Source organism: Manis javanica, chromosome 4, assembly GCF_040802235.1.
Source record: "Manis javanica isolate MJ-LG chromosome 4, MJ_LKY, whole genome shotgun sequence".
Taxonomy (NCBI): Eukaryota; Metazoa; Chordata; class Mammalia; order Pholidota; family Manidae; genus Manis; species Manis javanica.
Window position 1 is genome coordinate 65,644,430 of NC_133159.1, and position 72,089 is coordinate 65,716,518.

The window sequence follows — 72,089 nt, forward strand, 5'->3', positions numbered from 1 at the left end:
ACTGTTGGTCTTGGATATTGTGAAAGAATGTGGATGGATTATTGCAAAACTTTTTGCACTGAGAGAAAACAACAAAGGCGTCTGTCCTTCTGGTGGTAGGATTAGCAGCAAACAAACCCTGTGGGTAAAGGACAACATCTTGTTTAATTAAACCGGAGGCAATATGAAGAGTCGGTAAGAGTGTGGGTTTTGTGGTCAGACAGACTTGGTTTTGTCACATGTCCCTGCCTTCTAATCAGGCAAGTCACTTAATTTCTTAGTGCTTGGGTTTTCACATCTGTCATATACCTATTCATGCCTTCTTTTTGTTCATTCATTCATTCATTCCTGAGCACCTGCACAGCATGTGCAAGGTGCTAGAAACACAATTGCATGGGCAGGTGTGTAATTAGCAGGATGTACAGAAAGTACATTAATTTGTGGGGAGCTGAGGCCTGAAGCCTGAGTAGGAGTCAGGCAATGTGTGAGGGGTTGAAGGAAGATTGTTGAAGATCAAGTGTGAATGAAGGCCAAGAGACAGGCTTCAGGAGCTGAAAATGTCAGTGCTGCTGAGGCATAGGGCTCTAGGGGTGAGGAATGAGAAACAAGCCTCTTGGGAGAAGTAGCTGGATAGATCAGGAAGGGACTTGAAAATAATGTTAAAGAATTCAGAGTTTATCCTAAGAATGAGAGTAGCCCTTCCAAACAGGACTTTTCACTGGCACCAGAGTCCAGTGGGACGCAGTCAGCATTTTCTCCCCTCCAGAAGATTCACACTGCACATTAGTATCTACTAATGTCTTTTGTTAAAAAATTCTGTTTAACAGCTTTCCCAAACTTAATTAATATTAAAAAAAAATAACCTTGTATGAACTGAGGTCCCCGAATGTCTGCTTGGGGAAATGATGAGAAATGGGAAGCTATTTCACAGTTGTAAGTTGTGGCCTAAGACACCGCATTTGAATTTTATAAGGATATAGTAATAGCTACTACATATGAAGCACCAGGTCCTCTTCAAAGCACTTAATTAATTTAATTCTTAGAGCAGGTCCATGAAGCAGGTTTTATTGTTTCCTTGCATTGTTAAAATGAGGAAACTAAGACATAAAATAATTAGATAATTTTCTAAGGTTATGGAACAGTTATAAGTGGAGGACCTTGTATATGACCTTGGCCAGTCTGGTTATACTCCTCAGATAAGTCTGGCTGCATGGGGCGATAGATTGGGGTCAAACAGGACTGGAGGTAATTAGGAGTAGGTTGTTGCCAGAATTCAAGTGAAGAGGTGATGGCCCCTTGGACTTCTATATTTGTTTAGCAGATTAAATATAACATGATTAAAATGCACACATAGTTTTTAGTATATGGTAGGCAGTCAACAAATAGTAGTTTTCCTATGCAATCTGAAAACTTGATATATGAGAGGTGTATATTCCAGGTCAGTGGTAAAGGGGTATGTGTGTAAAAATTTGCTATGGCTGCGATACAAAATGCCGCAAACTGGGTTAATTAAAAAACAAAAGTTTATTTTCTCACAATTCTGGAGGCTAGAAGGTATCGGCAGGGTTGGTTCATTTTGAGGGCTATGAAGGGAGACTCTGTTCCAGGCCTTTCTTTGGCTTGTAGCAGGCATCTCCAGGTTCACACTGTGTTCTCCCTACATGTGTGTCTGTCTCCAAACTTACCTTTGTTTACAGGGACAGTGGCCATAGTGGATTAGGGCCCACTCTGATGACCTCATTTTAACTTGATTATCTCTGTAAAGATCTTCTCTCCAAATAAGGTCACATTCTGAGGTATGAGGGTTAGGACTTCAACATATGAATTTTGCAGGGGGACAATTCAACCCGTAATAGAGGGATTATAAAATAATGGTACTACAGAAATTGGTCACCCCAAAATAGGAGAAAAACCCTTTATTCCTACCACACATAATAGTTGAAAATTGTTAACTGAAGGAGTAAAGACTTAAATGTGGAAGGCAAAAATATGTTTAAAAATATATAGTTGAATATCTTTATAATCCAGGTTCTGGGAGAACTTTTAAGATGACACCCAAGAAATGCTAAAATATAACACAAAAGTTGAGATGTAAAATATTTAAATTGGATCACATTAAAATTAAGAATTGTTTGTAAAAAATGATAGCATAAAGAAAATGAAAAGACCAGCTGTGACATGCATAAAAATATTTGCAAAACATAGAACTGAGAGAGGATTAGTATCTAGAACATACAAAGAATTAACAATAAGAAGATAATCCAATAAAAATTTGGACAAAGGATATGAACACAACCACATTTGCATTGTTAAAATTCATAGAAGAAGACACATGAAGACAAAGGGAAATATAATTTAGGTTCACAAAGTAATATCATTTTACAACCACCCAGTTGATACTAATGAAAAAGCTAGACAATTTTAAGCATTATCACAAATGTGACTGAAGGGGAACTGTATGCACAATTAGAAGGAGTGTGATTTGCTACAAGATCTTGGCATTATCTTGTAAAGTTGAACATTCTCATATCCTGCGAATATTAGACCATTCATAGTAGAGTATTTCCTAAGAACAAAAATTGGAAATAACACCAATGATTGTTGACAGAATAGTATTTTAAACATTTGGATATTCAAACACTGAGGTATTATAGAAATTTGTAAATGAATAAACTACTGCATACAACAATATGCATGAATCTTATAAACCTGGTATGCAAAAGGCAAGTTACAGAAGGTTATGTTTACAAAACAAGGAAAATGAAATAACATATTGGTTCATTTGCTTGTTACAAAATGCAAGAGAATGATAACAAATATCCATTTCAGGATAGTGGTTATCTGTATTATCTCTGGGGGAGGATTCAGAGGAGCAGAATGGAGGCAAAACATACAGATGTAGCAATATTATTGTTCTAGCATAGTCCTTGCTATGGTTTGAATTGCTTCTTCCTCAAAAAAAGATATGTTGAAGTCCTCATCCCCAGTATCTCAGAATCTGGCCTTATTTGGAAATAGGGTCATTGTAGATATAATTAATTAAGATCAGGTCATACTGGAATAGGATGAACTGTTAATCCAGTGAGACTGGGGCCCCTACAACAAGATGGCCATATGAAGACAGAGACACAATGAAATTGGCATGTGAAGATGAAGGCAGAGATTAGAGTGATGCATCTGAAGGCCAAGGAATGCTAAAGATTGCCAGCAACTCACTGGAAGCCAGGTGAGGACATGGAACAGATTCTCCCTCACAGAGCCTCAGAAAGAAACAACGCTGCCAGCACCTTGATTTTGGACTTCTAGCCTCCAGGATGATGAGAGAATAAATTTCTGTTGTTGAGACCACCCAGTTTGTGGTACGTTGTTACAACAGCCCAAGGAAACTAATGTAGTTCTTATATTTGGTAGTAGGTTCATGGATGTTTATTTTCTAATTCACAAGTTACAAATATGTCACGTGTTACTTTTTATGTATCAAATAGAAATAAAAAAGACATAATAAAAATAAATATGTAATAGAAATAAAAAAGACAAAAAAAGTTATTATTATTTTCATTGTTACCAGAGTGGGGCATGTTTCTACTATTAATCTTGAGGGCAAATTCCAGAAAGCTTTACTTGATGGTTTTATTAAATTATAAAAATCAACTTTTAACACTCCCTTTGATTTTTATGGAGTTTTTATGTCAACCTCAGTGAACTGTATCCCTTTTTTTCTTACTTTAATTATAGTGTGTACATCTTCTGAGCAAAGTGTCCTGCATCTAATCTTGAGTGAAGGTGATTGCCAAGCACATACTTGTTATGGTATGTTATCTCCTTGTATACAGGCTGACGTTAGCTTGGCCTCTATTTAACACATAAAGAATCCTGGACATCTAAAATCACATCAGGGTTTCGGTATGCAGGCCACAAATGTAAATGCCTTCCCCTAGCCTAGAAGCCAGCCAGAGCCTCTGCCTCCTAGAAACAATGTCTGACACAAAGTAGGTGTTCAAGAAATTTGGTGAGTGAATCTATAAATGAACAGTTTTGTGAAACTGTCCACCTCTCAGAAACAATACTGACTACCACTTTAGAAGAGTTTATCAGTCATCCTCCAGCATCCACTAATTTTTGATGTTTCCTTCATCTGCTGATTCACCAGTTCTTCTTTAGTAGGTGAATGGTCAAATGCTGCTTTTGGGAACTTTGAATAGGGGATCAGATATGGGTCCCATAAAGTCTGACACAGTTACAGACACACAGACACACACATGCATATTATTTTTTCTTTGAAGAATAGTTAGTTGTTCAGTCTTCCATACAAATTAGTAGCCTGCTCTACTCATAGACATAATCTTTCTATCATGAGGAGAAGAGATGGAGGTGCTTTAGAGTCCTCTATTGATACTCAGGTGGAATATGTCTTGAATTAGGTGGATTCTGAAAAAGGAACTCTAAGAATTACATCCAAAACAGATCATTTAGAAAAAAGATTTATCTTTTGAGAAATAAATGAACATTGTTTTGAACATATTACATAATGAATGTTATGATTTGGTATTGCATTAATGAGATTATTTTTCTTTTTTTTTTTTACCACCCAGTAGATAGAATGGCTGGTGTTAGTGAGGTGCTCCAGTGAAAGGCATGGATTTTCAAGATCTTGAACTGTTGACACTGGAAATGCTGATTGTTATATGGATGAATTCAAACAATATTTGATAAGCAACCAGGAATAGTCCTAAGTGAGGATGGAGAGATGAACAAGATCCTTGCAGAAACTCAGTTAAGTGGGAGAGACATAAGTAAATGGATAGTTGCAATGTAATGTGATTAAATGCTATTAATCATTAAAGAAAAGAATAGTGTTCTACGTCATTCACATTTTCAGTGTGGTTTATTACATAGTTGTTCTTTGGACACGGGCCATCTAGATATATTTCTCCATTAACCAGAATATTTGATTAACCAAATTGTTCAATTCCCTTGATCATACCTGAGAAAGTTTATTTTACAAGTTATATCATTAAAACAAAACAAAAAAAGCTTAGTATATAGCATAGGGGAAAATTGTGCAATCGTTCCTCTTATAGTTAATGGCTAATTTATTTTATCTCACTGTAGCATTTTATGATCCTTTTCAATTTCCAGGTATTTAGAGGCCCCTTCTGATTTAGAATTGAGAAAAGAGGGTTTATTTCCTGTAGCACTGGTTTTTCACACGGGTTGTGGAAACATTTTACTAAAACAAAAAGAGCAAAGATCAGTAATGGATTCGTGTGTTTAGCTAGAAAAATGAGACACAGTTAAAAGCTATGGACCAAAATGATATTAGCAAAAAGCAGTTACAGTATTAAAATCGCTCACATTAATTCCTAATGAAGTAGTGGATATTTCTTGATCATAAAATGATCTCCACAAATTGTTAGATTCACATCTCTTTGGATAAACATATCACTAAGATATTCTGTCACCGTTGGGCTTTTAAAGATGATTAAATATTACTAACTCTTTATCTGCGGGTGTCCTTCAAATACTTCTCTTTCCTTTTCCTGCTCACATTTCTTAGAAATCTAGAAACATAGTTCAGTCTTGTAAGTGACAGTAAACTTTGCGGTAGTGACTACAGGTTCGTTCACAACACGTGCTGTGAATACCTGTTTTGAACTTACTACGGATTTCGGCCGCGAAGCTCTTCTTCAACTACACCATCCTTTTCTTTCTCCCTGGTTTCTTTATCCTTTCCAAGCTGGGTTTGGGACGAATTCAGTCGGCAGACTCAAGTCTGACGGTCGGCACACCGCCAAGACAGCTGCCTTGTAGGCTTTCCTATTTCTGCAGCATTAGCGATGGCGCCTTTAGCTGGAAAGGGAGTTTAAAATAAAACTTTCTGCTAAGTGGTCGGGCCGCTCAAAGGGCCGCTCAGATGCTGAGGTGAGGGAGGGGCGGTGCAGCGTCCGAGCGAGCGCGGGGCGCGCGTCTCTCCGGGTCGGGCTCTGGGCTCATGGAAAAGGGGGCGGAGAGGAGAGGAAGGGGCGGAGGTGACCCGCGCCCTCCATCCCGCCCAGGCTGCGAGGCGGCTAGGTGCCGAGGGATCTGACCGGCCGAGCGCACCGGGCGGGCTCCGAGCGGCGAGACCGAGCCGGAGCCCGAGCCGCGGCCGAGCCCGGACCAGACGCGAGCGCGGTGCGGCGCTGCGCGGGGCCCCTGCGGGCGGAGGAGCGGAGCCGGCGCGCGATGGCCCTGGGAGCGGCGCGCTTCTCTGCTCCGCCGGGAGCGCCGTCTGCCGCCGGGGACGCCAAGGTAATCACCCCTCCCGCGGCTGGGTTCTCACGCGTCGGCCTCCGGAAGCGCAGCCCGACTGCGGTTTAGCCTCCCACCCCTGGACGCCCGGCGGCAGCTGCAGCGGGCCGCACCGGAGGGCATCTGAGCCTGCGCTTGGCAGCAAGTCTGGACCAGACGCCCTAGGCTGGGGAGACCCGCAGAAAATAGGGTCGTCGAGCGGACCCGTCCCGTTCTGGGCTGCGCTCAATGGGGCCGGGTAGGAAGGGATGCAGAGCATGGAAATGGGCAAAGGGAGGAGATCCCCTTCTCGCCCCGTGGTTCCCTGCCCTCGACACTTCCAGTCCCGCACCGCGATCAGCGCAGTCTTTGGCGCCCCCGTGGGTGGGAGGGAAGTCGGCTCTCTGGTGTTTGAGCAATCGCAGAAAGTTTCAGCAAGTTAGGAGGTTTGGGAAGGATTTTGTAAGCAGAGGCAAGGGGGCGGTGGGTTAGTAACGGTGAAAGTTGAGCTGTGAGTAAGAAGTGGAGGAGGCGGCCGCCCTCGGGGCAGCCCGGGCGGCCCCGCTCTCCCGGTCCCACGAAAGGCTGGCTCTGGAATTCCCAGCCTCCCGGAAAGCTGCTCGGGAAACGTCAGTCGAATTAGCTCGGGGCGGGCGGCTGTGGTCATCTGGAGGGTCTGTGACTCAGGCCTCAAGTCACTAGGAAAAGAGCGACAAATAAATGCTTTGTATTGGATGTTGCTACCCTGAAGCTGTAACTTCATCAGCTGCATCCAGGCAGATGTGCTCATAGTCAGCCCGATCTGCCTCCTTTCCCACCAGGAGCCAGGATTTCTGCACAGGTGGTAGGGTAGCTGCATCAGAAAACCTTGTTAGAAACTCAGCACTATGCTTTCCACAGATCACTTGATGGGCATGGTTTGCTATTATTTGATCTAATCAAATTTTAGAACGAATTCAGAGAAGCCCTATTTAACGTCAGTGAGTTTGTCGGGCCACTCTTCCACCAAAAGTTTGGAGGATGTTTTGTCTGCTTGACCAACAGGTAGTTCACCTAAGGAATAATATGCAATTTGGGGACAAAGCCCATCAGAGAAAAAAGAAACTCTGCAAGTTGATCTAGTTATTTAAATAGACATGCTTTAAAAACTTTATTGGGCTTAAGTCTAATCTTGTTAGTGATTTTGTAAATCTTAAAAGTTTTAAGGTCTCAGTGAAGTGTCAGGAGGAGGAGAACGAGGAGGTGTCCATTTGCAGAGGGGTCACAGAGGTTTGCCACGGGGTCTAGATTTTTGGCAGCTTCTTTATCTGAAAAATGAAATGTGGAACCACAGGCACATGTGTGTTGCCTTCTGTATGATGCAACCTTGCTTATGATAGGCCAGATAAATCTGATTCCCACCACAGGGTGCTGGGTGCTTCCGTCTTAAATGTCAGATGAGCAGTTATCCAGTGCTCATACTTCCTCTGTCTTTATGCTACAGATGTCCGGACTGCAAACCTGCACTGTTTTGAGAGAGAGATGACTTGAGTGGCCGTCTTTTATCTCCACAACAATGTCTGTGAACAATTCCAAACAGCCAGTGTCTCCTGCAGCTGGGATCCTTTCAAATACAACTTGCCAGACGGAAAACCGGCTTTCAGTATTTTTTTCAATCATCTTCATGACAGTGGGAATCTTATCAAACAGCCTTGCCATTGCTATACTCATGAAGGCATATCAGAGATTTAGACAGAAGTCCAAGGCATCGTTTCTGCTTTTGGCTAGTGCTCTGGTTATCACAGACTTTTTTGGCCACCTCATCAATGGAGCTATAGCAGTCTTTGTATATGCTTCTGATAAAGACTGGATCCGCTTTGACCAGTCAAACATCCTTTGCAGTATTTTTGGTATCTGCATGGTATTCTCTGGTCTGTGCCCACTTTTTCTAGGCAGTGTGATGGCCATTGAACGATGTATTGGAGTCACCAAACCAATATTTCATTCTACGAAAATTACATCCAGACATGTGAAAATGATGTTGAGTAGCGTGTGCTTGTTTGCTGTTTTCATAGCTTTGTTGCCTATCCTTGGGCATCGAGGCTATAAAATTCAAGCGTCGAGGACCTGGTGTTTCTACAAAACAGAACACATCAAAGACTGGGAAGATAGGTTTTATCTTTTACTTTTTTCTTTCCTGGGGCTCTTAGCCCTTGGTGTTTCACTCTTGTGCAATGCCATCACAGGAATTACACTTTTAAGAGTTAAATTTAAAAGTCAGCAGCACAGACAAGGCAGGTCTCATCATTTCGAAATGGTCATCCAGCTCCTGGCTATAATGTGTGTCTCCTGCATTTGCTGGAGTCCATTTCTGGTAAGAGCCTAACATTTTGACAATTTCTGCTTTCTGCCATTTTCCCATGGTCAATACAAGGTTTGTTGGCTTTCTCAAACTTGTTAGCCTTGATGGGCAACACTATTCAATCTTTTAAATGCTGGAGTTTACTTCTACTCAAAATTTATTTCAGTACTCAGCTCTGGCTTAGAATTAAGCTATTCAGGACACACAGGGTTTTTTCCCCACAAGCCTTGAGTTGAAAGATAGTCTTGCTAAATAATTCTAACTGTAGTGTTATCTACTTGCAATGCAGTATAAAGTAATTTTAACAGAAGTAACATAGTTTTAATATACTGAATATGATTAGTTTCTAAAATGTGGGGGAAAAATGGCCAACTGTAGTACAGTATTGGCATGGACTCCAGGAAGTCTTGATAGGAAGTCATATAGACTGTTAACATATGGAAGAGGCATATTGCCTACCAGGTTATTCTACACACAATGCCCAGATCTCAGCTTGCAAAGAGTGGTGATGAGTTGAGATAGCTGAGTTCTTCAGGTGAAGCAATCACTAGTTCATAACCCAGGAACAATGCCAGTAGTGTAGGACAGGTATGGTTAGCAGGAGAGCCAGGGTCTTCCCTTATGACTTCATTCCTTTACAAAAAAAATGTAATGACCAGCCACTATATTTGACAGCTTGATGTTTTTATTTGCAAGTGAAGACTAAGGTTAAGGAATCAGGAACAAACACGAATGATTTATATTACTTCTAGGTAGGAGAAAAAAGTACTTGTGATGAGAAAGTATGACCTTAACACCCTTCAGCATTTTACCTTATGGTGGGAAGAGTGACAACATGCCATGAAAGGGAAAACAAAAATCCTTCTGTACATAGCTACTGATGGCAGCAAAGATTGTTTTCATTTCTTTTTCTGTATCAATGGGGAGGCAGGCTGGTATCCAGAGATAGTAATCCAGGTGATACAGAGGTAGAGGTGAGGCTAAGGGATCAGACAAAGGTAGATGTAACACAAAGGTCGTGGTCATACCTTGCATGGTAGTAAGAAGGTGCTTGTTACTAATGTAGTTTTCCTGGGCCTCCAGCAGGCCCATTTCTGGGAATGGTTGCCAGTGGGGTTCTAACAAATAATCCTACTCACCCTGAGGCACAGAAAATCTGTGAGAGCTGCTGCTGCAGAGGGATCCTACAAAAGCATTTCTACTTTTTGAATATCTCTTTATTTCCATTCATATTATTTCCTCATAATTTGAATTTAGCTTCTTGAATTGTTGCATCATTTAAATATTTTTTTCATGATGCTCCTGAATCAGTCCTAGGGACCCAACCGAGGGGAGGCTAGGCTGAGTCTGTCAGTGGCAAGTCAAGGTTTTGAGGCCTGCTTATTGTCAGTTTGGGAAGCCTTAAGTGAACCCAAGCAGGGATCTGATCTGTGCTCAGAGTACAGTTTTTTGAATCTGAAGAGTGAAGAACAGTTCTGCCAATACTTGGAATCACTTCCATATTCATTTTTGAAAAGTTTAATTTATGCCACTCAAGAAAGGGAATTTCCTCAGAACAGTGCTTCTTTTTTCTTCAACTTTGAAGTAGAGTACCTTTTCAAAATTAAAGCTGAATATGAGTAGAGTTGAAATTAATTTGGCGATTAGAAAGGGAATACAAAGAAAGTAAGAGAAGAGGTAGCTGAAAATATTTAAAGAAAAATTTTAAATGCAGGTCATAGTTCAGGGGAATACCTGAAGACAAACAGCAAACTCAGTGAGAAACAGATAATCTGGACAACTGAGGTGCTTTGGTTTTTGTTTGTTAGGAGCCACTTTTTAAATTCTGCTTAGTTCTGGTGTTTGAGAAATAAGAGTGATAGTTGAGAGACTGTAAGACTGGAAGGTAGCTAAATTTCACTTTTGCCATGGATAACTTGAATTTATGATTTTTCTCCCTGAATCTTTTGTTTCCTTCCTTGTTACAATAGATATTACAATTTCATTCCCATTTTGAACAGATTTCCTAGTGGAAACATAATTTTATTTTTGTGAAACATTTTCTGAGGTCTATGTTCTATTGAAGGATGAATTACTGATACACTTATGACACCAATGTATCAATACTTCTAAAATGCTTCTTAGTGTGCAAATTGTTTCTGTGTTAGAGGTATAATAAGAATACCATAGATAGGTTGATGGACTGATACTTCGTTCCAAGCATTCTTGGCAACCCTGGTTTCTCTTGTGGAGTCTTAGCTCTTCATGGCAAGTTCTGGCTAAAGTATTTATAACTTTTGTGGTCTGGGCACAAGTAGCTGGGCATTAGGTTGAGGCCATCAGACAGCTCTAAATGGAACCCTAGTAAAAAACATGGGCTTGATGATGCCAGAATAATACCCAACACTAATATCTCAGTTGCAATATTTCCCCCTAATGCCTAGGAGAAACTGTATCGATGTTAATGGCTGAGCGTCATTCTTTACCCTCTGTTTTAAAAGCTTCTTAGTTTTAAAAATACCTCTAAAACCAAGCTTCTCATTCCCATGGCTGTATATTCCCACTATAATGATAATGGCTTCCAGGTCAGTGCTCTAGTTTATACCGTGTGTCTGATCTCTCTATGATTGATAGTTATGAACTGTTGGGTTTATAATTTGAATGAACAAATGTATACATTCTTTGACCTGTGTTCACTGTCATTTTCAAGCCTCAAACAGGAACAGAGGTACAGGTGCATACACTAAAAGAGGGAATGAGAAATACGGATGTTGGTGTTTGTGCTTGACAGGGTTTATTGCATCAAAACCTATCGATGGTGGCATCATTTCTGAAACTATACAAGTTAGTAGCAGATAACAATAGGGGTGCTTTGCTAATTTGATGATTGAGTTTAGTCAATATAAAGGGAAGATGATCGTGTTTGAATTATCTCTTCCTCTTTCTTTTTAGTACTTTATTTTTCTTGAGTAGTTTTAGGTTTACAGAAGACTGAGTGGAAAGCACAGAGTTCACTCTGCCCCTGCCTGTCTCCTGCCACTCTTCCGTCATCCTTATTATTAACATCTTACATTGGTTTGGTACATTTATTATAGCTGATAAGCCAATACTGCTAGGTTGTTAGCAGCTGAAGTCTGTAGCTTACATTAGGGTTCTCTCTTAATATTGTACATTGTGTGGGTTTTGACAATGTATATTGATGTGTCCACCATTACAGTATCCTACAGAACGGTTTCATTGCCCTAAAAATCCCCCGTGGTGGTTATTTTTTTTTTGACACATGATTATATTTTAATGTTCTCTCTCATACAATCACATTTGTAAAATGTGTGTACTTATGTATGTAAAATGCACAAACATGCAAAGCTACACAATAAGTCCTAGAGAAGCTAACATTTGACTTATTTTCAAATCATAGTGATGCTCACAAACAGCTTATATATATATTTTTTGTTTTGAGAGGGCATCTCTTATATTTATTGATCAAATGGTTGTTAACAACAATAAAATTCTGTATAGGGGAGTCAATGCTCAATGCACAATTATTAATCCATCTCAAGCCTAATTCTCATCAGTCGCCAATCTTCTGAAGCATAACGAACAAGTTCTTACATGGTGAACAAATTCTTACATAGTGAATAAGTTCTTACATGGTGGACAGTACAAGGGCAGTCATCACAGAAACTTTCGGTTTTGATCATGCATTATGAACTATAAACAATCAGGTCAGATATGAATATTCGTTTGATTTTTATACTTGATTTATATGTGGATCCCACATTTCTCCCTTTATTATTATTATTATTTAAAAAATTTTTTTTAATGGGTTATTTTTCAAAGGGGGAAATGTGTGTGTGTTTTTAGGAAATGAGATTTAGAAATGTAGTACAGTCATAATACTAGTTTAAGAGATAATTTGACTTTAAAAATTTGATATTATCTGAATTTTATAGTTTTAAACACAGTTAACTCATATAAATTCATTTAATTACCACTCCGACTGAAAGATGCAGGAAACTACAATAGGCACTTATTAGCTTACAATTCAATTAACTTAGCAACAAGTTAAAACAAAAACCTTCGGGCATCAAATAATAATTATAAAGTTGTGTGCATCTTAATCACTTTAACTTAATAAATAAATCTTGAAGGCATTCTTTTGATATTTCTATGGTGAGGGGAAAGAGGATATTTACCAGCACTTTTAAGTAACATTTTCTTAATAGTCTGTGTTTTTGTTTTTATACAGGTAATGATTCTTTTTCCCGTTCCATTTCTAGACAATGTAACCCTAAAAGGAACTTATTATTATTATTGCTCTGCTTTTTTTTTGCCAATTTGGCAGAGCAATAAATACTTGTTGACTAGCTGAATGTAACTTAAGTAGTATGAATATCAAGAGATTGCAAATGATTGACCAGAAGGTGGATTCTGAGTTTTGTAGGTAAGAGTTAATTAAGCCAATATGGAAACCAAAAGGTAATTTTTAATCTATTTGCTAAATTAGCAACTGTAGTCTTATGATACTATTAAACTTCAACGATCTTTTACTAGAAAGCCGTACATTTGCTTACCTTCTCCAAGGAGAGAGAATCATTTTGAATTGGGAAAAAAAGTATAAAGAGCATGAAGAGCAAAATGATTTCGTATGTAGGTGAGTTTACCCAAGAAAGGTGTTCTCTTGTATACATAACATTTGAATTTGATTTTTCTAAGGTTACTATTCTTATGCTAGTATTTCTAGTCAATATAGTTAAACATTTGGTCATTAAGATATTTGTCAGATAAAAATCAGAGAATTGGGTAGGTATCTGAACTTTGACTTACTAAAGGTATTGGCATCATAATGACCAGGCCTTAGAAGGCTCATGGCAGATGATGGAGCAAAGAATTCATATTTGGCTATTAGTGAAAATTGTTTTCTTTGAAAGGCTGGCTCTCATGATCATATTTAAAAGGTGTTTAATGGAAATCTGTGTGTCTTGTGCAATTGTTCCCACACCAAAAAGATGGTGAATGGATGTACATTTGCATATTTCGAGTGAAAAGAGGATGTGGAAAATATATAAACATATACATACATAATGTGTACATGTGTAAATTATTTCCCCAATTAAAAACATTAATTATCCAACTGACAGTTGAATCTAATTGTACCAAATACAAGAGCTTCTAGTGGGTCTCATAGTATTAAAAAAAAATGGACTCATAGTCTTACGTCAGATCTTGGAAAGTTGGTCTTCGTGTTATTCTTAGATTGCTGCTGATTTTAGAGGCATTATTGTCATAAATTGTTTCAGCTGCTGTCCTTTGTGAAGTGGGAGTGCTCTCTCATTTGGAATATGGAAGCAGCAATGATGTTGTCTGGATAAAGAACTGATGATACTTGGGTTCTGTTTCTACAAAATTCAGGCACTTGCAACTCAAAATTCACATCTAGCAGAAAAAGTGTATTTTAGAGACATGTTAATGTAGTTCACATTATGGGAATTTAGGCTGTGTTTGCTTTTGGGTGGGCATGGAGTCAGTGGCATGAGGTTAATGACAGTAGCTGGCGGAGGAGTGATTCTAGATTTGGGAGCACATTCCTGTCCCTGAGCCTTGGTCCGCTCTTGCCCGCAGCATTTTCCTCCTGACATCCGCGTGGCTCTCTCCCTTCCTCTCTCTTAAATATCACCTCTTCTATCTAGGCTACCTTAAAAAGTACCCTTTTCATTCTCACTTCCTTTCTTTTTCTTTATTTCTCCCATAGCACTTACCGGTTTCTGATAACACAGGACATGTCTTTATTTAGTTGTTGTTTGGCTTCTGCCTCCAGCACGTCAGCTCCTTGAGGGAAGAGACCTTGTTTTTTGCTATATCCTCAGCTCCTAGAGCAATAGCTGGCACATAGTTGGGTTCAACAAATATTTGCTTAATAAATCTCATGTAAAAGAGTGCTTAGTGGGTGATGGTACTCATTTCCACATTGGACCCGCTCTACTGATGGGGTCAAGGCTCAGTTAGTAAGCCTTTTGGGTACTTCTAATCATTTGAATTGGGATTGGATTGGCCTGAAAGGGAGAAAGTGTGTTTAAAGGTTCCCCATGAGTATTATTTATAAATTCAGTCCTGAAGAATCCTACATATTCTACAGTTTGAATCTGGTGCTAGAATTTACAAATTTTGTCAGTATCCAGAGGAATTTCATGGATGAACTTGGAGTGGTATTATTATTTCATTCTGATGATATTACAATGATTTGTTTACATGGCAGTTTCCTCTGTTACTCCCGGTGGCCCTTGATTGGATAGGTTCTACATGACTGGTTTGTGTTTTAGTTTCTACAAGCAGTAGGCTGTAAACCAATGTTTGTTGAATGTATGAACTAAGGAACCAAGTACTGAAGGAGAAATATTAAAAGCAAAGTAAAAAATTAGGTGATAAAACTTGTTCAAAGTTTTGCCCCATTGTTCACACTGCCTTTCTCTCTACAGGCACACATTATTTTCTCCAAAATGTATTTATATTTTATTGATGTTTTTTCTTTAAGGGGTTATATAAGGAGACAAGAGAAGAAAAATTTATTTGTGTAAAGGCCTACAGTCATTGGTCACTTATTATCATAAGTGAAATCTCTGTGGTACATGTTGAAATTTTTCTATAAAATGGGCTTGTTTACCTCAAATCTTTACCAGTTCACTAAGTGGATACATGGCTTAATTTGTATTGCTCATCGAAGTGAAAGATTGGATAGGTTTTATATCCACTGAGGATTAATTCTCAGAAAACTCCAATAGGTCTATGTGGACACCGTGGTGTCCCAGCCAGTTGCCTTTTTGAGGGTGTCTTGCTCTTGGGGAAATTTCTGTCAGCAAAGGGAGCTGCCATGCCCATCGTTGTGCCTCCCCTTTTTGGTTATTCTGTGCACAGTGACAGGTGGACGTGAGGCTACAAAGCGCTTATTTCCTTTCCTCCTTCGGGGCACTTCTGAAGAGTGAGCCATGCTTCAGAGCTTGCCGAGGCCTTTCCTCTCCTGCACTGTAACTCTGCTTCTCTCTCTCCTTGCCCACCCCAGAAATCTCTGTCTCAAAGTCTGTTTCCTGCAGAGTTGAGCTTAGGACAATATTCCAGAAGTCCATTTGTTCATACATGATCCAAATGTAAAATATAGCACACATTCAGTTTACAGTGTGGGTTGATAAATACATTGTACTATGTGTAGGCCATTGGAATTGAGCTAATTTGAGCATATCATCTCCCTCCATAGAAGTATCTGGTGTAAAATTGCCCCAGCAAAGGTCAATGAATGAAAAAAAAGACACTGCAAAGTTGAGAATTTACCCAAAAATCTGTTGCTTTAGATGTGCACGGTGGTCTGGAATACTTTGGTGTTTTAAGTTCATTTACTCTGGGTGAAACAAGACTAAATGTGTTTTAGAAGAAAGATTTATAAAATGCCCAAAAGTATCATAGACATTGAGATGGCACTTACAAAACATTACTTGAGTGATTCAAGTGTACAAGAATTGGAAACATTTGGATTAAATTTATACCTTCATGGATATAAAAATCTTAGGGTGTAATGTGTCTTGGAGTTTTTAGTAAGCCTCCAAACCTTTGAAGAACAATTCAAGATGTAGATGTGCCCCAAATCTGGGTTGCCAGTGTTAGCTTTATTTGCCTAGTCCAATACTTAGAGGAGATATCTAAGATGCATTCCAGTTATATTTGCTTTGGAAGGCATTTATAGCCACACTGACTTTTACCTGGTAAGACAATGCCATTTATCTGTCTTCAGAGAGGACCTCATCCAAGAGGACATACTTGTCTTTTGATATTTACCAATATTACCTTTGAAAGCTTGGGTAAACTTGTCATTCTCTCTGTCCTCTGTCCTGGATGTAAGGATGATAATACCCAGAGGAGTGGATGCAATTGTGGCTTTAAATAGACAGAGAGATGATTTTTCTCACTCTTCCTAAGCTGTTGAATCCCCAGAAGAAAAAAGTCAGACTGTGAATGCCAAAATGGAGTGTGGCTATGGTGTGGTGTGAAGGAGACAGAGACAGGTGGATTATGGAAAAGGATTTATTTTGGCTTCTTATGCACTGTGTCAAATCACGCCTTCCCTGTGGAATACTGTAGTTACAAGTACAAGCAGGGGACACTGTCCCAGCCCCACTACTTCTTAGCTGTGAACTGGAGTTAAGCTAAGCCAATTTTACACAGCTGTGAACTGATTATAATAATAATACTTAAAAGTACTATTAGAAAAAAATGATTTGACTTCTCTACATCTCACAACAGTGATTGGCACACAGTAAATGCTCAGCAAATTCCAGATATTCCTGAAAAATCCTATGGCTGTTACTGATACTCACCACCTCAATTAGAAATAATCATCTGTGTTTAGTTCACGTGTTTTGCATTTTCTCCTCTGTTAAGGTTCGGGTGTAGTGGAAAGGAACCGAGGGAGCTCAGAGCTTCAGGAAACTTCTTTGGACATTTCCATTTAAGTTTCAGATTATTGCTCCTTGTTTCATTGTCTTCCCCAAAGTAAGATGTTGCCTGCTAATCTTTTGCACCTTACTCAAATTAAATAGTCAAACAATTTATAATTATAATAATTTAGAAAGTGTTAATTTATAAATTATTGGAATCAGGTTAAAACTAGCAAAAAATTGTTGAGACCGTTTTGTATAAAGCACTATAGTGGGGTTGTGACTGGTTCCAGGACATAAAAAATACAGATCTTTCCTCAAAGACCTTATAACTTAGTTGTAGTAAAAGGTACTCTTAGGGCTAAGATATTAGCTTTTGGAGAGGCAATATAGTCAAGTAATTGAGTCTGGGTTCAAGTCCTGTTTCTTCCACTTCTTGGCTGTGTGACCAAAACCACTTGGTGCCTCAATAACTTCATATGTAAAATAGGTGTAGTAATAGTACCTGACTAACTGGTTTGTTGTGAGGGTGAAATAAATCAATATATGAAAACTAAAATACAGTCTGACATAACTTAAGTGCCACATGCTTCAGTTATTATACTATTATTATTGTTGCTGTAACTACTAAATGTTAATGCTACCAGTCAATAATCTGGTCAATGAGGTGATCAATGGTGCTTTTTAATTAGTTATTAAATGAATATTGGGTTCTATAGTAGGGAGCTGTTACTTCTGATTTGGTGGTCCACAAGTAATTACTTACATAGTTGATGAGTATTTTTTGACAAATTTTGCTGATCACCTACCATGTGCTGAAACTGAGAAAATTGAAATATGAAGATATTTGATATTTTCTGTTATAGTAGAATAATAGGTATTCTGTTGTGAATGTTTATGGATGAGATTATTTTTGATAACTTATAAAATGAAAACATTTGGTAGCACATTTGGAAGGAAAATTAATGCAAATAAATGTTACCCTAAGTCAAGTAATATAAACTGTGAAAACCAAGGAGAAAAGAGATAATAATGTATATAATTCCTAGAGGCATATAAAAAATGTATGAATAAGAAACTAGTATTTGGTGCAGGCTTGAACATGATTAGAATATAGCAGGTCGCAATAAATTACTATCAAAAGCTAGAAGAATTTTCAAGTAATGAAACATGAGTAGTAGAAAAATTAAATGAGCTAATAAAAATAATAATTCACACTAGTATTTCATATTACCATTTGATAAGGGAAGTCACCCAGGATATGGAAGACAAATACATGTTGGTGAAATGAATTACAAAAGCACCAACTTTTTCTAAGGATTTAGCTTCAGAAAGTGCTAGAAAAGATTGAAAATAGAGAAAAATTGCTGTGAACATTAATAATAGAAATGAAGAAAATAAAAAATAATTTATACTTTACTTTTAATTTACTCATTGATTTATTCTTTTGGCTGAGCAAAAGTTTGGGTGCCCCTCTGGATAGATGGTAAAGCATAAAGACAGAGACACGACTTGGGAAAATATTTGTGAGGCAAATTCTAGGCAGCTTGCTTTCCAGATCCTTCGTTTTATCCAGGTTCTCTCTGCTCTCTTTTCCAACTTCTAACTCATAGAAGTTTAGTAGAGTAAATTTTTTTTTCTTTTATTATTGGGAATTTTCTCCTTTATTTTGTGAATGTGTGGGTATCTGCAAATGATTTTCAAGAACTCTTTGGATAACAGAGAACAGATAATGGTAATAATTATAAAATAAATGGTTATAAAAGAAATTGTTTTTCCAAGTTCATTACTAGCCTTTTAAATTAGTATTTTAATTTACAAAAGTAGTGAATGGATCAGTAATTTCTTTTGTGATTACCACTTTCTGTTTCATGTTAAGTACTTTTCTTAGGCTAAAATAATATTGGTATTTATCTGTTTTTTCTTCTAGCACTTTTGGTTTTCCATTTTTTGTATTTAAGTTTTTAATGCATTTATAGCATATTTTGGTTAAGTTTGCAAGTTAATAATATGAATTTTCCTTTGAATGGTTAGCTAGTTGTCCCAAATCATTTGTTGAATGATCTTTCTGCAACTGTTCAGATTCCTACCTTTATTATGTATAATATTTTTAAGTGTGTTTGGATCTTTCTGGACATCTTATTTCATCCTATTGATCTGTAACTTTTGTATATTTGTCATCTTTACCTTTTCCTTAGAAAAGGTTCAGTTTATCAATTACCATCTAGAGCATTCCCTTTCACTCATAATCAACACCTATCTTTACTATTATTGAAGTTATATTTTGAATATAACCATTTTAAAGGGTACAGTTCTACAACATTTAGTACATTCACAGTGTTGTGTAATCATCATCGCCAACTTGTCCAAAACATTTTTATCACCCCAAAAAGGAAACCCCATATCCATTGTTAAAAACCAAAATTCAACTTGTAAATCTGAAGATCTAATTAGCTTTATTATGCAATTCATGAATTAGTTAACATCCCACCTAGCAAGTAGAGAAATGCTTCCAGGAGCTGTACAAAATTTTTTATAGGAAGGAGGGTGGGGCAAGAAGTTACGAGCCAAAGGAAAAAAGGAATTGGGTCAGGCCAGGTCACTTTCCCTTAGGGGGAAGACCAGAGGGTTTTATCATCTTCTTTTTGGTGGGGGGAATGGAGAGGGCTCATGTGGCAGATTACCTCAATGGTGCTGATCGCAAAATTCCTGCCTGCTTGTGTTTCTCGGCAAGGTTGAAACTGCCCTTGGGTCAGGTATTAAGCTCTGGTTTGGTGACTTGGTCTAATAGAAGTGACACCATTTTGGGCCTGTGGTTTTCTTTTTACCATCATTAAGTAGTCATTCCTCACTTTCCACTCTGTGACCCCTAGCAACCACCAATCTGCTGTCTGACTCAATGGATTCACCTATTCTGGATATTTTCATATAAATGGAATCTTACAATATGTGGCTTTTTGTGTCTGGCTTCTTTCACTTAGCATAGTGTTTTCAAGGTTCTTTGATGTAGTGGCATGTCTCAGTACATCATTCCTTTTTGTAGTTGAGTAATTCATTCCACAATGAATAATATGCATTCCACAATCGCATAATTTTACTTTCCTATCAGCAATGTATGAGGTTCCTAATCTCTCCACATTTTTGTCACATTTATTATTTTCTTAAAATTTTTTTTTTATTATGGCTATTTTAATGAATGTCCAGTGGTAACTCATTGTAGTTTTGATTTGTATTTCCTTGAAGACTAATGATGTTGGGCATCTTTTCATGTGCTTGTTGGACATTTGTGTATTTTTTTGGAGAAATCTTTCATGCATATTTTTGTTTAAGAAAAGTTGATTGGCTTATAATTTCCTTCTTGTATATAATCCTGCTTTCAATACTAGAAGTATACTAGTTTAAAAGAAAGAAATTCTTAGTAAAAAAGCTTAAAAATTCTTTTTCTAAATACTAGAAGAATATAAGTAACTTGGGTGTTAACTGTTTTGTGATGGTTTAATCATTTCAATGTTTTTTTTGTAGTTTTAGGGTTTGTTTTTCTGGTTGTTGGTTTGAAATTTCTGCTTTTTCTTGAGCCAACATAGGTATATTTTTAGTAGAATTTAATCAATTTCCTTGAAAGTATAAATTTGAGAGCAAATTTTTGTGCTCACAATTTTCTTATAATGAAAGATATTCTCTATTAATTCACATTTATTACACATCCAAAAATTATATGTATATATATTTATATGTATTTACTTTACCAATATTTTGCATAACATTTGTATTTTCTTTTTAAATTAGCCTTTCCAGTTTAAAAAATTAGTTTTCTAGTTTAAAACTATCTACTATTTCCAAATTAGCTTCCTCTCAGATTTTATAAATATTCCATGGACATTTGAAAAGAATTTGCATTCCCTTTCTTTTAAGTTACAGAGTTCAATATGTAACTATAAGAACAAGATTATTATAGAATTCTATTTCCTTATTTTTTAATTGTTTTGTCAAATAATGTATATGAGAACTTGGAATTTCATTACACTTGTGTTTTGTTATTTTATATTTGTATTTCTAATGGTTTCCAATGGATTTTGATTTTATTCAATATAATGTCATTAGGGGTTAAAGATTCCTATCTTTTAATATTTTTGTGGTGAATTATTTACTTCTTATATAAATGTAAAGCACCTTTCCCTCTCCACTTTAAAACATTTTGCCTTGAATTCTTCTTTATCTTATAGAAGGTAAGCAATATTTTTGCAATAATTGAATAGAGTTTTTGAGTATTCTGGATTTTTTTGTGCATTTACTATTATAGGTATGGTCCAAGAAACTTTTAGTGCCATTCTTATTAATGGAATATGGCATCATCATAATGTTCAAACAGAGCTAGTAAAGCTTCGATTTTCCTCTTTGTTATGCCACCAATACCTTTTGGTTGGGCTCCAGATTCTGACGTTGAAAAAAAATCATGTGTAGAGCAAATTTTCTTATATTCTGTGGCCTGTATTCTGCTGGCTGCTTTAGTTCTGTTAATTTAAGAAGTATGAAGTTAATCAGAAATGAGTCAATGAATGGAAGAACATGGTTAAATTTCCAGTTTAGAAGGTATATCAATTCTTCCTAGTCCCAAAAATTTGCTTCCTAGTCCTAGGAATTGGACCTTAGCACCTGTAAATGGCCTGCTCCTCCTTCAGTCCTGCTTGAGGATTTTGGTTTGTAATTGCCCAAGACCTGTACACTAGGAAGAAACTTCTGAGAATGTTCGTCTAATATCCTTTGGGTCTGCTTATATTAGAAATGCACTCTTTGGGGAAAAGCTGGACTAGAACTGCATATAGAGAGAAAGAACTATGTGAATGCTTTCTTACTCCTCATTTCCTAATATGAAAGCTTATTTCCAAATTGCAACACAAAACTAGTAACATATATCTCTAGTACTGTACTTGTCTTCATTGCAGTGAACAGAGAATTTGTTTCTGATAGTTTAATCTTTATGTGCTTCTATAATGATGTATTTTTGTGATTGGCAATTTCAATATTTCTTTCTTATACTATTTCTGAATCAAATAATTAACTACCTGACATTCCAAAGTCTTTAAAAAATTTCAGTCTTCATAAACTTTCAAAGCATGAGGTGGTTTTGATGCTCTTATAGGATGAGTGGTGATTCTTTTCTCCACTGCAAGTCCAAAGACAGATAAGATGGACTGTTTCTCATTTCAAGGAGTAGAAAGAATTAATGCTTTCAGTCAAGAAAAAAATCCAAGCAGTTCTAAATGCATAGCATTGAGAGGAGATCTTTGCTTTTTTAGTTCATTTCTGTAAGCTCATAGCAGGCTGATCTATGGATATGGATGCTGGAGACAGTTTGCTAAAAGCTTTCCTGGATGGTAGAGAAGACAGCAGTCTGTCTAGGTGTAATTTCCACCCTGTGCCATTGACATTCTCCTAAATTGCCCACTTTAGGTTTTTCAGTATAAGCTAAATGGTGGTAACACAAAAGCCATCCTGCTTATTTAGATAGTTTTAGATTGATGTGGATTTCCATATGGTCTCTTTAGCAAGCCATTTTATATTTGGCTGTAAAGATGAATGGATAACTTGTTTTACCTCTATTAGTGCCCTTGTTTCCAATACCTCCCTTGAGTATGAATTGACATTAAGATGTAACCACAGCCTTAGTGTTGCCTTTCTCTTGGACTTCTTGGTTTGTTTTATGTGGTTGCCAAAAATTCAAGTTAAATCAATTCAACTCACTCAGTGATCCTTTATATGCCAAACAGTACAAAGAGACAAGCAAACAGTTAAAATACAGTTTATGAAATAATGCTTTTAGAGTGAAAATCAGAACATTCTATATGAATGTTGGTTAAGTAACTATTTTTCCTTTCAAAATTGCTTGTAGAAAGTCTGATGTTTCATAAATAAAATGTCCAAATTGCATAGTTTAGCATGAAGGGTAGTCAAATGTATATATGACTTCTGGCTAAAAATCATCTAAGGATATGTTACTACAGATTATTACACTGATTCAAATCTGATCTGTTTATTAGAGGAGTTACATTTCTGAAATTTTGTTTATTTACATTTGTAATAGTTTTCTCTGCTCTGATTATTTTATTCCACATTTATTTCTAGCTTCTAATGCTATATTATAATCATGAAATTTTCAGTTTGTTTCTTTGACTCTCTAATCCCTTAAATGGCTAGGGAGCTCCTTAGTGACAGACAATGGCATATGTTTCTACTCTTGTTCCTTCAGTGCCTCTAGACTGCTTGGAGAGGTTCAAGGAAAATGCAGCTTATCCATGAGAATCTTTTAACCACAAATGAAATTAGTAAATGAAACAACATCTTTGCAGCTATGGTTATTAAGTGCATATAGGATTTTAAGTGGATATAGGATGTCACATAGGATTTTATCTTTAAGTTTTATTTTTTAAAAAAATGTGAAGCTTTGAACTAGAACTCTAACACTATAATTGTGATGATCATTTTAAATGTAAAGTTCTTGCTTAGAAATTTTGTTTTGTAGTGCAATAATTGATTAATTACAAAAAAAACTCAGCTACAGCTCCTACCATATGCCAGACAGTGCTCTCAGCACTTTACAGATGTTAAGCCATTAAATCCTTATTACATTTTCAGTTGTATATTTTCTTGGACATGGAAAATATTTATAAGTCTGTATGTTTATAAAAATATTTATGAGTCTGTATGTTCAGAGGATTTACCCTAAGGATACAGTCATATAAGGCTTATAATTGATCAAATAATGTAATTATTTACATTCAGCATCACTACTCATGTCATATGTTACAACTGAAACTTTAGTTAACATTGAAATGTCTTCAGACTTAAGTCAGGATTCATGAGGAAGAGCTCTGACAGGAAGACAGTGCAGAGACATTGAGTTGGTTGTGATTTGTAGAGAAAGATAAACATGATTAAAAGGATTATTTTTGTATTCTGTTGTACTGACAGGCCTGATTAAAGCTGTTTGAGCCAATTTGCTAAGAAGGCTGGCTTCAGTATATTTTAAAAAGTTTGCTTCTCTTCTCCCTTCCAGAGCATTGACAATGCCCTTAGTCTCCTACCTTCCCCTGTCCTCAACCTCAATGGGTTCTATTTTTTCTCTGTAAATTAAAAAACTCCAAATTAAAAAAATTAGCAGCTCTGTTACTTGGTATTGAGCAATAAAAATAGCCTAGATTCTGTGCAGGACTTTTTTAGCCTTTGGTAAGTGTTCTTCCTCTTCTCTTCTGTCATTGGAAAGTTGAAGCCCCATCCAGGGGAGAGAAGTCCTTGCTGAATGTTTTGAGGAACCAATGAGGCTTTGATAAAAACCAGAGAATGATATGAAGATTACAACAAAACAAACTTTTATGTTGAAAATGTGTCTTTCACTGAACGGCCTTTTTATTCCAAATGTCTTGCAAAATCTGATGGTTTTGCTATCAGGACACTACTGTTTGCAATCATACCCAGGCGTGTCTGCAGCTGATGGATGCCATAGTCCTTGATTTTTTTTAAAGAGAGCCAAAAATGTGGCAATTAAAACATCCATAAATGTAATATGTTAGACATGTTCATTCATTTATTCAATAAATATTTCTCAGTGTCTTCTGGGTGTCAGACACTGTTCTGGGTGCTAGGGCTATGGTGCTGGACAGGACAGTCAATACTGTCTCTCATGGAGATCAAAAAATCTCATGGGGATCATTCTTCTGGATGTGGTGGTTCCCAGGGGCTAGGGACTTTTTAGAGAGAGAGAGAATAAGTAAACAAATTAACAGGATGAATCCAAATAGCTGTAAGTGCTGTGAGGGAGGATAGGGCTCATGGTCTTTTAGATTGGATGGTCAAGGAAGGCCTTATGATGGGGTCTATTAAAAAGCAATTAAAAAGGCCTCATCATAGCAAAAAGGAGCCAGTCATAAAGAGATGTGTGGTCAGGCACAGGGAACAGCTAGCACAAAAACCCAGTGATGGAGATGAGCTTCTTGTAATGAGGTACAAAATGAAGGCCATTAACTAGAGTGACGGGTTCAGGTGAAGGTGGTAGGACTTGAGATGGAGAGGAACTCAGGTGTCAAGTTGTCCAGGATCTTGTAGGTGATGATGGGTTTGGTTTAAAATTTGGTTGGAAACCATTGGAGGGTATCTTAACAAGGGAAAGATATAATCTGATACATGGTTTTAAAAGACCACTTTAGCTACTAGTGAATGGATTGTAATAGAGCAGGAATATAGCATAAAGTTGTTTAAAATTTCATATGGCAGATGAGATATGTATAAGTTACTTTTCTAGAACTTATATTGGGAAGTAAGGCTAACTATAAATGAAGAACTTTTGAGTAACAAAGGAAACACTTCCAAAATAATTTTCTTAAAGGCTTAAATTATAATTTGTGGCAAATATTTTAAAGGAAAATATTTGTCATACTTTATTCTACTGAGTTTATAATCTCAATATATCTTCTCTTTTGGTTTAGCAAAAGGCATTTTGATGGCATTAATTTGGTTGAGAATATGCAGTTATCCATCTGCATTTTGCTTTTTGAGGTAAAATTATTTGGCTCTTTTTTAATTCTCTGTGTTACTAGTTTTTTGGTTTTGGTTTTGTGTAACATCTCTCTCACACACACACACAGTTAGGTAACTCCATGATTTAGTTACAAATGATTTTCTGTTTCTTGACTCTAGAGAAAATCAGCTTTGAAATGTCCTAATAATTATTTTACTACAAAAAATAAAATTTTAATCATTACTGCATTTGCGATTATATTATGAATGACACTAAAGTGCATACATTTACAGGAGAAGCTTATTACATGTTAGCTGGATCATGGGCCAGGAGTTTACATATCCCTTGTTTGGGGTTCATTTGGGGCTTGGCTCTGAAATAAAATACATTTCATTTTTTTGCTTTTGATTTTAATACTATAGCTCCCACCATTTACACTGTCAGATATAAACAGGGCATATAATTTTATTTTGAATAGCTCTTCTACAGGGCCTTAAAATATTTCAAATTTTGAATACCCTGCAGAAGTGAATCTTTCTGGCCAGAGAAAGAGAGCTGGCACCACCATAACAATCCTCAGCATATTCTGACTTAAGAAGGAGCCCTTCTTTCTGAGTCAAGGTGCTTAACTATTCTCCAAATTCTGTTATTGGGGAGAAAGTATGAGCTTCATTCCTAGTTGAATGGCATAGTTCAGACCTCAGTGGGATTGCTTGAGTTGGAAAACTGGTTGAGTTTTCCACTTGAGCTCTGTTTTCATCTACCAAATATTTAGCAGGCATCTGCCATGTGCAGATGTATCTTGATTTATGTTGTCTGTACCATAGAGCATCATCAGCATTGACTGCACAACATATGGCTCTGCTGAGTCTCCTGAGTCTATACTTGAATCTCTACTTCTAATGGGGTGAGAGCCTATAGCCTATTGCAGTGCACAGAGATTTCTCAATCTCTGAGATTGGATGTACTAGCCACATTTCCCTTGGCAAATTATTAAGGATCTTTGTGAACTTTAATTTTAACTTCTATAAAATATTTGTAACAATACCGACTGCATCACTGATTTAATGAAGCAACATGTGAGTTTTCACATAATACCTGGTAAGCATCTAGTGAAAGGTACTGCATGATGGTTGTTATTACTGTTATGGCCATCATTCCATTTGATACCATAGAGTAAAAGTCAGTGGCAATTTGAAAAACACTTATTGAGGGCCAACCATGGCATTTGCACTGGGTATATAAACATGACTAAAATGGAATCCTAACTTCAAAGGTATTTGTAGTTTATTTGGGGAGACATGAGCAGAACTGGCTCTGTTACTAACAAACCCTGTGAGCAAGTGCACATGGCCTTCTGAGGAGCAGCTGTGCTGAGAAACTTCATTTGTGTTTTTCTATGCCAAGAGAGGAAGGACAGGGACCTAAGTCCTCCTGAGTTCAGGCCCATTGTAGGTGCTGGTGGCCTTTGGGTTTAGTGCATTAGGGTCTTCACTTCCAGCCATGAGACTGAGTTCTCTTTTAGAAGCGCAGTTCCTGTCTTTTGATTTAATCATTTGATTTATAGGATTTCTGTTTTCTTTTCTTCCTTGGGTTAAATGACCTCATCTCCTCACAATGATTTCTTTTCCATAAACTTTTAGTAAATGCCATTTTTGGTTTATATCACCTTTCTTTTCATGATGTGTTTCTTAATATGAATGTGTTTAATAAGGTCAATTCCTGTCTAAGATGCTTACCAGATGGTTTTACCTTTTGGAATTTTGGACTTTTGTGCTCAGGGCTAGAGGGGTTTTGGATCTTGTACCTTTCACTGGTTAACACAACCAGGGACATCTGAAGGCTGGTTGAGCCCATCTTCTTTATTAAATCACTTACTTGAGGGCAAAGCCTAATTTTTCTTGCTGATTACATATGTTTATCTCCTCTTGTTTATTTCTGGGAAAAGTCGTATTGTTATAAGTGAAGCCATTTTTGTGGTATTATTTGCAAAACCTCTGAAGAATACAATGTCTTCTATATAACCACAGAGGAAGGACTTGGCTTTCTGGTGGTGCAGGTAATACCACGAAACTTGGTAGCTTGATGGAAAAAATAACAGGGAATTTATATTGGAAAGAAGGGAGTGGAATTGGAGCCACAGTTTTACAGGGAAGTACAAGGAAGAAATTTCCTGAGCTTTTGGGACAGTCTTTTTAAGGTAAGAACACTCTTGATGCCTTGGTAGTAATTTTCCCATCTGCCCATAGGACTTCTTAGACCTTTCTTAGTGATAGTAGTGAATCATAAGTGAATTTGGTGATAATTTGTGTTTAGGTTGGGATTGATCACAGTTAAAGTACACAGAGGATATCTCCACTGCCTACTTTGAATGTGTTTATAAAGTAAAATAATTTGATGAGCTGCTTTTTATATTTACTGCTTTTGTGGATTTTATAAAAATACTTATTCAGTCCATTGTGCTTTACTTACTATCTTTTGTTTATCCCTGGGTCTGAGAATCAGGCTCCTTGAGGGATTTTTAAACCTGTCACTTCAAAACTGGAAGGCAGGTAATGGCCATGTTCCCAGAGTTCAAATTCTTGGGACAATTGAATTCCTGCAGGGAGATACAATCTGAGCTATACTTTTTACTCTGTCTCCTCAGGCAGAATAGGATGGTCTACCTGCTGGTCTGGTGCGGATCGTGTGCACGAAAGCCCTGTCCTACTTCTCCATTCTCCAGCTCTATAGACATGCCTTTCTTCCTTCTATGCCAGCTGTTTTACATTTCCTGAAATCTTCCCAGTAAACCATCATGTCTTGTTGATCTAATTGTGCTCTGTTCCCTTTTTCTTGACTACAGGAAAATGATGCAGAGAAATTCTTCAGAGAAAGTGTATGGTTAAACTTTGCCCTCCCCAGCTAATTCAGGAATAGAAATTAACAGTCACTTACTTAATAGTTACAAGATGCAAAGCTCTTCTTCACCTGGCACTTGGCTGTATGGTTGAACTTCTTGTTTATTGCTTGTGCTATTTTGCTCAATTGGTGCCAATGTTCTAAATTTTTTTAATATCACCATTGATATGGTTTAATTTTATTAGCAACATATGTTCAAAATGATATAAAGTTCAAAAAAGACAAAAAAGAAGACATTAAAAACGTAATCCCCTTTAAAGGTCTTCTTTATTTCTTAAATTCCTAGATACCTTATAATTTCTAAGCTATTTTGAATGGTATTTTTAATTTTATTCTATAGTTTATAATGTTAGTGTAAAAAAAAGGTTTTGATTTAAGTTGGTTATGTATTCAGCAACTTGGTGGACTCTGTTTTTAATCATTTATTGATTCTAATTATTTCTAGATAACAAAAGCTTATTTCTTTTCTTCTAATTCTTATATACCTCATTTTTTTCCCCAATAGCATTAGCTGGAAATTATAATACTATGTTAAGCAGTGGTAATAATAATGGGTATACTTGTCTTGTTTCACATCTTAAAATGTATCTCTGTTGTCTCCAATTAAATGTAATGACTGTTATAGGTTTTTGGATATAAATTTTACTGTTTCCTAATTTAAGTCCCTCATAAGTACTATGATCATTTTCTATTGCTGTGTAACAAATTCCCACATCCTTAGTGTGAACCAGTGCCCTCAATATTATCACACATTTCTGTAGGCCAGAAGTCTAGATGGGTTCAACTAGGTTCTCTGCTCAGGGAACTGAAATCAAGGTAAAAGTGGGTTTGGGCTCTAACCTAGAGGCATGGGGGAATAATCCTCTTCAGAGATCATTGAGGTTGTTGGCAGAATACAGTTCTTTGCAGCTGTACATCTGAAGTCCCCATTTCCCTGCTGGATGTTAGCGGGCAGCTAATCTCTGCTCCTAGAAGCAGCCAACCTCCTTTCCTGAGCAGCTCCCTCCAGTGACAAACTGGAACTTGTGCACTGAATCCTCCTTACGCACAGAACTTCTCTGGCTTCTGGAGAAAGTTCTCAACTTTTAAAGGAGCTCATGTGGTTAGATCCTGCCTACTTGGATAGTCTCATTGTGTTAAAGTCAATGGTGCCATATGAAAGAATCACGGGACTTATGTTTCATATTCACAGGCTTCAGGGATTAGGCTGAAACATCTTTAGGGGTCATTTTAGAAATCCTGTTTACCAGAAGTACATGCCCAACCTCTTTTACGTACTGTTACATTTTGTTTATATTCTTCCATGCTTTTCTTAAAGCATATTATACACAGGTACTAGAGAGGTTGTATTAAGGGCATGACTTTGGAAGATAGATTATCTTTATTTACTGTTAGACCTTGGGCAAGTTGATCAACCTTTTTTGGTCTCTTCTTCCTTATCATTAAGATGGGATTATAAGTAATAGCCACTTCAGAAGGTACATAGTAATTATGCAACAAGTTTTAGCTGTTGTAATAATTATTAACCAAACCAAAATGCTTTTATAATCTTTATTTTATTAGTAATAATATAAATATTTTATCTTATGTGTGAATCAGAATAAGAATATCTTAATTCTTAGGTGACATATTTTAATGGCTGCAAACTATTATATTTTGGTACAATATAACCTATTTAATAAATCTCTGATTATTGGAGTTTGTTTCTATTCTTCCATTTTATAAACATCACTGTGATAAACACCCTGAGGATTTAGCATACTATTTCTATATGTTTCCTTAGAACAAATTCGTAGATATGGAATTGATACTTTCAAGAACTACCTTATGAAGGCTTATGATAGATACACTTGGACAAATTGCCCTACAGAAAGATGAACTGGTTTTTTTCCCTCCCTCAGAAGTCTTTTTAAAACATTTTACAAATGATGAAATAATATCATTAGAGAGTGAGTCCCAGGTGGTGTGTACCTTGGGGCAATGAAAGTTCAGTTCAAAGCTCATGGAGAAATGGTCATGATTAGATAAGAAGGGAAAAACAAGTGTAAATACCTCTGGACTAGTAAGGAAATAGGGACTGTGCGAGTCAAAACTCTCCATAGTTCAGATATGATATAAAGCTCAGTTTAGAAATAATTTTCTATTATTGGAGCACTTTTATTTCATATGACTCCAACAAAATAAGGGAAAGGATAAATACATACTATTTATAGTATTACTAGACTTTTATTATTCTTGAAATGACTCCGGGGTCAGAAAATCCTAATAATAGCAGTAACAGTAAGGGCAACTACAATAATTTTGGTAATATTCATCAGCAAACACTAGGTGTAATTTTGAAAGAAGTTACTGTGTACCTGATGCAATGCTAAGTGTTTACATACATTGCTTTATGTAATCTTGTTCACTTATGAATATTTTTTTCTGTTTTACTGCTGATGGGGAGTTCCCATATATTGTTCACCTAGTTTCCCTTATGCTTACCATCTTGCCATAGTACAATGATCAAAACTAAGAAAATCACATTGTACAATACAATTAATGTTGACATGGATTTAATTTCGATTGCCAGTTTTTCTACTTACATCCTTATCCTGTTCCCGGGTCCAGACCACGGTTCAGCGTCATGGTTATTGTCATATGTGTCTTTAGACTTTCTGACAGCTCCTTAGTCCCTCCTTGGTTTTCATGACCTTGAAGACAGTTTTGAAGAATTCTTGTAGGAATTTTTATAGGATGACTCTCCATTTGGCTTTGCCTGATAGTAGAGCTGATATTCTTGACGGCCAGACTTCCTAACAAAGATTTAGTTGTATTTCCTAGGTGAATATTATTCTGGGGGCAGTTAATTTATATTTGTGTGATTTGATGGATGGTATCACGTTCAGTCCCTGGACTCCCGAGAAGCAAACACTTACACAGACAGCACGACTCCCCCTGCTGTTGCTTACAGAACTGAGAACTTCCTGTTGGAAGGACTTGGGCAGCTGGAGTCTTGTACTTGTTTCCTCTCAGACACTCGTTGGGCTGGAGGCCTACGGGGATCTCCTTGGAGGTGCTTACGTGCTCAGTGGTGGGTGCCTGATGTCTTCACTATCTGGTTCAAGTTCCTTCATGCCTCTTGCTTGGGCCAGGAATTACAGAGCTGAGCTTTAACTTTGCAGATAAGGAATCCATTCTACATTCTTTGTCACAAGACTAGCATAACAGAGGCTGAAGAATACTTATAGGTGTGCCTGGCCTTCATAGCTTTGGCAAAACCACTGTTGTGGCTGAGCCACATAGAAAAAAAAAAAGCAACAAGATAAAGCACTCCTGTTGAAAGCCTCAAGCAAGATGGCAAGGTCATGCCCATGCACACAATAGCAAAGTCTGTTCTCCCTCTCTCTCCCTCCCTCCCTCCTTCTCTTCCTTCCTCCCTCCCTCCCTCCCTCCCTCCCTCCCTCCCTCCCTCCCTTCCTTCCTTCCTTCCTTCCTTCCTTCCTTCCTTCCTTCCTTCCTTCCTTCCTTCCTTCCTTCCTTCCTTCCTTCCTTCCTTCCTTCCTTCCTCCCTCCCTCCCTCCCTCCCTCCCTCCCTTCCTTCTTTCTTCCTTTAAAATTCCTTAATAGCTCAACATGCCTACAGTTGAGCCAAACAGTGGCCAAATTCCATAGTCTGAGATGACCCTTCTGTGATACCCCCAACTTTCTTCACTATGTGCTCTTGTGGCCTTGATTATAGGATTTCTACAGCTGAATCTATGACTTTATGAAGTGTGAAGTTCCTACCATTATTAAATAGGCTTAATAATTAATCATGACATGTCTGATATCTAAGCATCTCTTGATTTATAACAGATGCTTTATAAATGCTTATGGAGTGAGTGAATATCAGCATAGGCTACCCCTTTTGTTATGTAGGTCAGCAGAAATGTAAAGAAGACATTAAAAATACTGCTTTAATGATCAACAGAAGAATGGCAAGATATTTGATTGTATCCTGCATGCCACTGTTTCCTCTCTTTCTGTCTCAGGTTGTCAAGACAACCTTACTAGAATTTATGTCCCTTAGTTACTGAACAAGGAGCTTGGGAATCACAGTATGATTTTGGATGCCACAAATCTTATTTAGTCCCACCTCTGATTATAAATAGCTATTGGGCAGATCACTTATTTACCTGGCTTTAGTTATTTTTTTATTCTGTGAAATGGGCACATTAGGCTACATGATTTTTAAGGTCCTTTCCAGTTCCAACCTTTTTTACTTTTCTATAATAAAATATTTGTCTATGTCAATCAAAGGGGGATTGTAATAACTGCATTCAAACTCCTACACTTTGAACAAATGCAGTATTTTTTTACTGCTACCTGTATCTAGGATAACCACCATAGCTTAATTGAAAAATTTACATATATCTTCCAGTTTCTTCTTTTTTTTAAAAGTTTTTATTAACGTATGATTGATATACACTCTTATGAAGGTTTTGTATGAAAAAACAATGTGGTTACTACATTTACCCATGTTATCAAGTCTCCACCCATACCTCAATGCAGTCACTGTCCATCAGTGCAGCAAGATGCCACAGATACACTATGTGCCTTCTCTGTGCTACACTGTTCTCCCCGTGATCCCCCATACCATGTATACTAAACATAATACCCCTCAATCCCCTTCTCCCTTCCTCCCCAACTGCCCTCCCTCACCCCTCCCCTTTGGTAACCACTAGTTCATTCTTGGAGTCTCTGAGTCTGCTGCTATTTTGTTCTTTCAGTTTTGCTTCATTGTTATAATCCACAAATGAGGGAAATCACTTGGCATTTGTCTTTCTCTGCCTGACTTATTTCACTGAGCAGAATGTCTTCCAGCTCCCTCCATCCATGTTGTTGCAAATGGTAGGTTTGTTTCTTATGGATGAATAGTACTCCATTGTGTATATGTACCACATCTTTTTTATCCATTCATCTACTGATGGACACTTAGGTTGCTTCCATATCTTGGCTATTGTAAAAAGTGCTGTGATAAACATAGGGGTGCATATGTTTTTTTGAATCTGAGAAGTTGTATTCTTTGGGTAAATTCCAAGGAGTGGGATTCCTGGGTCAAATGGTATTTCTATTTTTAGTTTTTTGAGGAACCTCCATATTGCTTTCCACATGGTTGAACTAGCTTACATTCCCACCAGCAGTGTAGGAGGGCTCCCCTTTGTCCACATCCTCACCAGCATTTGTTCTTAGTCTTTTTGATGCTGGCCATCCTTACTGGTGTGAGGTGATATCTCATTGTGGTTTATTTTGCATTTCCCTGATGATTAGTGATGTGGAGCATCTTTTCATGTGTCTGTTGGCTATCTGAATTTCTTCTTTGGAGAACTGTCTCTTCATATCCTCTGCCCATTTGTTAATCGGGTCATTTGCTTTTTGGGTGTTGAGGCATGTAAGTTCTTTATATATTTTGGATGTTAACCCCTTGTCAGATATGTCATTTACAAATATATTATCCCATACTGTAGGATGCCTTTTAATTCTGTTGATGGTGTCCTTTGCCATACAGAAACTTTTTAGTTTGATGTAGTCCCATGAGCTCATTTTTGCTTTTGTTTCCCTTGCTCGAGGATATGCGTTCAGGAAGAAGTTGCTCATGCTTATATTCAGATGTTTGCCTATGTTGTCTTCTAAGAGTTTTATGGTTTCATGACTTATATGCAAGCCTTTAATCCATTCCAAGTTTACTTGTGTATGGGGTTAAACAATAATCCAGTTTCATTCTCTTGCATGTAGCTGTCCAGTTTTGCCAACACCAGCCGTTGAAGAGGCTGTCATTTCCCCATTGAATATCCATGGCTCCTTTATCATATATTAATTAATTGACCATAATGCTTGGGTTTATATCTGGGCTCTCAATTCTGTTCCATCAATCTATGGGTCTGTTCTTGTGCCAGTACCACATTGTCTTAATTACTGTGGCTTTGTAGTAGAGCTTGAAGTTGGGGAGCGTAATGCCCCCAGCTTTATTCTTCATTCTCAGGATTGCTTTGGCTATTCGAAGTCTTTTGTGGTTCCACATGAGTTTTAGAACTATTTTCTCTAGTTTGTTGAAGAATGTTGTTGGTATTTTGATAGAAATTGCATTGAATCTATAGATTGCTTTAAGCAGGATGGCCATTTTGACAATATTAATTCTTCCTGTCCATGAGCATGGGATGTGTTTCCATTTATTGGTATCTTCTTTAATTTCTCTCCTGAGTGTCTTGTAGTAGTTTTCAGGGTACAGGTCTTTCACTTCCTTGGTTAGGTTTATTCCTAGATATTTTATTCTTTTTGATGCAACTGTGAATGGAATTGTTTTCCTGATTTCTCTCTCTGCTAGTTCATTATTAGTGTATAGGAATGCCACAGATTTCTGTGTATTAGTTTTGTATCCTTCAACTTTGCTGAATTCAGATATTAGATCTAGTAGTTTTGAAGTGGATTCTTTAGGGTTTTTTGTGTAAAATGTCATGTCATCTGCAAACAGGGACAGTTTAACTTATTCCTTGCCAATCTGGATGCCTTTTTTTTCTTTGTGTTGTCTGATTGCCATGACTAGGACCTCCAGAACTATGATGAATAGAAGTGGGGAAAGTGGGCAACCTTGTCTTGTTCCCGATCTTAAAGGAAAAGCTTTCAGCTTCTCGCTGTTAAGTATGATATTGGCTGTGGGTTTGTCATATATGGACTTTATTATGTTGAGGTACTTGCCCTCTATACCCATTTTGTTGAGAGTTTTTATCATGAATGGATGTTGAATTTTGTCAAATGCTTTCTCAGAATCTATGGAGATGATCATGTGGCTTTTGTCCTTTTTGTTGATGTAATGGATGATGTTAATGGATTTTTGAATGTTGTACCATCCTTGCATCCCTGGAATAAATCCTACTTGATCATGATGGATGATCTTTTTGATGTATTTTTGAATTTGGTTTGCTAATATTTTGTTTAGTATTTTCACATCTATTGTCATCAGGGGTATTGGTCTGTAATTTTCTTTTTTGTGGTGTCTTTGCCTGGTTTTGGTATTAGAGTGTTGCTGGCCTCATAGAATGAGTTTGGAAGTATTCCCTCTTACTCTTTGGAAAACTTTAAGGAGGATGGGTATTAGGTCTTCACTAAATGTTTGATAAAATTTAACCATGAAGCCACCTGGTCCAGTAGTTTTGTTCTTAGGTAGTTTTTTGATTACCAGTTCAATTTCTTTGCTGGTAATTGGTCTGTTCAGATTTTCTGTTTCTTTCTGGGTCAGCCTTGGAAGGTTGTATTTTTCTAGAAAGTTGTCCCTTTCTTCTAGGTTATCCAGTTTGTTAGCACATAATTTTTCATAGTATTCTCTAATAATTCTTTGTATTTCTGTGGTGTCCATAGTGATATTTCCTTTCTCATTTCTGATTCTGTTTATGTGTATTGACTCTCTTTTTTTCTTGATAAGTCTGGCCAAGGGTTTATCTATTTTTTAAAAATTTTCTCAAAGAACCAGCTCTTGCTTTCATTGATTCTTTCTATTGTTATATTTTTCTCGAATTTATTTATTTCTGCTCTAATCTTTATGATGTCCCTCCTTCTACTAACTTTGGGCCTCATTTGTTCTTCTTTTTATATTTTCATTAATTGTGAGTTTAGACTGCTTATATGGGATTGTTCTTCTTTCTGAGTGTATTGCGTGTATTGCAATATACTTTCCTCTTAGCATGGCCTTGGCTGCATCCCACAGATTTTGCGGTGTAGAATTATTGTTGTCATTTGTCTCCATATATTGCTTGATCTCTGTTTTATTTGGTCATTGATCCATTGGTTATTTAGGAGCATGTTGTGAAGCCTCCATGTGTTCGTGGGATTTTTCATTTTCTTTGCATAATTTATTTCTAGTTTCATACCTTTGTGGTCTGAGAAACTGGTTGGTACAATTTCAATCTTTTTGAATTTACTGTGGCTTTTTATGGCCTAGTATATGATCTGTTCTTGAAAATGTTCCATGTGCACTTGAGAAGAATGTGTAATCTGCTGCTTTTGGGTGTAGAGTTCTGTAGATGTCTGTTTGGTCCATCTGTTCTAATGTATCGTTCAGTGTCTCTGTGTCCTTACTTATTTTCTGTCTAGTTGATCTGTCCTTCATAGTGAGTGGAGTGTTGAAGTCTCCTAGAATGAATTCATTGCATTCTATTTCCCCTTTTAATTCAGTTAATATTTGTTTCACATATGTAAGTGCTCCTGTTTTGGGAGCATAGATATTTATAATGGTTATATCTTCTTGTTGGATTGACCCCTTTATCATTATGTAATTTCCTTCTTTTTCTCTTGTGACTTTCTTTGTTTTGAGGTTGATTTTGACTGATATAAGTACTGCAACTCCTGCTTTTTTTCTCTCTATTAGTTGCATGAAATATCTTTTTCCATCCCTTCACTTTTTGTCTGTGTATGTCTTTGGGTTTGAAGTGAGTCTCTTGTAGGCAGCATATAGATGGGTCTTATTTTTTTATCCATTCAGTGACTCTATGTCTTTTGATTGGTGCATTTAGTCCATTTACATTTAGGGTGATTATTGATAGGTATTTGCTTATTGCCGTTGCAGACTTTAGATTCGTGGTTACCAAAGGTTCCAGGTTAACTTCCTTACTGTCATAGAGTCTAACTTAACTCACCTAATATGCTATTACAAACACAATTAAGGGTTCTTTTTTTTTTCTCCTCCTTTTTCTTCCTCCTCCATTCTTTATATATTAGGTATCATATTCTGTACTCTTGTCTATCCCTTGATTGACTTTGGGGACAGATAATTTAATTTTGCATTTGCTTAGTAATTAGCTGTTCTACTTTCTTTACTGTGGTTTTATTACCTCTGGTGACAGCCATCCAACCCTAGGAACACTTCCATCTATTTCAGTCCCTCCAAAATAGACTGTAGAGATGGTTTGTGGGAGGTAAATTCTCTCAGCTTTTGCTTATCTGGAAATTGTTTAATCCCTCCATCAAATTTAAATGGTAATCTTACCAGATAAAGTAATCTTTGTTCCAGGCCCTTCTACTTCATTGCATTAAATAAATCATGCCACTCCCTTCCGGCCTGTAAGGTTTCTGCTGAGAAGTCTGAGGATAGCCTGATGGGCTTTCCTTTGTATGTAATCTTATTTCTCTCTCTGGCTGCTTTTAACAGTCTGTCCTTATCCTTGATCTTTGCCATTGTAATTACTACATGTCTTGGTGTTGTCTTCCTCGGGTCCCTTGTGTTGGGAGATCTGTGGATCTCTATGGCCTGAGAGACTATCTCTTTCCCCAGATTGGGGAAGTTTTCAGCAATTACCTCCTCAAAGACACTTTCTATCCCTTTCTCTCTCTCTTCGTCTTCTGGTATCCCTATAATGTGAACATTGTTCCATTTGTATTGGTCAAATAGTTTTCTCAATATTCTTTCATTCTTAGAGATCCTTTTTTCTCTCCGTGCCTCAGCCTCTTTGTGTTCCTCTTCTCTAGTTTCTATTTCATTTATCATCTCCTCCACCATATCCAATCTGCTTTTAATACCATCCATTGTGCTCTTCAATGATTGGATCCCCAATCAGAATTCATTTCTGAGTTTTTGGATGTCTGTACCTCCATTAACATGTTGATGGTTTTTGTTTTGAACTCCCTTTCAGGAAGAGTCATGAGATCCATGTCATCTTTCTCAGGGGTTATATTGATTTTACTCTGTACCAGGTTCCTTTGGCGTTTCATATTTGTGTATGGCGCCCTCTAGTGTTCAGGATCTCTTCTCTCCGGAGCTGCTCAGACCCTGAAGCAATGTCGGGGTTGTAGGGGAGTGATATTGGTGCTTGTGGGGAGGAAAGATCTGTTCCCTGCTTCCTGGCTGCTATGCCTGTCTTCACTGCCTGAACCAGTGGGCTGAGCATACAGGTATAAGCTTTTGTCCCAGAGAAACTGGATATGGATCCCCTGCTTTCTGCTAGCGGCTGGTATCTCAGTCTCCCCAGGAATCCTGCCTGTCTTAGTTTTCCAACCCCATAATCATGAGAGTATCATGAAAGCACTATGAAATGTAGGTTCCTTCTCCCAGAGCACGTCTCTGGAGTTAGGTATTCATCAGTTCCAGGCCTCCACTCCCTCCCTGTTCTCTTTCTCTTCCTCCTGCCAGTGAGCTGTGGTGGGGGAAGGGCTTGGGTCCTTCTGCACCATAGCTTTGGTATGTTACCCTGTTCTGTGAGGTCTGTTCTTTTCTCCAGGTAGTATATGCAGTCTGGTGCAGTCCTCTTTCCTGTTGCTCTCTCAGGATTAGTTGTATTAATTATATTTCTTATTATATGCAATTTTAGGAGGAAGTGTCTGTCTCACCTCTCCAAGCGCCATCTTTAATCCTCCCCCCAGATTCTTCTTAATGGCATGAAAATGGTATCCTAGTCCTTAGTTACAACATGCAAGATCAGAACTGAAGCAGTCCAGAGCTATGGTAATACTTATACCCTGACTTAACTGTTGTCACACCAACATGCTCAAAGATGGAACAAGGGCCCTGCAATGCAATTCTGAGCTAACTTTCCAGAGTTATTTCAAATTTCACAGATTAAGGGCAAAGTCTCCCTTAAAAGACTGCTCACACCTCAGTCACTAGCTGCAGGCTTGGGGATTCCCAGGCCACATGCATTTCTCACAAACTGGCTCCAAATTCAGGAGTTTCCACTCCCTTATCCACTCAGTGTCCAGAAGGTCAGGCTGATACCACATGGCCCAAAGCCCCAAGCCACTAGAGATCTTCCTGAACATAACATGGGTTATGTTCTGATAAGCCCATAGTAAGTTGAAAATAATGTAAGTCAAAGTGCATTTAATATACCTAACCTAGTGGACATGATAGCTCAGCTCAGCCTAACTTGCTTGGAACATGCTCAGAACACTTACATTAGCCTATTAATTGGGCCAAAGCATCTAACACAGGGCCTATTTTATAATAAGGCAGGTTGCATATCTCATGTAATTTATTGAATATTGTACTGAAAATGAACAACAGAATGGTTGTATGGGTGCAGAATGGTTCTAAGTGTATCGATTATTTCCCTTCTTGACTGAAGGGCTGACTGGAAGCTGTGGCTCACCACTGCTGCCCAGCATCATGAGAATGGGTTGTATTGCATAATGCTAGCCTGGGAAAAGACCAAAATTCAAAATTTGAAGCATGGTTCTTAGTGAATGCATGTCACTTTTGCACCATTTTAAAGTAAAAAAAATCAAGTCAAATCATCATAAGTCAGGGACTGTCTGTAATTACATGAATGATCTTTCCAGCATGGCCTGCCCCCATCCAGAAATTATCTAGGGATTTACCATGAGTGACCTCATTAGCATAAACTCAGGCATAATTCCAGGGATCCACAATGAATAATAAAGACACACTTACTATTTGGAAATTCCAAGGGCTTACAGGCTCCCTCCCAGGAATCAGGGAAAGTGGCCAACCAAATTCTGTATTATACCACAATACTAAAGGTAATGTTACTTTGTTTGCTTTGAAATCTCAGAAATTGTTCCAATTTAATAGTGATAAACTGGAGGCAGTCTCTAGAATTAGTGATAAGCTTATATAACAATGGACACATAATAATTGCACCAAGGAGACCTATAGTTGATTTTGGAGTATTACTGTGACCTACTTATACTTTAAAAACAAAAGCAAACAAACAAAAATAAACAAACAAAAAACCCCAGGTCCTGACCTATACTGCAGTAACAGTACACAAGTTATACACTGGAACTAAAAAATTATTCCTAGATTTTGAGTTCAAAGTCATGTCCTGTTTAATGATAGAGAATTGAAGAAAACCAACACTTTTTTTCTCAGAGACTGCTGAAGTATATGATTGATGTAGCACCAAGTTCAACCCCATATGGAGAGCCCAGCAGGCAGGAGCATGCCTGAACCTCCTCTGCAGGCAGAATGTATTTCTAAAGATAGTCTTGGATGAGATGACTGCATCCCACTAGACACGAGCTAGTGCTCTTGCCTTTTGCTTGGCTTGGCGTCATTTGTCACTACAGAATGATCAAAATGTGTGGTATAAGCTGACAGAGTAAAGATAACCTGAACAGCCCTAACACATCATTTGCCACAGATATCCAGGGTCCCAAAGAGTTCCATCTATAGATCCTCCTGAACATTGAGAGTCAGGACAAGAACACCAGTGATTTTATTGCAGTGAAGCCAGATCATCAGCATTTCTATATACTCTTTGTAATATGGGTCCCCAAGGTGGCACAAATAAAAAGAGTGGGGTCACCATGTATAGCAATGCTTAGCGAGCTACAAAGTGATGCAGTAAGCAATAGCAATGGCAGGGAGAAACTCATGACAGACCCTAGGATCTGTGACAGCAGTGGGAATGAGGTGCCTTTGATGATGCAAAAGTTTGGGGTCAGTAGTGAATCAAGGAGACATTTCATAAGTGAGCTGCAATTACTCATTAAAAGGGATAGAATGCACTTTTGCTCATTGTAGAAATAACCATGACTTTTCCATAAAATAGGTGGGGACTCTGCTGCATAAAAGGCAGATCTTAGAGGGCCGTTTAGACCTTGTTAAGGATAGACGGTAGCATAGCTGATGTTTCCTTTCTATTAAACCATCTCGACATATTCTCAAAGTTTGCTTCTCATACATTACCACAAGCCATAAACTTCAGCTATAGTAACAGCAGATATTCAGATATTATAACAGCAGATATAATTCATATTATCAACTATGAATTTTTAGGTAAGTTAAAAGACAGAAATCTGGCAATTAGTATTTTTCTATAGAAAGAGCCTCAGCTCAACCTACTAACTGTATATAGTGCATTGTCAATGTTTTTGTTTTTATTAAAAGTTGGATTTTTTTATTATTAAAAAAGTTGTGGGAATCATTATTTAAAAGCTTAAATGACATAAAGGCAGAAGGTTTCAAGTTGTAGTAAAATTGATAATTTTTAGATAATAATTGGTGGCCTGTCAGTCTTAACTGTGTAGTAAAACTAACAAAAGAATTTATGGTAATTATGGTTATTATTATGCTAATAAACTATAAATGATAGCCTTTTTGAGGTCTTAAGAAGATATTTATCAGTGGAATGTAAAAATGTCATCAAAATTACATCCCTAAATCATACCAAAGAGATACATCTGTGACATGCATCTTATGCTAAACTTTCAAGGGCTAAGCTTACCACTTTAAATAATTTAAGTCTCTTACCAACCATAAGTAAATAAGTGAATAAAAAATTTTTAAAGATCTCCTCCTTAAAATCCCACACCCATCAAACTTCTACTTTAAATAATTTAAGTATCTTACCAACTGTAAGTAAATAAGTGAATAAAAAATTTTTTAAAGATCTCCTCCTTAAAAATCCCACACCAAACTTCTACTGCATAAAGATACTGTTGAAAATAACAGTATGACGAACATGCTGAATCTTGGCTTACATTTATTTATGATGATAATTTGGCCACTGAAGCAAACTGGGATAATTAGTGCATTACAGAGGAGGTTGTATTCCAGTTAGCAATTAGGTACCCACGTGTGCCCCACACAGTGTAAAATAAGAGTCACGGTTTGTGGCCTCCATGGCTCCTAAAATTTCTTGTCATGCATGTAATATTTTCTGAGCACCTGTTATGTACCAAGTATTGAGCATGGCACTGGGATTAAAGGAATCTACCAGAGAGACAAAGTCTTTCTTGGTAGAGTTGATGGTTTAACAGAAGCACTGTAAATGCTTCTGAAACAGTAGAAGAATGGATACACATAACAAAGTGTCAAGAGAAAAAACCATGTGGAACACAGCAAATTGCACTATATCATTTCATAGAGAAAATGGAAGTGGAATCTGAGCTTTGTGGCTAGTATTTTAGGTCATGAGATAAGCTATATATTCAAAGTGCTAAAATGTACATGGGATAGGATGAATTTGATCAGACATTTAGAGGTTTATCTAGAGAGTACACTGACTTACAACTATGGAAGATGAATATCAGCTAGTTATTTAGATACCCTGAAGAAAAATTAGGAGTGTGACTACGTAATTCCAGAGAAATAAATTCAGAGTTAACAAACAAACAAACACAAAACTTCAATGGTGAACTAATTATCTTATCTTTGTGACCAAACAAGATTGTTTTCTTAAGTGCCACGGTGGAACTGAATTGTTTTTAATTAAATTGACTGGATAATCTTCAAGGTCTTATTTTTTACTGACTGGAGATATATGTTCGTTTCATTTTGAACTAAATTCAAATTCTGATTTGGAGTTAATTGGATATTGGTTATAATCCTGGCAAGACCCTTCATAGTATGTGTTCTGCGTGTATCAATTTATTCATCTGTAAAGAGGATGTAATAATAACCTATAAAGTTGCTGAGGCTTAGATGGCTTTCCAATGACTTATTTTCTCTTTAAAATTATAGATAGCTTTTATCTTTGAAAAGACACTTATTTCATTAAATAATAAATTATTGTACTAGAGTTTAGTGAATGCTTCAGAAAGTCTTTCCAGACTTAAAATAAACCAACTCTGACAGTTGGAAATTTCTATTTGGAAAAATATAGTATGTTTCAAGGTGGATATTTTATTGAAACACCTTAATGCTTTTGCTATTAAAACAGTGTTGCCAACAATCAAAGTAGTTTTTGTTCCTAAAACAGTGTGCCTCTAATATTATAATTAATTTCCAACTACAGATGACCCTGGAGGTCAGGTGTGCCAACCCCCTCCCTGTTCAGTCACAAATCTGTGTTAACTTTGGACTCCCCCTAGACTTTACTAGTAGCCAACTGTTTAGCCTACTGTTTACACATAACATAGTCAATTAATGCACATTTTGTATATGTATTACATACTGTATTTGTACAATAAAGTAAGCTAGCAAAAAATGATTTTTCAAATTGTCACAAATTTCCAAAAAATTTTCCAATATACTTATTGAAAAAAAACCATATATAAGTGGATCTATGCAGTTCAAATCTGCATTGTTTAAGGATCAACTAGTTGTTTTCTCTTGAATTCATAGATGCCAATAATAACTTTATTTATGACATTTTAGATTAACATTTCTTGACTAGGGTGAAAATGTCTTATACACCTATCATTGCTAATGGTTAAAATATCCCCAATATTTTGTTAGCCTAACTATGGCTTTGAGGTATATAATCAAAGCTAGAAAGAGCCAGAGTTTACAATGGTTAAAAGCATAGTTCTAAGTAAAGTGCTTCAAAACACTTTACTAACAGGTGGTACATACATATTATACAGTCTTATTGGTGGGAATGGTATAGTGAAAGATCACAGACTTTGAAGCCATGTAGACTTAGATTTAAATTCTGTTTCTGCCACTTACCAGCAGTGTGAACTTGGGCAAATTAACGTCTATGATTTAATTTTCTTATCTGCAGTATCTGAAAAATAGTAACTATCCTTGGGTTTTTGTGAAGATAAAATGGGTTAAAATATATAAAGTGCTGACAAGACTTTTCCATTCCCTTTTCCCTTTACTTGAAGTCACCTTGAGAGTCATGGAATTCCATTATTCCTACTGTGACAATTTTGAGTGGAGACTATAACCTTTCTCTAAGGAAAGTAAAGGCTCCTAAGGATTTGCTTGATTTATTACCTTAAGAAAATCAAAAATTGAAAACTTTAACTGTAGCAAGGTTCCTTTGATCTTAAGCAAGTAGGAAATTTAGGGCAGGCTAGAGATTAATTGTCTCAAAGAGTCTGAGGCCTTCCTTGAAACACAAGTCCGCATAAGCTTTCTTCCCCTTCTGTTGTGTTCAGCTTTATCCTTGACTCCTTGAATCTGGGGTTGCCTGTACTTCTCTTTGTTTAGCCCTGCAAACTCGGTACTCAAAATTGCCTGTTTCTTCTTGTCTTTCTCAACTAAATGGTGGGAGTCTTTTTCAAATTATCCTGCATAAAGTGGAGGAGAAGCATTTGACTTAAGGCACTTACAGTATAATTGAGGGACTATTATGCATAAACTGATGTTACCTCATTATTTTGCATATTGTACTGATACTATGTGTGTCGAAGCATTGGAGTGGTGCCAAGCATGATGGGAGTGTAGAATGAGAGATTACCAAGTTAAGACCAGAGAAGGCTTTATGAAGAAGACGGGATGGAAGGACGGAAATATTTAGATTGGTCATGCCGAGTGAGGGAAAGACAGGGAGAATGACATATTGTGGTATTTATGAAGTATTTGATCAACAGAATAAACAAGTTGAAATAATATAAACGAAAAAAATGAATAAGTTGTTTCCGGAAGACCAGTGCGGAGCCTATAATATAATGGTGTGGCTTTAAAGTGATAAGACACTAAACAAGAGAGGGCAGGGTGTGGGCTGGGAGACATCATGAAAGTAAACCAATGGGCATTGGTGTGGATGCTGCCTCAGGTTTGATATCTGAGGCTCCAGAATTAGATATTTATACCATGAAGTAAATCCATTAATACAGAGAGTCACAGATATGTGACTGTACCTGCACATATTTATGTCTAAATGTTTATACATCCATATAGCTAAGTCTGAATAATCTGGAGGCAAGCAGGGAAGTGAAGGTCATCTTGCTCTACCTATTCACCAGGAGTACAATTAATGAGTAGGAAGCTTGTTTCCTGGGAGCTGGGATCAGTTCACAAGCAGGTATGCAAAGGAGAAACTAGCTGAAGCTGGCATATTCCTGGAGTCACAGACAGGAGTAGTTTGTGCAGATCCCAGGATGTGATTGTTCTACTGAGCTTTGTACTTACTGAGCCACATATAGAATGTTAATTTTATTTTGGTCCAGAGTATTTTTAAACAGGAAGATTGAGAAGCTAGCATGTACAAGATGGACATGCTGATATCTAGCAAGTAGACTTAGTCCACGATGTTCTAGAGAACAAAACTAGAATATGTAGAGTAAATTTCAGCTCTTGATAACAGGAGAACATTCAGTAACTCACGTGGTTAAAATAGAAGGCATTGTCTCAGGAGTAGTGTTGAGTCTATTTCACCAGATATTTAATGACACCTCTAAGGAATTTCTGCTTTGTAAAGAAGACTGGACTAGATCAAGGAAACTTTCCTGTGTCTCTAAGATTTTGTGATCCATCTTCTCATGTGAAATGATGAAGTAGAATCAGTTCGGATATAATAAATGAAGCACATTTTGTGTCCTCCTGCTCTCAGAATCCCTTCGTTTCTGCTTTGCTCTCTGAAGCATGAACATGGCGGTAACCACCACATGAATATGTAATTGTTCCCATCATGACTAGCTTTGGGACAAGTAATTGGAACACAATTCCCTGAACCCTTCTGTCTTGGAGACATAAATTCTAAATCTTGTTTAGTTGCCCCTGTCTTAAAATCCAGGACAAGGTGTGTGTTTCTGTGTGAATCTGAAGGGGGGAAGCAAATGGCTTCTTCGGGCATTTTTACAGTTGAAGCAGGGCCTCAATTCTGCATTGCTTTCTACTTCCATCCCCACCACTGCTTTAGAGTAGGTGACATGTTGGCAGAAGGAGCAAGGCCAGGATCAGGGAAGTCCCTTCTTCTGATGTAGCAAATTCCAAGGACCTCCTTCCCTAGGCCTGGTTGCTGTGAATTCTCGATTCCTGCAGGCAAGTGCCTCTCTCAATGTCTCCCACTCCTTAGGAAGCTTTCTTTTCTCTCCTGGGAAAGTTTGGTTGGAAGACTGAGAAGGTAAACTGTAGGGCCCCTAGGCAGTCTAGTGCAGTAATTAGAAGGCAAGCCTGGGACTGGCTTTGATTCACGTCCTGACACTTATCATGACTAGTCCCTTATCTTGAGGAACCAGAGTTTTCTTATTTGTAACATGTAGATAACAATGATATATAAGTCATAAGGTTGTTATGAAGATTACTTGACTTAATACATAAAAAGAGCCTTCCTCGCACAGGAAAATACCCACGCTTAGTTTTGTTGATATTCATGGTTCTATCTCTTACTCCTCGGTTGTGTAGCATGTTCTGATTTACAGGAGACTTTCTGCTTTTCCCATGATTGAGGATCCCGTCACCGCCAGAAAGGCCAGTTTTATGGCCTAATGAGCTTGTGTTCTGATAGTGTCTGCAGCTTGTGAGAGGATAGTATTTTAACTGTGTACTTTGTTCCCACTCAGTTACAAATAATTTATTTTCATTGTAACTCTCTGTTCTGCAGAATATATCTTTTGATTCTATTTACTTTACATTTCCTCTATTTTTGCTCAGTTATGAATAATTTATTTTCATTGTAACTCTGTTCTGCAGAATATATCTTTTGATTCTATTTACATTTCCTCTATTTTTGCATAAAGAAATGATCACATGACATAACATATGTAAGTATTATTTATTTAAAATTTTTGTTATATTGGTATTCTGGGATAAAAGACTGTATTCTATACCTTTCTGCCTGGCACTTGAGTAATCCCAGATACAGGGGGCTGTGATCGTGTGATTACAATTCAGCCTTATCAGATGATGAAAAGGTCCACCTGGAAGCTTTGTCAGGGCACTATTCCATTACATCTCCATGATCAAGAAATATAATCCATTTGTTAATTTGGATAACCGGTGACTAGAGAACTATGTATAGATGATGGACCTATGGGCATTTGCAAATGAGAAATTTCATTTTAATTGAAATTCAATGGCAATTTTGAAAAAGGTATATTACATAATCACTGAATCCATCTCAGTTCAATTGGTGATGTCTGGAGTTAAATATATTGTGGTGATTTAACTACATAACATTTATTCTTGAAATAGAATATTTTATCTCTGCAACAGTGACTACAAGAAACTCCAGAAAAAAAACTTACTCTTGTACAACCCCAGAATAATATAGTAAACAAAAAAAAAGTATAACAAATTGAAATGTAGAGGCTGTGACAGGATACATCTTTACAACTATAAACTTTCTCCATATCTAAATTGTATAAATTTCTACATTGTTGAATACAGAAAGTAATAATATTTCAGTAATTTCCCATTTCTTGATTACTCATTAAAATTTTAAAACAGTATTTTGCACATAGTGAATGATTCAGAGATAAGACAGAAATATTACCATGGGGAAAGATCAAAGGAATATATCTTATATCCCAACTTTAAAACCATTGTGAAATGTTGCCCACCTCCGAAGCAAATATTCAGAGCTGCAAAATATAAGCAGTTGTACAGGTTAACTTTTTTCTCCTTTATTTGTTGATAGAGGATTAACCAATGGCCCAACTGACAGCACAATCCAGCCTCTGCCTAAAGACTTTCAAAATTGCAAAAAAATGAGAAAACAGGACACAATGTAGAGATACTGGTCCTTTTGGAATGGAACAATCTCAATCATAATACTTTATATGCATTGTCATTTCTTCACGCCAGCTGAGGAAATGATGTGTGAAATGGACTATGGGAAAAATCCTAAGCTAGAGACTAGAGAAAAAAATGTATTACACTCGAAAAATAAAAACTTCATCTTTCTAGAGAATCCATGTATTTTCATTGGCTATTCCAGTCACCTGCACTTTTTTAGGTTGTTTAATGGGAAGATTTGTGCCAAAACTCCTAGGAATAATTGGTCCCCTGTCGCTAGTCCTTACAAAATAATGTAATTTCTTTTTCTGACACTTTTCTGGTGACAAATTTCTGTAGTCACCAGTTATCCAAATTAACAAATGGATTAAATTTCTTGAAAGTAGAGATGTAATGGAATAGTCCCTTGGCAAAGCTTCCAGGTGGACCTTTTTACATCATCTGATAAGCCTGGATTGTAATCACATGATCACAGTTAGACCTCTATATCTGTGATTACTTAAGTGCCAGACGTAAATATCAGTCTTTGTATGATAATAAGGGGTGAAGACTTGAAAATCAATGAATTCTGCATCTGTGCTTCATTTTCCAAAGAAACTCTGCCTGAACTTGTCTTCTGTGATGTCAGAAAGGAGGAAAAGAATGGTCTGCTTCTTGAAGCAGACCGTCTATGTGAGAAAATACCTGCCTCAGTGGCTAACTGAGAACCATCTATAATTGTCACAGACATTGTTCATGGAAAAACAGAAGTTCATCAATTCTAGAAAATGGTTTTGTATCTAAAGGAGTTGTACATTGTGTCAGAAATGGTTTTGGTTAAGTATTCATTTAAGTTTCCTTAAGAAAATAGTGCTGAGGAGAAATTCAGACAAACTGCAGCAGAAACACTATAAATTCAAAATTTGTCAAGCCTGAATTTTTAATGACTGCATCTGAGATCATGTATCAGTAAATTACATGTCTTATTTATATTACTCATAACATTATAACTGTTTCTTCCTTAATGGTCTCTCCTCATAGGGACTTCATTCAATTCATTCAACAAATATCAATTGCCCCACTATATACAGGTGCTGGGGATACAGCAGAGAACCAACCAGAGAAAAATACATGCTTTCAAGAAGATTGTATTTTAGTATGAGAGACAGAAATAAAAATTATATAAAAAAGCAAAATATAAGATATGTTATAAAGGATTTCTTTAAATATTTTTCTCTGCACCACTAGCATCTAGCACAATGCCTGAACATAGTAAACACTCAAAAACTACTCCCTGCTAGATTGATTTACTTTTTTAAAAAAATGAGATACAATTGACATACAACATTATGTTTGTTTCAGGTGCACAGCATAATGATTTGATATTTGGATACAATCCCCATAATAACTAGAAATAGCTTAGAATTCCCTTGCTTCTGGCAAGACCCATCTATTCTGAGTTTGGCTTTTTTTGTTGTTTGCTAGTTTTTAGATTCCACATGTAAGTGAGATCTAGATTGATTTATTTTTCTGATTACTCAGAGGGAAAGAAATGTAATTCTTGAATTTACCATTGCTTTTAATTGTGAACAGCCACTGGAGTCCTGACAGTGGCTAACAGATACAGAGACTGAGATAGGGGATGACAGGGTAACTTTCAGAATAAAGCTTCAGTGAACATGAGCTCTGTTATCTACGAGTAGAAGAGCCTGGAAAACTCATTGATTTTGGTGAGCTTAACAATCGACACAGTCATATGATGTGGCCTAAATGAAAGGAGATTTTATTTCATCATCTATTTTGCTCTTTGCGTCTGGACAACAAACAAACTCTCCTTCTCGTGTACTTCTTTGGCCTCCTTATTTTAGTGGTATTGGGTTACTTAATTGTTTTTTTCCATGGAATAGCCAAACACTTGGCCCTGTCCAATTCATGGGGAGAATTCTAATCTTTAGCAAAGACGAACAACTGTAATGTGCCAAGGGTCCAAAGGAAGATACTTTAGAAGATAACATAATGTTCTAGTTCCATGTGCTGGGTTGCTCTTGGAAACTAGGTAAAAGGCTGTTTATGTGATGAGAATCTGTATACAGCTTTCTGGATCCAAGTTTGGGTGGGCTGACCAGAGAAGAATGCTCTCAAGGCTTGTGAGGTGACCGTTGACAGAGCCCAGGAAAAGGGCAGACCATCCTCTTTCTTACTCTGGCTCCCACATGTCTCCTGCCAGTCTTCTTAGGGATTGCACTTTTGAGGCAATTCTGCAGCATCTCACTCACATACATGTAAATGTGAATAAGTAATCCACATCAGTTCTGATTCTTTGACACAATAATAAGTTTCAAAAACTTACCTGGGGGAAAAAAACACAAATTACCAAAGCAATGCATGATTTTATCTAAAAAATTAATAGAGACAAACTCAAGGAGAAAATAAAAATCCTTGTAATTCTTGAGTCAGAGTCTAGAGTCTAGAGTCAGTCAGTGGAAACATTGATATATGCACCAATCTTTTTTTTCCTGCATGCACAAAATTACATATGTGTGTTTTTCAAAATCAGGATCACATGGTCAATATGGTTCGGTAACTAGCTTTTTAAACAGTTAATGCTGAATCACAAATATTAATGGGTACATATTTTTCCATTATATGAAATTGCCATAATTTGTCTGTTGTTGGTTACTCAGGTTGTCCTGAATTTCAATAATATACTATCATCAATAATATGCTGATGAACTTTCTTTTGCATAAATACTCCACCCACATCCTTATTGGTGGCTAAGTGATCTTTGCTTCTCCTAAGCCAGGCCCTAGAGCAACTTCTTCTCTGGGATGGTCTGGGGGTTAAGGAGGAAGAGGGAGTTCCTGGGCATTGGCCTCGTGTTCTGGGGAGAAGCCCGGGCACTGGCTTCCCTCAGCAGAGCCCTCAGTGTGTTTTCATAGCTGGTGACCACACTTCTGTCTGCAGGGAGAGAGTGAGAGAAGTGCAGGCCAGGTAACTCAGGCATTTTTTAACTTGCACGTCTCTAAGCCAGGCCCAGCTGTCTCTAAAACAGCTGTTCATGCAATTACACTGAACATCTTTGTTCCCAACTACACAGAGCAGTGTCTTGGCTAGACTCTGAGATGCCTAGGAACACATCTAATCGTTAATAGGGCATGCATTCTTTTAATCCTTGTGAGGCAAGAGAAATAACTATTTGTTCACCCTTGAAAAAACACCCAGCTCTCCCCCCAGCAAATAGAGTAAGTTCTAGAACAGCAGGCATATACCTGCTGTGTTTGCCATTGTATCTCAGTGTCTAGCACCTTGACTGGCATAGAACAATCGCTAAATATTTGATGAATAAAGGAAAAATATGAATGAAAATATCTCAATCCAATTGCCATTCAGGTCTTGGCCTTGCTTTCTTGTAAGGGGAAGTTGGCCCATATAGGTTTGTTTCTTCAATCCTGTTGGCTAACTTGGGGAACACTGATTTAAGAATCCGTATCTGACCCAGGTACTGGTGTATGGGGACTGCCGTTTTTTTTCTGTTTTGAAACTTGGTTGGCCTTATTTATCTACAGAATGTTTAGACCTGCAATTTGATACATTATTCCCCTAGCAAATGAACCCTGAAGAAAAGAACCATTTCCCAAGGGTTCTGCATGGAGTACAAGATCCTGTTACTTTTAGTGATAACAGACCATCTTGGAATACTTCAGTGATGGATGCTGCTGCAGTAAAATATTTAGAAACATATTAAGCCTAAAAATATTAGACTATTGTGATGGATTATTAGATGTTTCTCTGATGTTTAGTTGCTGTGCTTCTCAAAACATTCTCAATGAAAAAAATGCAATTTTATTCATTCCAACACTTAGTGGTATATCCTGGGTGTCAGCTTTGTAGTAGATACTAGAACTAAAAAAAATTAAAAAAAGAAGTGATGTTTACAGATACAGAGATAAATGCATGATTATCATACAGTGTGTCAAGCGATAGAGCTGGGTGTGGGCAGGGTGCTGTGGGAGCACAAAGGAGAGAGCAACTTGCTAATTCACCTCAGTGAAGTTGGGGAAAGTTTCGTGAAGGTGAGCCCAATTTTACATGGGTTTTGAAGGAGGGATAGGAGTTTGTCAGGCAGAGAAAGGGGAAATAGGAGTTCAAAATAGTAACACCACTAATGCTCAGAAGGGCCTGATGCATCTGGGCTGGGTGAGGTCTTCACAGTGGGTGGAGCATAGAGTGTGTGCAGGGGTGATGAGTTTGTAGAAGTAGACTTAAGATGCTAAAGAGTTTGTACTTTGTTGTGTTGATAATGAAGGTTTTCATAAGGGACATTTATCCTCCAACCATTAGCATCATCAGGCCAAATTAAGACATCTGTTTCTGATAATGGTCCATTAAGAAGACCAAGGAAGCTTGATTCTCTTTGCATTTGGGTTTTAGGCTTTGTTATTTCCTCTTTTAGTCTTGGTGGTGTAATAGTTGTAGCTTCCCTTAATTTTTCAGTTTCACCTTTTGTTCATTTATTTCTTACCTGCTTTTATAAAAGCAAGGTATTTTTAAAGCCTTCTTGTTTGTCTGTTTTGCAAGTATTTATTGGAAGTCAAGGCTGGACCCAATGATTAGGCCAGTTCTAACATGGGGCTGGGACTATTTACGAACTATTTATGGGACAAATGAAACCAAAATTTACATTGTTATTTTTAAGTGTCAATAGTAGTGTAGAGGGCAACTGATTTCCTCAAAGCTCTTAGAGAATTCCGTTGCATTCTTAGAATATTTTCATCAAGTTAAGGCTAGGGTGAAGACATGCAGAAAAGGGAATATGAAATAGGAGACTTTGACTAGTATCATTGTAGTTACCAAGCAGAATATTCTAAAAGTAACATATAAAAGAACAATGCTATGTACCATGTACAAATTAATATCAGATGCTCTAGTTTCATTTTTAAAAACTTATCTGTAGTTTATACTTTATGATATCTATAATTTATTTACATAAATAGACTTCAGCTTTACATTGAAATATACAAATGTGTGTTGGCTATGAACTTACTATTCTCAGAAAGATGAAAAGGTCAGTTACTAGTATCAGTGATTGTTTTCTCTTGAGGCATTCTATTTGTGCACATTTGCCTTACTGTGATTGGTTTTGTAGTTCTGATGTCAATTTGAATTCAAAGGATTAGATGTCTACCTCAGTGTCTCTGCTGTTGTTCATTTCATTTTGTCAATATTTTTCAAAATAACATCACTGTAGAAAGTGAGATGTATACCATGTAGCATAGCTAGTAAGTTTAAAAGCTATAGCACTTAGAAAATGTTCATATCAACTGATTTCCCTATTCTGTTTATTTTGTAGGTGACAATGGCCAACATTGGAATAAATGGAAACCAGTCTCTGGAGACATGCAAAACAATACTTTTTGCTCTCCGAATGGCAACGTGGAATCAAATCTTAGATCCCTGGGTGTATATTCTCCTACGGAAAGCTGTCCTTAAGAATCTCTACAAGCTTGCCAGACGCTGTTGTGGAGTGCATGTCATCAGCTTACATGTTTGGGAGCTTAGCTCTATTAAAAATTCCCTAAAGGTTGCTGCTATTTCTGAGTCACCAGTTGAAGAGAAAATAGATCAGCAAGTACCCAGTTTAATAGGACAGTAAGTCAGTGTAGGTCTAGGACAAAATTAAGGAATGTTTTGGCAATATTTCAGTTAATTGGTTAAATATGTAAACCCTAACTGGAAAATACAGACCTTAGCAGGTATTTGGGGGGCACTTCTGTCAGATTTGGCTTTTGAAATTTGTTAAATTAACTGTATAATTGCACATTTTCAATGATTTTTGTCAAGAGGAGGTAAACACATTAAAATAATGCCATGGGAGTCCAGTTGAAAACAATTTTGGGCTTATCTGTGTTATTCATGCTTTTGAAATTAGTGACTATTGAAACCGAAAGCATTTGCTTGTCTTGTTTGCCAAAGGACATTTTAAAACTATCTGCAACTGAAATGCCTTTTTGGGGGTCACTGCTCTGCAGTTGTTCCTCATAGGCAAGGCTCAACGAAATGAAACACCCTCATTGTTTGGTCTGGTCTGTTTTACACCACATTATTATCCTCAGTCAATATGTACATGTCATGTCACATAGGATTCACTGTGGCTTGTTTTAATGACCTCTACATAGAGCAGGTGTGGCTGTCAGGTTGCCTGATCTTGTGCGCCTGGTTAGATTGAGCCTATTCTTGTCTTATTTGGCAAATATGACTGTTTGCATTTATTATTAGTAAAGTCAATTGCTGTTTGAAGGTTTTTTTGGCAAATCATAGATTTGCAGTTTTCAAATGATCCCCTTCTGAAAATTCTAGTGCACAGTAAATATATTTTAGAGAAACAAAGGTTTTATCTTAGTGCATTTATAGACCATTTGTATCCTAACACTTCCTAAGCAGCTTGACCATGGATAGTGAGTCAAACAGAACTTAAATCCCAGGGATGGGTGCAAGGTAAAGTTGCTTTACCTTGAGCCGTCATTTCTGTCAGAGAACAAAAGGAACATAGTCTTATAATATTCAAAGACTATCTGCAGCTAGTGTGTTTTTGCTTTCCACTTACATGCACACACACAGACATCAGAAATTTCTGTTGAAAGTGGGTTCATTAAATCTGTGAGATGGCGTCTTCTAAAGCCCGTGTTACCTATATCAGGGAGGATTGGCAGTTAGGCATTTGGAAATCATTACAGTGGTTAACCAAGAGATCAAGGGGTAATATTCTCTCCCCCAATTTCCCAATAATACTTTAGAGTTTTTTCTTTGCTTCCTTGTATAATTCAACCTCAAGAATTTTAGTAATCATTCAAAATGTCCCAAGTCTATCAGAGCACAGGGTAGGTAGTTCTGCTTTATAATAGGGCAATTCATTCTGTGAGTTTTTTTGCCTTCATTAACTGGGATCCATTTTAAAATTAATCTTTGTAAGACTGATTTCACATTCTCCAGGAAATCTGTGCAGTTCAAGTAGTCCTATGTTCACAAAATTTTGCTTTGAACTGGTAATTTACGTAGGACATCATTGCTAACTTTTGTGAATTTTGACAAATTCTCATGAATACATTAAAAGGAATTAAACAAATGATCCCATTTAAAGGCAACCATCTTTCTAGTGAATTTAAAGAAGGGAAACAGACATAAACACAATGGCACATGGTATTCTTAACTGAAGAGTAGTTAATGATTAATCGAACAAATTTAGATTATTCTCATATAGAAAGCACACACAGTAGAGGCTCCATAAATACTTGGAAAATTGAGTCACAGACAAGAATTTCCTGGTGCAAAATAGGCATGGCATTGCAAAGGAATTTTTGCATTTTTAATTTAAAATGACAGTTACATGTTGGCTATGTTGAGATACATATGTGAAAGCCATTGTAATTTGTGATCGCTGTTAAATTGCATAAATGTTCTCATGACATTGTTTCAAGAGCACTTTAAATCTGTAAGAACTTTTAGATGGTTTAGAGGGCGTATTTATTTCTCAGAACTACTTAAGAGAGTATTGGTGCCCTGTGTACTGAGACACAAGGACCCACAGCTCCCTCTTTCCTTCTCACGCTGGGTGGGATGCTGCAGTGAACACGTCCAGGTATTAGGATCCAGGAGAAGCATGGAAGAGAAGCTCTCATTCGGAGTCCGGGATTCTTTTCCTTGAAGCTTCTAATAAAATGACAGAATCATTGCTCTCATGCCATGATGATGCCCTGGCCATATGTATCGGAAATATTGTGGCATGACCATGTGGGGGAATGCATGAGCATGTACGTTTTGGGGAGTGACATGGGAGTTACTCTGTCCATGTCCTGGAAGGATTATCTATAGTATATGAGCATAGGTTTAGGACAACTAAGTTGGTTTTTTGATAGTGTTAAACCCAAAAAGTAGACACCAAAAATTGAAAAAAAAATTAGTGAAAGAATATATGTTTACATTGTTTTGGCTTTTCATCCAAGAAAAATAAATTGAACACAACAATATACATATCTGATTTCAGAATATTATTTGCTATTATATATATATATATATATATATGTATTTTTCAGTGTAATTTGGCAATTCACTGTATAGTGAATTATAGAGTGAAACATCCACTAATAACTTTTATGTAAATGTTCAAAGTAGAAGTGTATTTGTTTAGGTTACTGGAAATAAATAGTACAAGTAGTGGTCAACAAGTTTACCAATTTTGAAGTTTTAAGCTCTTTTAAAGCTCATAATTAGATCATCAGAGTAACTGAATTTCCCTTCTCATGGGGTAAAATAGTATCTAAGCAACTTCACATACAATTAAATCATATTATTTCTGGGGAATTACATTATTCTGGGTAAATAACTTGAAAGTACCAGGCTTTTTCTGATGTCAATGAATTTAAAAATGAGATTAACAAAAATCCCAACAGCACATGACTATGAATACAAGACAGATAATGCTGACTCATAATTAGTTGTGGATGCATCCCCAAACGTCAGACTTTTTACTGAGAGTCTTAATAGAAATATGCTCTTTAAAATTTGTTTCTAAAGGCATAAAGTTGCTTTTAATTATCTGTATTGCTGAAGTGGAAAATACCTAAAAGTTAACATACATTCACACATTTATAGATACATCTGCCTTATGTAGCAAATGTCTTGTTTGCTCATTTTCCGAGTTAAAAAGAAAACCTGCTATTCATTTTGTGTCTAATCTGAGTTTAGAACCCAAATAAGAGCATTTGCTAAATATATAGAATTAACTTTTTGTGAAATTTGTTGCTAGCTACATGTCTGTCACCATCATTACTCCAATTTAACAAACTCTCATGTCAGACTATAACGGATGGAAATGTACATTTTCTTACTGCTTCATCTGGGTGTTGGAATATTTTACTACCTGAAATAATGTTGGAATTCAACTTGTTACACATTTTAACAGTAGATGAAATGTGTTATGTGAATAAATGTATTTTGTGCTCTTTGTACTTTTTGGAGTGTGTGAGACCAAATAGTGATGTGTATATTTTGTTGCTTGCATCAGTATGCAACTCATGTAATTTTAGTGCTTTGACTAGTTTAAAACGTCAAACAAAAGATTTTGTAATAAACTTGGACTAGTGTTTACAAGAGTGGTTATTCTTGGGAGGTCACATAAGACTTGGAACTCTTGACCATCACTTGCACTTTTTATCTGCTACTGGTTTGGGAGAATTTCAACTTGTTTTCTGTTGAAATTTTCTGCCTGCTCTTCTACAGCAACTGCTTTCCTTCTTTTTCCTGTGCTTCATCTTACCTAGGCAGGTTATAATTCTGATTGGAATTTGATCATTTCCAAAACATAGTGGCCTAGTGTTGGCCAGGATCACCAAGACATGTCTGTGATAACAAACAAGCCCCCAAATCTCAATGCCATAAAACCACAAAGGTTTATATCTTACCTATGGTCCTGTCCACTCAGAAGGGAGCTTTGCCCACTGTAATCACTCAGAGACTGCAGGTGACAGTGCAGCTGCCATCATATGTTGCTGTGTGCCATGATACAGGGAAAAAAGGCATGGTGAATCCTGCACTGCCTCTTAGAGTGGCCACCCAGGGGTGATACATACTCCTCCTGCTGACACATCTCTAGTTGAAGCGAATGATATGGCCCCAACTCCAAGGGGGACAGGTAAATACAGTACTATGATGTGCCCAGGAGGAGAACTGAAAATGTTTAATGGACAGCACTAATGATTTCCACATTAGTATAATATTTTTCATTCTTGCCTTCCTAATATAATTCAAACTGGAATCATTTAAAAAATTTTTTTAAATTTTGGAACATCATGGCATGAAAACATTTAGGACTTACTCCTCTGAATGTCTTGTAATCTATAAAGATAAGGCAGAATGAGTGCCAGAAATACTGTTGGCAATTAACAGAAATTTATATGGTGAAACACCACTGTAGGATAAAAAGTGGAAAACTGGCTCTCAAAAAGGCAGAAAGTGAGACACTTCTGTACACTATCCAAGCATTGCCTAGTTGCAGCATTGTCTCTAATGGTTGCTTTTCTAATAAATGAGGACGTTTGAGATATATTTTTGCCTTTGCACATTTAGTTACCATTTGATAGAATCTGTTTACCTTGATATACCTTGCATATGAGTTCTATACAACTATCAGAAAACCTGAAGTAGTATATAATAGCAGTGGAGCAAGAGTGAACTACATTTCTTTTTCTTCAAGGGAGAACAGTCCCTCCTTTTTGGACCTAAACATGACAGTATTTGAAAGAAATCAAAAACTTGGATAAAATTTCATCTTAGTCATCTCTAGATGTAAGTTCATATATACCAAATATTTTCTTCAAGGCTGCTATAGAGAGTTATTGCAAAGAATTTGTGGCAGAGCTGTCTAACTGCCTTGAAAGTGATATGCAATTATGAGAAAGTAGTTTAAAGGGTTTTTTAAAATTAAGGTCTCATTGATATACACTCTTATGAAGGTTTTACAAGAAAAACAATGTGGTTACTACATTCACCCTTATTATCGCGTCCCCCCCCCATACCCCATTGCAGTCACTGTCCATCAGTGTATTAAGATGCCACAGAGTCCCTATTTGTCTTCTCTGAGCTACACTGTCTTCCCCATGACTCCACACATACCATGTCCACCAATCATGATACCCCACAATCCCCTGCTCTCTCCCTCCCCTCCTGCCTTCCCCCACCCCTCCCCTTTGGTAACCACTAGTCCCTTCTTGGAGTCTGTGAGTCGGCTGCTATTCTGTTCCTTCAGTTTTGCTTCGTTGTTATACTCCACAAATGAGGGAAATCACTTGGTATTTGTCTTTCTCTGCCCGACTTATTTCACTGAGCATAATGCCCTCTAGCTCCATCCATGTTGTTGCAAATGGTAGGATTTGTTTCTCTCTTAAGGCTGAATAATAATATTCCATTGTGTATATGTACATCTTCTTTATCCATTCATCCACTGATGGACACTTAGGTTGCTTCCATATCTTAGCTATTGTGAATAGTGCTGCAATAAACATAGGGTGCATCTGTCTTTCTGAATCTGAGAAGTTGTTTTCTTTGGGAAAATTCCTAGGAGTGGAATTCCTGGGTCAAATGATATTTCTATTTTTAGTTTTTTGAGGAACCTCCATATTGCTTTCCAATTTGAAGGATTTTATGCTATCGAAAATCTCCTATTTGCTAAAGTATATTTTTACTAAATCTGTTTTATGAAAGAATGAAGGAAGTACCATTTTACATATGTCTTATTCATAGTAGAGGCAGGATTGTTGAAATCTAAAGGAATTTTGGATTTAAAGTGCACTTCACATTTCCACTTAAAAAGGATATAAACTGTCTTAGAGTTTTGAATTTTGTATCAGTTGAATTATTTTCAGTGTCTGATTGGTAAGACCTCAAATTAACCAAATGCACTCTGTTGTTGTAATGCTAGCTTTGCCATGTTAAATATGGCAACCCTATACTAACAGACACCTACATAGTTCCAATTTTAAAAAAATGAGATTATACAAGACATGCTGTTGGGTTCTAAAACTTTTTTTCCAATGGTCCATGTCAGTACATATAGAATGTTCTTTTTAATATCTAAATAGTCTTACATAATATAAATATACCATAATTTAACTATTTGCCTACTGAAGGACAGTTGTTTTTTTCTTTCCAGTTCTTTCAATAATGCTTTTCTCTGTGTTTGTGGGATTGCTGGTGTAAGGCATGCTCTTTTTCAATGTTGTTATGTACTGCTACATTGCAATGGGTCCACTCCTTCTTTTCTAAGAGTAAGTGCCGTATTCCTGACATTACCTACTATGTATTTCAGCAATTGTTTTATTCTCATCAATGTGACTGGCAAAAAATAAATAATAAATTTAAGTCATATTTTGTTATGTTATTTGTATTTCCCATTGCTAATGAAGCTGAGCCTCTTTTCACACTTTATTAGTCAGTTGTGATTCTTCTGAAAAGTTCCTGTTTCTGACCTTTCCGGTTTTAGTATGTTAACTTTGTTTTATTGACTCGGAGGACTGTGTATATTAAGGATACTGTCTTAGTTAGCCTGGGCTGCTATAACAAAGTCCCAGAGGCTGGGTGCTTAAGCAACAGAAATTTATTTCTCGCAGTTGTGGAGGCTAAGTCCAAGATCCAGGTGCCAGCCACTCAGGTACCTGGTGAGCGCTCTCTTTCCAGCCATCATACAGGGAGAAGAGAGAGAGCTCTGTGGTCTTTTGTTTTTTTTCGTTTTAAAATGTTATTTATTGAATGACTGAACTATCTTTTAAAACCTGTACATATAAAATTCCCTTTACCAAATGAAAAACGACTATTCCTACATCCCCACAACAATTTGTGCCCATATAGACATGGCCTCAGAACTCCCGACCCCTTGATATGCTCAGAACAACCAGCTGATTCCTGGAGACAAAAATCAGTCAAAAGGTGCTGTTTGGTTTGTTCTGCATGGTGCTGAACTACTGGGTTGACGGCACCTAACAGGGTGCTCTGAGTGGCAGCTGTAACCAAGGGTTTCTCTCCCTCAAAAAGGCTCTTTCAGAACAAGCAGTTCAATGCTACTGTCATTCTAGGTTAGTTCTGGTCTCTTTTTATAAGGGCACAAATCTCATCCTAAAGTTTTCACCAACTCATGGCTTCATCTAAATCTATTCCTCCCCAAAGGCCTCATCCCCAAATACCACTGAACTGAGGAAGAAGGTTTAAATGTACCAATTTTGGGGGGATATAATTCAGTCCATAGCAGATATTAATGCTTTATTTTTTGTATGTGTCACAAATAATATTCTTCCAAACTGCCATTTTCTTCTGCACTGAAGATGTCTTTCACCATAGCAAGTTTTACATTTATACTGAGGCAGAACTAATCTTTATGGAATCTTTTATTTCTTGTCTAGACTTTCTCTCCTTAGATTATAAGTATATCCTCTAATGTCGTTTCCTACAATTATAGTTTTTTTATATTTAAATTTTGCAGGTTTCATGGAATTTATTTTTTTGTGTCATGTGATATAGGATCTAACTTTTTTAAAAATACCAAATATATAACCAATAGTTTCAATGATAGCAGTTTTCAAAAAAAATTTTTTGTTATTCTTAAAGTGTTATCTTGAATAGATTTCCATTAGGCTTTTTGAAATACTGGATTTAACTCACCTGGCCTCTATTAACTCATAATGGGAAACACTAGTCTGGACCACATAATAATGAAAGTACTACTAGCTTTAGTGTTCAACACTGACCCTAAGACCCGTCACCAGTAGGACATGACCTTTGAATTGTTTTTCTAGTAAAGAATATAATTTGATGTAATGTTATGCCTTTTTTCCTTTCTGCTAGACGAAAGTTTCCGGATGGCTGGGTGGGTAATTAGGAGTGTGGTAAGGCTGCCATAACAAAGTGCCACAGATGGGGTGGACAATTCTGGATGCTGGGAGTATGAGATCAAGGTGTCTGCAGGGCTAATTTCTTCCGAGGTCTGTCTCCTTGTGCTGTACGTGGCTGTCCTTTCCCTTTGTCTTCAGTTTTTTCACCAGTATCTAGTCTCTTCTTTATAAGGACACGAGTCGTAGCGGATTAGGGGCTGCCCAGGTCTGCCCTCATTTAACCTTCATTACCTCCTTAACAAGCCTATCTCTAAACTCAGTCATGTTTCGGGGGTTAGGAACTCAACATATATGAAGTTTGGAGGGATGAACTTCATCCCATAGCAAGAGTATAGCCCACAGTATTGAGATGTGACAGTAACTGCCCATGGTGTTGAGGTAAAGTGACAGTAACTGGCCCACACAGAGCTGCCTCAGGTTTATTACCCAGTGGTTCTCACATGTTAGCATGCATCTCTTTTATATGAGATGGCAGATTGCTGCACCCCACCCCAGTGACTGATTCAGTAGGTCTTGGGTAAGGCCAGAAATTTATATTTCTAACAGTATCCCGGAGGAAGGTCCTAGGCAATGCTGACTTGAGAAATACACTTTGAGAAACACTGGCCTAAACAACTATGCTAACCAGCCACAGGTGCGTGGTATGAAACATGCAGTGAACCACGAAGCTTTTTGACAATGCAGAATGGTACCAGTATTTTAGTACTAGCAGTTTAATTCCTTTCTTAAATACTTTTTTTGTCCTCACCCCAGACAACCTGGATCTTAAAAATGTAACAGCTATGGAAAAAGGGCTAGAAAAACATGGGATGATATAGATGGACAGTAAAAATCATGTACAAAAAGACAGCAGACATAGGTGAGGTCATGGTTTAACTGGTCATATACCTCTTACTGGTGTCAAAGGATTTTTGTTGTCATAGAGATAGGCAAAATTCCCATAGTAGTCAGGAAATACCGCTTACATTTTATAACTAACCAAAAGCTGTTTTTTTTAAATGAAGTAAGAGGCTATTTGGATTAATTTTACATTTTCCTCCCTCCACTTTCAGCGTTTACAATCTTCTTTGATCCCTGCATTTTTCTGCTCTTTTTTGAGTCCAATTGGTCTTAAAATTATTTCCTACTCTACTAAAATAAATCTTGAGTCAGTTGTTGGCTTTCCAAGGTATACTAAAACTTTTTCCAGTTCCCCCAAAAATATAACACTAATATTTTTGGGATAAGTAAATTATTACAATGGATCCAAAGCAATTAGGATATTGGTAGAGAACAAATAGATCAATAGCAAATACAAATACCTAAACTCAAAATCTCATTCTAAAGGCATTAAAAACACAGGGTCTTTTATGTAAGTCCAAATAGGTGGTATTTCTAAGGTAAGGAAAAGAAAAGCTATAGAAAAAAGCCCAGGTTGTGCTTTTCAAAACACAGTTCTGTGCAGGGAAGTTCTCCCTCTTAAGAAGAATAGATCATTGGTGACTGGGAGACTTATTATGTCATTATTAAACATATCAAACATAAACACAGATAAAAATTTAGTAGTCACTTATTTGAACACATCATTCTGAAATCATAGTGCCAAATATACTATTTTGTAAAACTTGAACTATCAGAAGAGTTGAAAACACCAACAGTATATAGTTTACTGAAGATTATGACATTTGTCATCACTTCATGATTTTGGTTTTATAAGATTAGTGATTTCCTTAGAGTAATACTAAAAAGAAAATGCAAAACAGAAAGCTCAAAAATGCTCTGAGAATTAAAGAAGCTAAAATTACAAATACTACATAGTATTTGCTTTCCAAATTGTGGTTAGGCAGCTGTTAAAATTGCCCTTCAGTGATGATTCTACTGATGGCTTAGGAAATAATGGCATTTCCCATAAGGTAGAAGTTTCCAGAAGATCCAGAAGGCTATGACTCCTGTGGATCTTACCCTCTTTCTGATTTGTGGAACATACCTCCCAGCTCTTACTAATTATATTAGTCAGAATTTTGTGATGATCAGGAAGTTTTCCAAGAAGAACCCCATGTGCCAAGGCCTTGAGGGGAAAAGGAGCCTGGATTTGTGTGGTGGCTGTGGATTTTTTGTTTAATAAAGAGTTATAAACTGTTTTTTGACTACTGTGTTTCCTAAACATGTTAGCTTTATCCTCCATGCCTGTAAAGATAGGTTGTTGGTTCTCTGCTGATAAGCCCATTACAACTTATGACCAGCCAAAATATAAATTTATTTTGGACCAGCTTGCCTTTACATGTCAAGAACCTATTGTGGATTGTGATTCAATTCAGACCTAATGAAGCAACATAGACCTTTTATCCTATGGGCTGGCATTGCTATCATTCACTTGGATTTGTGTTTAGGACATTTCCACATTCCTGGTTTGTAGGAAGTAAGCTTGAGGGTGAGAAGAAATAAGATTTTTAATATCTCTAGACTCAGAAGAAAAATCTCTGAAGATTTCGTGAATGGAAGATGATCCACCATCACATTACAATATTGCTCTTGAAAATAATTAAACTCTCATAAGCATTACCAGTAATTCTTTACAGGATTATAACCACTCCTTTAAATTCAACATCTCAATTGTAATTCTGAATAAATTTTGCAAGTAGGCAAGTGTCATTATTAAATTAGTAACCATCAATGCCATTTGAGAAAAGGCCTGTGGTTCGAGCCCCACTTGCCTAATGACACATTTCTTTATAGCTGCAAGTCATTCTTTGCTATGATGATTAAAAGTGATGGTACATGGCTGTTGAGTCCCAACATGTAAGCTTCTTAAATTTGCTCTTCATCGCCATTGCCTGTGCAGGCCTGGTATCATGTGTGACTGAATGTGTAGCTGCCTACTTATTTCTTTTTCACCACTTTGTTCCCCAAAGGGTCACCATTTTGAAGCCTTACATTGAATTTGGAATTTCCTTCCTAAAAAAATATAATTTCCCAAAGAATTTTATCGACCTGCTTTCAAATTATTTCCATTCCTCATTGCCTTCAAAATCAGGTCCAAACTACTTATCATGACAAACAGAGCTCTTCATTATCTGGTCCATGCTGGATGCTTTTTGGAGAGTCTGAGCAGCCTTCTGTCCTCTCTTCTCTGAAATTTCTGAAAGTCTATTATTATCAGGAGTGTTTACCAATAACTATGCTTATACCTTGAGACTAAATGATTTGACCATGAGTAGACCTCTTTACTAAGGTGTGAAAATTAGATTGTCTTGAATGGAATTTTAGACTCATAATCTTATCAGTTATCTAATTTGATCCTTACTGTGGTATTATTCTTCCATTATATTATTGTTATTTTAAGTAGACTCTGTAGCCTAGAGTGGTTCTTAAAAGCACAGAGAGAAGTTTAAAACACCATGTTTTTTAGTATACCCTATGCGAGTAATTGTATGCACATTTCTTAATTTTCAAGAAACCCCATGAGACATGCATTATTACAGTCGTTCACAATGAAACTGAAGTAAAGAAAAAGTACTTTGTAGATTTCTAAAAGGCTTTATACATTCATTACATCCTAATCTTACCATTAAAATGTTGATGTTGTAGATGATTATGTTTGGAAAACACCAAAAGAACTGGAGAATTGCACTGATAAAGTGCAGGTTAGCACAAGAGAAAATCTAAGCTAGTCAATCTCTCCAGTGGGATCTAAATTTAATTTTTGTCATGGGAATGTTAAATAACTCTATTCGATGAATCACCAAAGTGGCATACAAATGTGATGCTAGAAGTTTGCAAATTCCTAGTTTTTAAAATTATTTATACCACAATCTTCCACTGGTATATGTGAAGGTTACCTTAAAGAAAAATTGCAAAGAATGGATTAGGTTTTCTTGTTGACTCTTTTTTCCATGTGGATTGTATTTTCCCCCACACAGAGTTTCCCTCTTTCTCAGGGTCTCAAGTTTATTTCCTCTAAAGCCTACTTGCCTGTAATCCAGTTTTTTGGGAGAGAGACAAGTTGATCTCCAATACTTTCTTGAAGTTAACAATTTTTGAAACATGTGTTTCATTTTTTCAATAAATATTTGTTGAACATGTTTGTTTGTTGAACTAGTTTGAACTAGTTTGTTCCAGGCATTATTCCAAACCCTAAATGTAGAGCAGTCAATGTACAAAATTACTTTAATGGATTTTACAACTCCATGCAGAGACCACAATAAAGAAAGAGGAATGTATAAAGTTTCTTCTCTACTTTTATTATTCTTTTGTTCTGTATCAGATAATTTTGATCAGCAAACAAGTTATGGATTGATAATTCCTACCTTAAAAAATAACAACAAAATTTCCACTTTCATTAGTATCATGCAAAAGACATGTTGATTAGTTGATTCTTGAGACAGATGGAGCAGAAGATGATAAAGTTAGAGACATATTTTCAAAAGATAGGTATCATGGACAAGACTTGAATTTGGATGGAAAACAATGGTGAGTATTGTTTTTAAGAGGGAGAGTTTTTAAATTTTGTTTTGCTTTATTTTGTTTTTCCTAAAAGAGAGGTAAGGATCTCTTCAAATGGAGAGAAGACGTGATAAGAGGGAGTGACCATATTTTAATGAAAAATTGCAAAATGTCTAAATGTTAGAAATGAGTCTCATAGTTAATTACTAGGTTAAAAAGCACTCCAATTATTTCTCAAGGCACATACCATGTTTGGTTTGTTTGTTTCTCTTTATGATAGTCCTTAAAAAGTTTTTGGCAGCAAAAGAACAGCAACATTAAGTCAGAGCATCTATTACAAAAACTGCAAAGTACTGGACAAAATAATAATCACAAATGCTATTCATAATGGCTTGACCAGGACCTACTGAGTAACTAATGACTGAGCCAGGAAAGGGATCAGGACATAGATGAGACTTGAGCTCATCCTCTCAACCTCTCATCAGCTAAGAATGGGCATGAGGATTTTCTAGTGCTTTTATGATCTTTGCTATATTTACAATTTTATGACCATCAGAAGGGTGAGTTATGTTTTTAAACTTCCTTTATGTATTGATGCTATGCACTGAATATATCTTAACAGTTTGATTTTTCTTCATTCCAGTTTAGTTTTCTCAGCTATAGCAGTGACCTACCTTTTAATTTGATGACCATCTACAAACCTGAGATTTTAGTAGACATTTATCCCTAAATGATTCTGCGTAATTCCTAACTAAAGAGAAACTATTTTCAGAGAAACTGTAAAAAAAAAAAACAATTTGAATTTTCAATATCATTAAGTAATATCTATAGCATGATATCTATATATCTTATATCTATGGGCAATCATGATGATAAGAAATTGATACAAGGTCTAGCTGCTAAAAGAAATTTGGGTGATTCTCTGATGAAGCAAGCGAAATGGGGAACTGAAAGTTTCTTGATCATTCAGGCCAATGTAACCATAAGTCAGCTGAAACTGACTTGCTGAGGAAGAAGGAAAATCATTTAGGTAGTTTCCTCCTAATTCTCTATAATTTATTCCTACAGCATAATCTAAGTAGAGTGCTTTCATTCCTGGATAAGTTAAGGAAGGCCAAGTCTAGGAAAAATTGGTAACCATCTACCTAGTGTATTGGGTCACGGAGTCAACCTGGGAGAAATCTATCACCTCTATTATCATGTATCCATTAAAATGATAATTAACCTGGAGATATGGATAACCAGTTTATGTAAATTTATATTAACAGAAAAAGAGGCAGAAAAATCCCAGACCATTTAGTTAAAAGATACAACTGGGAGTTTCTATAACAAATTATAGTGGATTATTAGGAGGCTATCTGGTTTCATCAAACAAAATAAAGACTTAATGTGAACAATTTAAATGTCTGATTGGAAGTGAACCTTATGATTTTTTAAATTTAATTAAGTAAAAATTTAGATATGAGGGAAGGCCCAAAGACTGAAGATTGCTGTCTAGTGTATAAATATAAACAAAATAAAATGTAATGGTGCTTTATTGAATTAGAGAAATGAACAGCAAAGTTGCAGATATGTGCTTATGACATTTAATCTGCTTTAGTATCATCACTAATTTCCTTAAGAAGAGAAAAATCTTATGAATTAAATTTATGAATAATAGTACATTGGACAGTCTCTATTTTAATAGTGCCAGAAAAATCCTACAGAATAAGAGGCCTATGGATAAGGGCATATATTTATAAATGGAAAATTGGAGAAAGAGGAAACAAACTATTCATATTTTCAGATGACATGAATACCTATATAGAAAATCCCAAAGAATCTACCAAAAAATTCTTAGAAGAAGTAAGTGAGTTTAGTAGGGTCATAGGATATACAGTCTATACACAAAAGTCAATCATATTTCTATAAGGCAGCAAAACAACTGTATTTTGAAACAATAAAAGAGTATACAATTTACAGCAGTACCAACAAAAATGAAACCTGTAGGTAGAAACTAACAAAATATGAACAGGATCTGTATGCTGGAAACTATAAACATTAATGAAAGAAACTTAAAAAAAATTAATTTATTTAATCCATTAAATTAATGGAGAAATATTCTGTGTCCATGGATTGGAAAACTTAAAATTATTAAAATGCCAATTCTTTCCAGTCTGATCTATAGATTTGAGGTAATCCTCACCAACATCCTAGCCAGCTATTTTATAGAAATGCACGAACTGGTTCTCAAATTACATGGAAAGGCAATGGAATTGGAAGAGACCAGACAAGTCTGAAGAACAAGATCAAAGGTGAAGGACTGTGAAGCTCTGGCATGAAGACAGTGTGGGTGGGTGAGAGGACAGACATGAAGACAGGGCTGCCTTCATGGGTGTGTGATCTGTGCAGTCAGACAGGCCCCTGATTTCAGAAGTACCCCGCACTTGGTTTATGCTCTGCTGTCACAGTCTCAAAAGTCAATAAATATCAAACATGGGAACAAACAATACAAAATCTAATTTAAATCACTTAGCTCCTTTTTATTGATGTTCTGGAAAAAAACCCCACATAATTAAAAATACTATTTTCAGTACTTTTCTATGTATTAAAGGATATAACAGGAGAAGAAAGAAAGGAATCAGAAGGTGGTACCTGGGGTTCAATTTTATTTTCATGTAAAGGTCTTATGCATTTTTCATTTTGGAAAAAAACCTAGTAGGCAAAAATGTTGCAGTTCCTGCTAATGGATGGTACAGTTTTTAGTAGTTTGCAAACTTTAGTTTTCACTTCAAGAATTTTGCTATATTTGTTTTCCACTGCGACTACTTTTACTTACTGTATTTGAAACAATATTTATGCATCCTGTTTAAAAACCAACATGAGCTTTTTATGTTTTAAGATCCCACTTAGGAAGTAATGGTAGCAATTTCCCAGGCCTTTTCACAGTCATTTGAAGATATAGATCATAACATCACAGCAGGATAGCAGAAGCCTTGGAAAGAGACCATGGCAGAAATGGTGCTCTATGTTCATTAAATTTATTTAATTTCATACTGGCCATGGAAGAAGACTGAATTTTCCAGCCATTTGCAGTTAGGAGTGGAAACTGATTCCTGACCAGTGGACTGTACACTGAAATTATGTACCCTTTTAGGCTGTTTCCTAAAACTTCTTACAGGGTCCTATTTGTCTTTCTTCCTCAAGCACTTGGCTTTCCTTAAGGGGGATGTCTTTACCATCTGCTGAAGAGGGCGAGGCTGTTGTCAACTTGGATGCCTGACTGATTGTGCAGAGGACGGCTGCGCTCCCTCAATGCCCTGCCACATTGTCCTGGACTGTTTCATGAGCAAAGAATAAACTTCTCTTGATTTTACCATTGAGATTTGGGGGGAGATTTTAGTAGCAGTTATTTACCAGAATTGAGATTCACGTTAACTGAAGCATTTTATGAACAAGTTGCCAGCAAATGAAGCAATTTCAATTCATTAGCAAAGGAAGAGATCACTTCAAATTTATAAAGCATTTAGATGATTTTGTGAGTTGTTTTAATCTAAAATTGAAGAACAGAAAGTTTTCTGTAAATTGGGTTCTAATAAAAAAGAATGACATTGCAGTGCAGATTCCCAAGAAATATGAGCAGTGTATACTACTATTATGTATATTTCAGAGATGAGGAAACTGAGGCATGGAGAGCCGTGTACAAGTTTAGACCACTGTTACGGAGGAAGTGTGGCTTCACGTTGTATTGGTTGGTACGAGAAGGCACTGTTCAGCAGTTGGGGAAATCACAGAGCAATTGGCAAATCAACAATTGTACTCTTGTGGCTGTTAAAACCCCCAGGCAGCCTTTGTAAAAAGTGCAAATGATAACTCAAATCCAGTGATACATCATTTTGTGCAAACCATCCTAGCTTCAAATTGCTTTTCAATGATTCATTATGCATTGAAAAACTGTGGCATAAATAAAGTTTGTGTTTCGACACTTACGGAAACTTTCCTCTAGATTCATCTAGAGAAACTGAGTTTTCTTTTTCTGCAAATTGCTTTAGTGCTGCTAGCTCAGCATGGTTCTCTACCTTTAGTGCACATTCAACACAACTAGGCACTTTAGAACTGTCATACCAAGACTGATTAGCAAAACTTGGCAAGTAATTCAAATGCAACACAGGGACCCAGAGATATGTCAATCATAAACATTTTTAAAGTTCATATTATTAAAATCTTGAATGAGGATTTCCCTCTGTCTACTTTGGGTACAAATAACTGATTTAATCTAATTTGTATACAAAAAACCCTTGTAACAGAGTATTCTGCCTACTTTCTTGTATTCATCAAATATTTATTGTGCACCCATTCTTTGTAGGCGTTATTTGAGGTACTTGGGATATACTGCTAGAAAAACAAAGAGTCTAGCTTTCATGGAGCAACTTGTGAATGTTTTTCTCGGGGAACAGTCCATTATAATGACAGTGGGAAAAGTTTGAGCACATTGGATTTTCATTAAGAATACCAAGTATTCTTATGCGGTTTATGCATGTAATGGTGAGTCTTAGGGAACACTGCTCGTGTGCTCTGTTTCAGCTCCCACCAGCCGCACTCCGGGTAACCATCATGTTGCCCTCGGGAGGACAAATCATCTCTGAGGAACAAATGATATTTTCCGAAGAAGTGTCTAAGGTCTGTGCCTTTGCTGGAAGTAATCAAAATCTACTCTTCAGAAGACTGAAGCAATGGAGGGGTTTGTAAATCAACCTTGTATGTGTGGTTAAAATGAGATCTCTTCAGGAGATTGTTCTTTCACCAAGAAAGATCCATTATTAGGTCTTTCGGTTTTAAAAATATGGACTGTATCAGAGGCCATCTTTTATCCAGGACGGATAATTGGAGTAAGCTTGTATTTTTTTCAGATGGGAAAATCAAGTAGTCTTCCTGACTGCCCAGGGTCTCAAAATAGAGAGCAGCTATGGATTATTCAAGGGCCAACTACCTGAGCCAGTTGACTTCTGTGACTCTGGGACATCAGAAATCTCAAAGAACAGTGTATGCTTGAAGGCACTGGACAGGGAGACTGAAACTTGGGGCCAACATAACATCAAGGATGTGACGTCAAGGACTGTGCCTGCCTGTGGCAGAGTTGAGTCAAAGGGATACTGCTCTGCTGCTCTGTGTGTGAACCTGCAACAGGGGCAGGAGCAATGGGAATAAATAATGGCTGAATGATGACACATACCAGGAGAAGAGTCAAGGGGAGTTTCATGTTTGGATTACATATACCGCTTGAGTTCTTTGAAAATCCAGAGATCAGGGGAAGGAAGGGTATGTAAGGTATAATGCAAAAAAGCTATGACTGAGTACCCATTGATCTATAATGGGAATTGAACTGGTTTTAAATTATTTTGGAAAAGTATTTTAAAACCAGCACGACTACTAGGAATCCCAATAATTCTGAATCATGTAAGCCAGTTAACATTCTAAGAACAGGGAAAGACATTGGCATTCGTCAAATTACTTCCATGTGCTGGGTACTGCACTGAACAATTTTGTCTGCATACATTTTTACCAGATTGGTGATTCCTGAATGTTACCACCTAATTTATTTTATATTTTCCCTCACTTACTTTAAATCCTGAACCAGGACCTATGTACTGATCCAGCCAACCAACCGTTCATCTATGTGTCTGTCTATGTATACATGTGTACGCCTAGGTAGACATTTGTGTGTACATATCATGAATAGTGTATCACAGTATATTGGCAACTTCCTATTTGCTCAATTTTAAACTCGCCTAATCCAAACCTTCTATAACATGGTAATAGAAACAAAAATATGTGAAAATATTCTTTTAATTAGGTAGAGATTTTCCTTCCATAATCTCATCTTATTTCCACAGCAGTCCTGAGAGTTGTGATCTCCTGATAAGCTAAAAAGTAATTTAGGTGAATTTGAACCCTATCTTCTGTGGTTCCAAGGTCATTACTGATGGATAAAGATTTGTTAGAGAAATAGCCTGAAATCATCCTTTGTAAAAGGATTATTATATCCACTAATAAGATCCTCCTGAGGTGACCTCAACTCAGCACCTTGAGTGCACTTGCCTTTTTTCTGTCCCTGAAAAAAGCCAGGCTTTCTTAGCTCTGTAAGCAATGGCTGGCACAGTTTTCTTACCCAGATCTCCAATTAAATGCTCTGGTCTCAGAGTGGCCTTCCTTGATCACTCTGAAATACTATTCCCAATGCACTGTCATGCCTGTGCTGCAATCAGATATCCTGTTTATTATTATCATGCAACTTATTACCCTGATCTTCTTGTTTATTACTCTGCCACTTCTTTGTTCATTCTGCACTCTGAAAGTTAGGTCCCATTAGAACAGGAAACTTGTCTGTTCTTTTGTATCCCTGGCATCCAGAACCGCACCTGGCCCTTAGAGGCAGTGTATGAGTATTTGTTGAATGAGTGAATCCAAGTTATGTTTGACAGAAACAGGCCTGAGAGCCACTGAAAAGCTGTATTTTGTTTCAAAATGATTTACTTATAGAGT

General features: G+C 36.9%; 1 protein-coding gene across 3 annotated transcripts; it reads left to right on the forward strand.

Moving 5' to 3' along the window:
* The first annotated feature begins 3,674 nt into the window (after positions 1-3,674).
* On the forward strand, positions 3,675-59,626 carry PTGFR (prostaglandin F receptor). 3 transcript variants are annotated; one of them, XM_073234176.1, is made up of 4 exons: positions 3,675-3,789; positions 4,572-6,270; positions 7,733-8,602; positions 53,060-59,626. In XM_073234176.1, the coding sequence occupies exons 3-4, from the start codon at positions 7,805-7,807 to the stop codon at positions 53,360-53,362; spliced, it is 1,101 nt and encodes a 366-aa protein (XP_073090277.1). In that variant the 5' UTR covers positions 3,675-3,789; positions 4,572-6,270; positions 7,733-7,804; the 3' UTR covers positions 53,363-59,626. The 3 variants fall into 3 exon arrangements, with proteins under 3 accessions (XP_073090277.1, XP_017527894.1, XP_073090278.1); XM_017672405.3 differs by having other exon boundaries at positions 3,728-3,789; positions 4,575-6,270; XM_073234177.1 differs by lacking the exons at positions 3,675-3,789; positions 4,572-6,270 and adding an exon at positions 6,296-6,508.
* Positions 59,627-72,089: the final 12,463 nt, after the last annotated feature.

What these genes read in the sequence shown, in the direction of transcription:
- PTGFR (XM_073234176.1), top strand. Translation starts at nt 7,805, where the DNA reads ATGTCTGTGAACAATTCCAAACAGCCAGTGTCTCCTGCAGCTGGGATC. An exon ending in TTTGCTGGAGTCCATTTCTG is followed by an intron (nt 8,603 to 53,059) that starts GTAAGAGCCTAA and finishes TTTATTTTGTAG; the next exon opens with GTGACAATGGCCAACATTGG.